This window comes from Sceloporus occidentalis, unplaced genomic scaffold (genome assembly GCF_023333645.1).
Source record: "Sceloporus occidentalis isolate IW3139 unplaced genomic scaffold, rSceOcc1.0.p SCAF_279, whole genome shotgun sequence".
Lineage (NCBI taxonomy): Eukaryota > Metazoa > Chordata > Lepidosauria > Squamata > Phrynosomatidae > Sceloporus > Sceloporus occidentalis.
Window position 1 is genome coordinate 537,866 of NW_028317259.1, and position 72,089 is coordinate 609,954.

Below are 72,089 nucleotides of genomic sequence, written 5' to 3' on the forward strand. Positions count from 1 at the left end.
AAAAAGGAGATCGTTCACAGTAATAGACATAGAAGGAAAAAAGGAGATGAGAAGGGAGTACAAACAGGATAAGAAGATACATTTGGTTAATTAAATGGGGAAAACTTTAAGCAAATAAAAAGAATAGACATTATAATTACTTAAAAGGTTCTATAGTGTTATGTTGTGTGAAAGCTGATATTGCTATGTGTGTTATTATTTCTGTACCCGACTGGTCCTCTGTGGTGTCTGCCTCGTGGATCTGGTTGTCGAACCACATGTGGGCCACAGTCATACGGTTCTGTGTGAGGGTCCCGGTCTTGTCAGAGCAGATGGTAGACGTGGATCCCAGCGTCTCCACGGCTTCTAAGTTCTTCACCAGGCAGTTCTTCCGGGCCATGCGCTTGGCAGTCAGAGTCAAACAGACCTGGGAAGGGGAAGAGTAAGCGCGGTAAGTAAAATCCATTGCTGCTTCCACCAGGGTCTCATCCCTTCAAAAACTAACATCGTTCGATGGGCAAGCAGTCAGAAATAGCATTTTTAACTGCCCCTGCCTTTGCACCACGTGAATACCATCAGGACAGGGCTGGAAGTATTCAGCCAGAGGGTATCAAGTTAGCCGAGAGGCCTAGTAACACAGCGAGGAAACAGATTTAGTAGACAACATGGTCGATAGTCATAATCCAGTTCTCTCCAACATATATTCACAATTGACAAATGCATAGAAAAACCACAAAGTGATCCAGTCATGGTGTATATGGGGCGTAAGGTTGGCAACTGGCAAACACAAAATAAGTGCTTATTTCCATCTTGCTTTGACTTTGCGACGAGTTACACTAAAGCATTGGAGATTTTTGGAGAGCTGAGTGTCTGTTGACAAAGTATTTCCGGCGCAATGAAGTGGTCACATAAGAGCTGGGAGATTATACCTGACCTTGGACATCTACACCATTGTATTCTATACAGACATAAATTAGTCGACATCAGATAAGAGCCATTGGGATCACTTAGTCTGCCATTTTCTACCAGTCCTGGTCCTTGGCATTGTCTTACGTTCCCAATGGGTTAAAGTCCCCAAACACCTCTTCCAGTGTATCTACCATAAATCGGAATTTACAAATTGACATAAAAGTTAAGACTTTATGTGTCCTTCCTCATGCTTGACTGTCGCCTCGCTACTGGAATGTGATGAGATAGGGCTACAAAGTATCTGATCCCAAATAATCATTTAGGTTTCCCAATATTTATGAATAAATATGAAACTAGACTAGATGTCATACCTCTGTGGTCAGTAAAGAGTATATAATGCCAATTTCCATGTGATAATATCACACAGCTGCAGACTAGAACACTGCATTGGGAGGCGGGTCCCGCGGGGCTGCGGGCGGGAGCGGGCGGTCAGGCACTGTACCTGCGGGTCCCGGTAATCCCGCGCAGTCCCGCAAGGCCGTCTTCTCGCTGCTCCATAACAGTGTCTCCTATCTTGCCCCGCCCAGGAACAAGGAAGAGTCACGTGATGTGACGTCACTTCCTGTGACTCCGCCTTGTTCCTGGGCGGAGCAAGAGAAGAGACGCTGTGAGGGAACAACTTGCGGGACTGCGCAGGAAATCAGGTAAGGAGGCGGGCGTGATTGGCCACAAATGTGGCGGGAGCGGGCGGGATTGGCCACAAATGTGGCGGGAGCGGAACACCCACATTGCGGGAGCGGGATTAAAAACAGCGGGAGCGGGATTAAAAAAGCGTCCCACGCAGGGCTCTACTGCAGACCCGACATGTAAAGAAGGGGCCTTTGCCCCATATACTCACAGTCACAGTTGCCAGCAGACCTTCCGGGACATTAGCCACGATGATGCCAATAAGGAAGATGACGGCTTCAAGCCAGGAGTATCCCAGAATGAGCGAGAGGATGAAGAAGCTGATTCCCAAGAAGACAGCCACGCCGGTGATAAGTTGAATGAAATGTTCAATCTCTTTGGCAATTGGGGTCTTCCCAACTTCCAGACCAGAAGCCAGGGTGGCAATGCGACCCATCACAGTCCTGTCTCCTGTGGCGACCACCACTCCACGAGCCGTACCTGCAAATTGCCACCAACTCACGTCAGCACCAACTTTACGCACTAACCCCATACTCATTAGCCAGCATTTCCATCGCTGATTACTCTCACAGGCCAGCCAAAGACCTACTGAGGCTCATCAAAAAACTACTGGTCGGCAACATGAATCAGCATGATACCGATTGGTTACGCGTTCTTCAAATTATTATTCCCTCTTCATACATTTTTAATGAAACCGTGATCTGCACTCAGAATACTGCCTGTGTTTGATATAGTTTGTAGTGAAAGAAATGTTACCTTCAACGCAGTTAGTAGAGAAGAAAGCGATATTTCGCGTCTCAAGAGGGTTATCATGAGTGCAATCAGGTGACCTTGTCTGGGGCTCAGATTCACCTGTCAAGGAAGAGTTATCAACCTGGAAGATGACAAATACAAAAGGGGAAATATAAAACAGTTGCCAAACTATTTAAGTCAGGGGTGAATAAAAACATTGAGAACAGATACAGTAATTGTGGAAACCAGCTTGGGTTTCAAAAAGTCAACCACTGGGGCACTTGGTAGCCAGGTCTTGATGATTTATAGAATGTGCGTTCAGGATAGTGTCACAGAGTACATTTTCATATTGGGGTAAGATGTATTAGAACCTCACCTTGCAGCCATGGGCAGATATAATACGAAGGTCGGCTGGCACTCTGTCTCCACCCTTAACTTCTACCAGGTCGCCAACCACAACCTCCTCGGCGTTAAGCTGCATCTTTTCACCTTCACGGATAATCAGGGCTTGCTGTGGAGAGAGAGTGAGAGAGTGAGAGAGTGAGAGAGTGAGAAAAGCCAACAATGAAATGGAGGCATTGGAAGATAAAAGATGGAGAAGGAAAAATGAACAAAGTAGAATAAAATAGGGAATGAAGAAGAGCAGATGAAAGAAGAAGATACAAAATAACCAAGCTGGAGTTCAACAATCCCCTTTCTCCTTCTTTTGTTTTTTCACTTCCCATGCTCATGTTTCTTCGCTCTACCCTTCCTTACCTGGGGCACCATGTTTTTGAAGGATTCCATAATTTTAGAACTTTTGGCCTCCTGATAATAAGAGAAGCAGCCAGTGATAATCACGACCGCAGCAAGGACAATGCCCAGATATAGCTGAAAAGGAAATAAAGGAGACAATGAGACCTGGAGGTTTTACTTCAGCAGTCAGACATTTGAATTAATATATCGCATGGCCTCGGACAGACTAAAGGAATATGGTCCATTCTACCGTCATCCTGTATTCCGTTAATTAGTATGCATTGCCATCCATCCGATAGCATTTTATACATATGATGTGAAATGTAACCTACGTACTGTATCTTGTTTGTTGTGGTTATTCTACATACCATGAAAGGTTGTTAAGTGGTCAGAGTATTGCGATCTAGTGAGTCTGAGAACTAACAAACTTCAAGGTTTGATTATTCTCCAATGTACAATTGGTCAAAGTTGAAGGCCATGCATGTACTGCTCCTTTATATTACTGAATAGGACGTACTATATATATATAAAACTACGTAGCAGGGGTTCAATCTTACATTGTCTCTCGAGGGATCATCTTCTGTGCCAGCCAGGATGCCGTAAGCCAGAAAGCAGAGGATAGCCCCAATCCATAGAAGAATTGAGAATCCTCCAAACAGCTGACGACAAAACTTTATCCACTCGGGTGTTGTGGGGGGTGGCGTGAGTGCATTGGGACCATCTCTAGCCAGAATCTCTGCTGCTTTACTCAGCGTCAACCCCTGAAAAGGCAATAAAGAAGGGGTGAGAGGGCAGACATTCAGGGAGTGGTTGGCAGAGAGTACATTGGCGTGTCTTATTGACTCTGTAGGTACGATTGAGTCAATGCGAGTTCCCTGACCTGCACACAGTCCGTGTTATATTTCCGGCACACTTCCTCCACCGACATTTTGTGCTCCGTCTATGGGCAGAGGGAAAGGAAAATTAAAAAAAAAAAAATGCACAGTCCCTCAGCATTTTGTATCATTCTTTCTGGTTCTTTGGTCACACATCAACCATACTTCATCCTTTATACTGGTCCACTCTGCTTTTCTTAGATGACTGAGGACCAGGAGAAGAGAGACCTACTCTCTAGGTTCAGATAACATGAGACCTATTCTATAGCACCGGTTCTGTAGGACGAGGAGAAGAGACCTATTCTGGAGGACGTTACCATCATAGTCCCATCAATCACATCAAGATCTTCACTTACCATGGCCACCTCTTTCTTGAGTTCGTCCATTTCTTTTTTCTGTATCCCCTTGCCCTTCTTAGGGGATTTGTCATCCTTATTGTCCTGTGTGGTGGCCACGCGATAACTGTCTGACCGGCCGTACTGTGGAAGTAGAAAATTGACATATATAAGTAAGAAATGTCAAAAAGTCTACAATGGGAACCACAAACCAAATAGAGATGAGGAACAAGTAAGACACAGAACCAGCAAAACAAATGAGAATAACAGGTTGACAATGGCGGCAGAAGATACTATGGACTTCTGATCTGCAACTAATTGAAGGATTTGGGTCACTGGCTTTTCTTACAAGTTGGGTCTAAATTCACCAGCCTGCCCACAGCAAATTATCTCCTTGAATCACAGGGAGGCCTAAGCCTTGACCGACCCTCATGATTCAGAAAAATCTACAGGAAGACAATGCAACCAAAACGATCCTCCAAAAAGTAGAGAGCAGCGAGAGCTTTGAGATAACTCCTCAAAAGCAGAATGACCGAGAATAACCAAAACAATTTAAGGGTCTCCATGGTAAGAAAGAAATCAATTAAACCACTCAAAACCACACAAAATTGGGTAAATATTGTAAATGGTCTTAAAAGCCAAAACACACCAGTAAAATAAAACAAACCAGTTATCAGAAACCAATAATTGACGCAAGCTATATCTTCCATAAGCCTGCGATCTCACACGGTTCCTGTCTGTGATATCAACTCTAATGCCCAAAAATTGTAGGTATCCTAGACACGGTGTAAAATTTGGCAACCTGTGATTATTTTATAACTAACTTTCCACATCAATAAGCATCACCACCCACAGTGTGCCAAAAAATTATTAGAATCTTACAGATTAAGGGCCACTGAACTTTTGCTGCATCGAAAACAAAAATTGTTGATAGTCCTGTGTGATTTTGAAAGATACGCACACAAATATTTGCATACCTTAACAGAACTTAATATATTCCAAAACATTTTTATTTTTTTTGTCATTCAGTGAGTCGGGGGGGGGGAGCTCTTTGTCTCTGCACCCACTCTGGGGAGCACTCTAAGACTGAGTCCAGCTATACAACACAGCAGGGATGGAAAAGCACAACTGAAAATGTCTTCCCCCAGCTTCTTCATACAAAAAATTACTTTCAACCAGAAAAATCTATCCACCAAAATGAATTATCATATAAACATTTTTAAAGCACTTTTACAAGGCATTCTTTTGATTGTTAAAATATTTACATTTTCTCCCTTAAGACAATGAGAAGAGGTAACTTTGTAATACGAGGAAGTCTATGGAAAGAATGGTGGACGAAGGGCATCAAAAAAAAAAACAAAAAAAAACATCTTTATATGATGAATTGATAGAGGATGATGAAAAATAGAGATAACTTTTAGAATCTTCCCCGACAATACTTTGAAAGTCAAGCAAGAAAACAATGAATCACCCAAAACAAACAGAATAAAGTAAATGAAGAACGTCATAAAGAAACCTAAACTAACCCCATGATCTTCTGTTCCTCTAATTTAATATATGTGATTTTTGGGGTGATTTATTACTGACCAGTACAAACTATTAGACTAATCCCCAAGGAGCTTCTGTCTTTGAAACATTTACTGTAATCAGATACAATGTTCTAATGCTGGCTTCAATAACATGGCACTTTATATAATATAATTTATGGACCCCTTTATGGATCCTATATTAGATGTATAATCCATCAAGGAACATAGCTTTATATGAAACCTCACATTGGATCCTCTATATGAAGCTTATACCCAACAGGGGAGCCCACTTAGCAGCTCAAGTCACATCCATTCATCTCCACCTAATGTTACACTAATAAGATACATCGATGACTAATTTAGGGAAAATCAGGCACTTACTGGTAATAGAGATATGAAGATGGAAAATTAATTTTATTTACTTGTCCATCGTATGCTTACTGAGGTTAGTGAATGAATCTCAAACCACACAGTTTAATTATCATCCACGCAGACCACAGATAGTTTAATTATGTGGCCTTAATTGGTGGTTATTAGATCAGACCAGGAGCTTTCCCATCTAGAATTATTATCGATTTTTCGAGATGAACTCGGCTTGGGCGATAAACTGAGCAATAACCGACACTTATAACCATAACTGAAACCCAGGTATGAAGCCACTAACGTCTATGATATCTATAATATGTACGACAGAGCACGATCGCCTATAAGAACAACGGAGTCTTTGTGGCTAAAATGTTCCGATTTCCTATTTGGTGACATTTAGGTGAAGTTGTCCAAAGGAAATTGATCCATTTTGAGAGTTGACAGCTTGAGCTGAGAAAGGAATTTTATTATTGGCAATAAAAAATGGAAAAAATAGAATTAATTTTGGGTCAAATTAGAAATTTGGGTCAGATTTACTTGATTTCCAACATTGATCTTATTTGGGTTCTCGCCCTTTGCTCGGTGGATTACATGATCCTTTTATATTGGGACCTTATTTAGCAGTTGGAGAATTCCAAGATGTATTGATAGGTGTCGGACAACAATTGTATTTGAATATCTGTTTGAGACATTTCGGAATATGTTGATTTTGTGAAATTTGTTCTGTCACTTTGTATATTTGGCCTTGAACACCACAATTAGATTCTAAATTGGTAAATAGATGATGTGCCTGAAAGGGGTTAATAACGAAACTCAATTTCTCCCTGAGAGCAGCAGAACCAGAAAGAAAATCAACATCCTAAAATGGCGCTGGGTGAAAAACCAAGCCACGGACGAATAGGCAGGAGAGACGCAGCGATGGCTTCCCCTCCCTCTCCTGCCCCACCGTACCTCTCCATGAACATGTCCTCTCCTCTCCCTGCAACCTCTATCCTCGGTCCTGCTTCCTCCACCCAACTATCTATCTAAGGCTGTTAGATGATTATAAATTATTTTCATTATTACTCAATGCTTTCACGCTCTCTCCCCTCCTCACTCTGTTCTCCTTTTTTTCCCCCTTTCTCTCCTTCTCTCTCACTCCTCTTTACTCCCTCATCCCCCTGCTTTCTTTTCTCCTTCCCATCCCAACCCCTCTATCTCTCCAATTATCTCTTCTCTTCGCTCTGCTGTCATTATCGTTGTTCATCTCCACCTGCCCCAAAGCCCGGCCAACCCTCTCATTGTCTGTCTCGCTTCTATTCCAATGACACCACCTAATCCCCTTATTCCAATCAACATTTTATTATTCTCTATCTGCTTCTATTAAACGTTTCTGTATTTTCTTGAAAAACAGGACTATACAGAATAAAAAAAAAAAAAGACAAAAAAAAAATATAAAGCATCCCCGCCCTCTCTGTCTCTGTCACATTTAACCTTGCTCACGATAATCTTATAATGACCTTGCCTTTACAGCACTGCGGGAGAAGCCGGAGCGAGAGGAAGTCCTCTGGATCTGAGCCAATACTGCAGTAACCGGATCCCGCTGTCCACATGCTGTGACCACTGAAGCACGCAGAGAGCACGGGTGACAGTAGCAGGTTCCCCCAGTTATAATGACACGGAATCCCTATTTACAGCACACTATGTGCAGGTGACCACCTGTCACCTACTCATTTATTAATGTCTGGACAAGCGACGTAACCATTGTACTTTAATTGATACAATGCTCGACCTTTCTGCGTCTGACCACGCGCAACTCTGATTCAAGCATCATATAACCCTGGTGATGTAAGAGGCTATCTGTACTTTTACACTCATGTTCCAGGGTGTTTTCCGAATTTAGTTGAAAAGTTACCTGTAGAATCCAAGATTGCAGCTCAAAACCAAACTCTTCCCCCCAAAATAGCATAGTGCCTTATTTCTTTAACACGCTGGCAGATTTCTTAACAACGGACAAGTAACCGGGAAATAATAAAGCTAATAAATGCAACGTTTTCCGAATAAAATATATCCTCAACCAAGGGGTTTTTGTACATACCCCTATATAAATACATACCCCGTATAAATGTATTATTTAGGTTTGAGGAAGACGTGAGGATTATGTAGTGTTAAGGTTAGCATTGGAACTTCACCTCTAAAGACAGTATGGACATACACCTGGGATGTAAGGTGATTATCTTGTCTGACCTTCATCTTGGTATCCAAGAACCAAAGAATTATCTCCCCCACCCTAAAAAGATCTCACACCTAATTCTAAACCTCAAAACGGAATGATCAGCTCAATGCTGCAAAGTTCCAACTTTTCCACCCCAATAGTCATCAGAACCTATTAGCTCCATATGCAATTTAACCTCAATCTACTCTAATACCAACATCCATAGTAAGTATAGACACAACAATGTCTAGTATGGATCATAATTCCATGGATAAGGCTCAGAGTCAATTGGTGAGGACCTTAAATCCAACTCTCGATAGAGACATCTCTTGAACATTAGGGTTCGATTTCCAAACAACAGACAATGACATGTTTTCCAGAACATTCAAAACAGATTTTGGGAGTGACTTTGTGTCATTGATTATGGATCATGCCTTTCTAAAGAGAAGTAATAAACACCTAGGATGGGCGTCCCTGGCACAGAATTACTGTCCCGGAAGGCACACTGCCCACCCCAAGAGTTAGCCTCAATCTGGTGCCCAACACCAAATGATATCCTTAACAAACAACAATGACCCTAAACAATGCACTCAACAGACACATCATCCCTTCAAACTCTTGGCTCTGACATTGATAAAATAACCCTCTACAACAAGCAGTAATAATATCATCCGATGTACTTTGCCCCGTGCAAATTTGTCTTCTTAATGATCCTGATTGGACTCCTCAAAACAGAACCATCTGTTCCCTACAGCCAAACACAATGTTTGCGTTTTGTATAATGGAATCATCTACTCAACAAGAAGACACAAGCTTCTCAATGTTTCCTCCATACCTACCAGCAAATAGTCAACCCCCTTATAGCCAAACCGTGTTTACCTATATTACACCTATACAGCATCAACTACTCAATGGCCTTCTCAACAAGTGGTAAATGATGACCCCCATTTTGGTTGACCACATGGTTGACGTTCATTAAGTTATCACCCGGTGCAAAGATTCCTCAAAACCAACCACAGGATTATCACCTAATTCACAAGAAACAAATCAACACCAATGAAGATTTCATCCCAAAATAGTCTACCCAGCAGCCGTCCATTTCAATGACCCCAGTCCTTAAGAAGGAGGATTCCTCTGCATACTCAGAACTGTCCAAGTTTTAAAAACTATAGGGCTATATTTTTATAAATTATCTCAACCCACCTGTTTTGAGGAAAAAATGATATTTGGATATAGATACTGATGTAAACCACTTCTAATTCCCTGTTGCTGGTAGTAGTTAAGTGGAACATCCTCCCAGCAGCAGTGGTATAGGTTAATACAGTGAGGGGATTTAAAGACGCATTGGCTCCTGAATCTAAGATGAGACCAATGACTGATTTAGGTTTGAGGCTTTACAGCAGGAGAAACGAGTGACTAGACGGGCCAAATAGGGCCGATCTGTTGGAAAATTCTATGTTAAAATATAGGTATGCGGAGGTGTGGGCCATCTGTAATGGGTATATATTAAATAAATATAATAATATATACAAAGTAAGAATGATTATCCAATCAGATCAAAAGATATCATCATCTTAAAAAATGTGGGTTAAGAGGCCATGTTCTATTCAACCTGGAACACTTAATCTTATTCTAAACGTAACACCAGCGTACACAAGGCCTCATCTTACTTGTTGGTCTCTTCTATTGTGTATTTTTACACAAAAGTGTAATACAAGCTAAAAATCTGATACATACAGAAGACCAGGTCAGGTGCTTTGGCCCAAGATGGCACCACACTCTGTAGTAACCTTGGATAATTTAAGGTTATTCTCACAATGCCTTCAATAAATGTACTTTTCCCCCATTGTGTGTCCACCCCGGGGATGATGGTGGGTATAGTTCCATTCTTTAACCCCTTCTTTACCGGGGGTACCCAAAAACCTAGAACCTGACGTTCCATGCCACCACGATATGTTTTCTGGCACATGTTCTCATGACGGTATGGAACGTCAAGAAGGTTTGAAGAAATTAAAGTCTTTATAGTTAATACTGAGTACCTAGCAGGCTTCGGCAGGTCTCAGAACGGGTGCTGGGGGTGAGGACCTAGACTACAGTTGAGCCAACTCCTCGCTCCTGTTGCCCGGACACCAACTTTGCCAAACAACCCAGCCGGCACCCATCGTGCATCTTCACCATCGTGCCCTAAAACTCTACATACTGAGCCATTAACGTCTCCCTATAACTCTATAATTACCCCATATAATTCTCCCACCCCTGACCATTCTCTGTCACCCCTGTTGATTCATGTTACGCGTTTGTTAGTAGAATGCCCCACTTGAATACCTAGCGGCCCCATACACAGGGGAGAAGGTCTTCTCCTAGAAATGCCTTTCCATATAGCATACCGCTATAACGTCCACCTCTCCATATAACACCCTATATTCCCTGACACAACCTGACTAGAGGGTCAGAGGCTGAGATGGAATGGAAGGAGGTTTTACTTTACTGATAGGGTGTTGGATACATGGAATCGCCTCCCAGTAGAAGTGGTAATAATACAGTGAGGGAGTTTCAACATGCATGGGATGGCACGAAAAGTCAATTGTTCATCAGCCTCGAAGATCAATGGGAGGTTTATGGAAAAAGCCAAGGAAGGGGCTACAGATCAATTAAAGTCCACTTCAAGGAGCTCGTTATCTGCTGCCAGGGAAGGGATTACTGAAGGGAGTGACAATTGATGAGATATCTGGAGAAGCCGCTGCTCCGTCTTCTCCTTGATCGTACGATCTATCGTTTTATTTGGTGGAGGCCGTAGCAATGCATTATGGTGCGTGACTTTGTGAAGGTTACGGGGCTCTGTCGCTTCTTACAGTCACGCGTATCAGACGTTTTAAAGTTCTGCCATTTTGTATTCTGTTCTAATTTAAAATATTCAATTCTGTTGATCGTTAAAAAAAAAAAAAAAACCTCACATGATGCATAATGACCTCAGAAAGATGCCCTGCCTACGTAATGAGGTCATAACTTTCAAGTAGGGACACAAATTTTCATTCCAAGCTGAGGATAAACAACGTTAAAACTACCCATCCAAAAAAAAAAAAAGACAATCATGCTTATCCAGATAGGATGATGGGAGTTGTAGTCCACAGCCGAGACTGGTAATTACTATACATTAACCCTATGTGAGCCAACGAGCAAAGGGGTGACATTAAATGTGTCTACATGCTCCCGTTGTACAGCGCTACGGAATATGATGGCGCTATATAAAACAATAACATGCAATGAGTGCACAAGTGGGGTGTCTAGTTCATATGCAAATAATCAATGAATGGCAGTTACAGCAGCAAAAGGGTTAAGCCTAAAAATCACAGTTACTACAGGCACAGCGGAGCCTCTTATACAGCGGAAGGGCAGCCATCTTGGGATTCTGTCAGCAAAATGACCGCCTCTCTGTCTTTTACCTATTTGCCCTCCACATCGTCTTTCAAAGCTTTATGTATGTTTCCTCCCCCCAGCGTCTCCTTCGACACCCAACAATCGCTCCCTCGCTGTATCCATCTTCAACCTCCTTTTCATCTCTACCCACTCCCAGCCTCCATTTTGTCTCCCACTCTTTTCCCTCCTCATCCTCACACCTTTGCTATGTATTTTTCCTCCCCATGTCTTTAACATACCCCGCAGTTACCTGATTATCTCAACCCCGTATCTGTCTTTGATACACTGTCTCACGAATCATTGGATTTTGTTTCTGATCGGGGTCACCTTCACCAATCAGACATAATTTCAATTCTTTTACCTCCAATATTTTTTTCTGCCCCCAACCTCTTTTTTTGCCCCTTTCTCTCATCATTTGTCCTCTCTCCCCCACCTCATTGTTTGTACCTCACCCTGCTTCCATACCCTACCAGTATCCTAATTCTTCAATAGCACCCAACTGCCTTGAGGATCATTTGCATCAGAATTCCCCAACCTTCCACCGCTCCTGTACCAAACTCCATTACATTTTTCCTCCCTATTCATCTTTCCTCATTCTTTTCTCCTTTCCTTTTATCGCTCTTCCATTTGACGTCTCTCCCTTTGATCTCTTGCCTCATTCAAAACGGAGTTATTGCTTCGGACCCCCTCCTCCCGGCTAGTGTGGGGATTATCCACTCTTACATCCGTGCCATATGTCTCTCCCTCCAACCACCCTCCCCATTACTCCCAGTACAGCCCAGTCTCCTGGGGGAGGGGGGGGGGATTTCAGAGCCTGCGCCGAACGAGATAAAAACCTTACATAAAACACACACCGGCATATGGGTCACAATATGCTGTGTATATGTGACTCTATACGGGTATTGTATACAGTGGCCGGGGGGCGTTTGTGTTGTTATAGTATATATATATATATATATATATATATATATATACATACACACACACTATACCATATATATATATAATTGTTTTGTATTAATGGGGGCGCAGTGGCAAAGCGTATCGGTGGCCATGCATTGTGACCTTGAGGATGACATCATACACAGGGTCTGAAGCATGTAATATTTCATCACATGTTTAAGCAGCCGGTCGCCACTTATCGCAATATTTAGCAGACATGCCCTTCAAATCGTATCTAATAAACCAAATACAATTATGTCATCTACTTCAACACCAACAAGCATCTTGATCCAATCATTAAGCAGTTTCTTGGCCCTCCAATCAGGAATCGCATTTATAGCTAAAATATAACATTCCAACCGACAAAGGGTTAAATCGTTCCAATCTCTTCTGCCCTATTCTGGATGACCCCGCAGAGGCCTGCTCTGGTTTGAGATGGGGCATGAAGCAGCTGGCAATAAAGATATCAACACCTATAAGTGTATCAATCTGTCTGTAGGAAGGGGTTAATTCCTTGATTACATTTTTTTTTTTCCATTTTGTTCTCAGGGAAATAATTCCCCACCGTGTAAACCGCCAGCAGTTGGGATTCCGCCCTTCTGCTTTAAATCCTCGGAGAATTAATTAAAACATTAACTCATTCGTACGCCGGTTGCCCCGTGTGACAGCGCAGGGGCAGATAGGAAGGGGTATATTGCAGGAGGGGGGAGGTCTGCAGATCACTGCGCCAAATTTCTCCTTGACCTTCAGGTGCCCTTCTCGGCATACTGCCTCAGCTAACATGGGGACTTGCCCCTGTGCCTCGTTGCCCCAGATCCCCTTCTATTCTCACATTATATACTGATTTATTTTGCCTATACCCTATCATAGGGTTAATTATTTAATTTGCCTCTAAGCCCAGGGGAAGGATGAGGTTTTAGCAGTTCTTCGCTCCCTCTCCTCTCCCAGGTGTCCCTCCCTTATCTGGTCTCTTCCCACCCCTTTGCCTCACCTTCCTTATCTCCCCCAACATCTCTCCATCCTTCCTCCTGCATCCCTACCCATTCTGCCCCTTCCGTCTCCCTCTGAAGAATGATCTCATCTCATCCTCTTTCCTTTCCAACCCTCCCTTCCCTCGTACAACGACAGACAGGCAGACACCGCAGTGCGCCGCGCACACAATTATCCACCAGCAAAATCGCCCTGGGGCTCTTTAACCCTTAGTCGCCCAATCAGCCCTATACAGAGTTGCCCTATGGAGGTCACCTTCTAACCCGTTGGAAGGCAGAGCGTTATATAAGACAACGCAGAGCCATATTAACCCGTTGGCTTGTAAAGGCTTTTAGGGCATTGAAGGGCGTCTGTTCATGGAGAGCTGAAGGTGCCGCAAGCAGGCTTTGTTCAGGACCAAGGACAGAGGACCCAGGCTGTGAATGCGGTAGATGTCATGGGGACCTGTTCAGGACCATGGACAGCTGCGGTAGATGTCATGGGGACCTGTTCAGGACCATGGACAGCTGCGGTAGATGTCATGGGGACCTGTTCAGGACCATAGACAGCTGCGGTAGATGTCATGGGGACCTGTTCAGGACCATAGACAGCTGCGGTAGATGTCATGGGGACCTGTTCAGGACCATAGACAGCTGTGGTAGATGTCATTGGGACCAGTTCAGGACCATGGACAGCTGCACATTATCACACAGGGAATGTTACCAACCCTTTGTAGTTACAAAGACTCACATTCAGGGTCTGTTAAGATTCATACTCACCCCCATGTCTTTTTTCCAGGCAGGGAACAGATGTGGCCGGAATCCTCCTCAGGGAAGTGGTGGGACAGAGACCTGAGCCCCAGAGAGGTGGGAAGGAGACAGAGAGAGAAAGAAAAAAGAAAGAGGGGAAGAGAGAAAAAAGAGAGAGGAGGAGAGGTAGAGGCAGCTGACGATGAACAGGAATCAGCTCTGTGCTCAGGGAGGCTGCTGTCCTCTCACATCCCTCCCGCTCCCTCTCTCTCCCCTCCTCTCACACCGTTGGCTCCTCATATGCTGCAGTCACATAAACCACGCCTTTAGGAGCTTCCCAGCCAATCACAGGCTGCTGCTCACCCTCCCCACATCTCCCAATGCTGCTCCCTCCCCTTTTATTGCAGCTGTTACCTTCTTGAAGGTGAGTGTAAGTGTGAGTGAGTGTGTGAGGGAGTGAGAGAGTCTGTGGGTAACCGGGTGTCTGTGGCATTGGGGTGTGGGCCAGTGTGAGCCCCCCCCCTCACGGCGGGGGTATTAGTTAATGTATTAATGGATGAAATATTGAAAGTTCTCATTGTGTGTTTCTGAATGTGCAGGGGTGTGTGAGCACGAGTGTGGCGGGTTTAACACAAACGAAAAAGTGCGCATTCTATATATATTCTATATAGTGCGCATTCTCTCTCTCTATATATATATATACACACACATACATACATACACACGTCTGTGTGTTGTGACCGTCGTTCACAAGCTAGTGAAATTGCGAAGTCACTATTTTCTTTGTGATACAAGAAAAACACTAGAAAGTTACAAAATTCTCACAACCACATTCTACACAAACACGGAAACACGGGCATTTTTTATTTTATCGGTGCGCAGGACTCCCCGTGGTCGATTCTTTTTTGTTCAAATTAGTTATTTCGGAAGCAAAGCGTATCTGTAGCAGGAGTAATATGCGCACGTACTTTCTAAAATGTTTTAAATGGTCGTGCACATTATTCCTGATAATGAAATGGGCTTCGTTGTATAGATTTGGAGATTATAAAGACACAATCATAATATTTAATTTTATAAACAACTATTTTTTTAATACTTAAGCACTTTTAGAATTTTGGGAAACCCTCGGATTTCTGAGGATTCTATAAAACGCATACATTGATGAATGCAATTGTTAATAATTCTGAGATAACCGCAAAATCTAGCGCTCTCTGTAACGTGCTGTACTCTCTAAAATACTCAACACACTTTAATGCCGCAACTCTCTAAATTAGACACAGAACTTTCTACAACGCAGGCAGCACAGTACAGTTCTGAGACTCTTATGGGCTCTCGCTACGGCTGAAAAGGTAGTGCAGACGTGGCGCCTAGAGAGAGGTACCAGCCTCCACCACCCGTGAGACCCACAAAAGGACAATTATAGACGGGGGGGGGGTGGGTTGTTGGTTCTCTGCGTCAGAGAAAACGTTCCTCACCCTATGCTTAGGCTTACACCGCGTAATGGAAACCTTGCGGGATACGGGTAGATGTAAATCCCAAATTGCTGTGTTGTTTATCAGCCACCGGTCGACCCCCCCCGGCTAACTACGATTCCCAAGATCCCTGCCATGATAGGAATAGTTCAGGAAAGACCAAGGGATCTCGGCATGTCCGGCTTGGAGGAAAAAAGAGGGCAGATGTGCTAGAAACATTTAAATACACAAAGTACGGGAGGGGAGATTAGTTTTAAGGAGAAGGCTAAGATGTAATGTAAGGTATGGTACATAGAGTGGTACATAAGTGGAACAGCCTCCCAGCAGAAGTGGTAGAGGGTAATACAGTGAGGGGATTTAAACACGCGTGGGATAGACATACGGCTCCTGAATCTAAGACGAGACCAACGACTGATGAAGGCTTGAGTCTTTACAGCAGGAGAAACGGGTGACTAGATGGGGGACCGGATGGGGGCCGATCTGCCAGCTGGTTCCATGATTCTATGTTTTCTATAGATCTGGAATTGATGGATGTGAAGCACAGTGATGTTTATGATGTTTGTTCCATTATTCATGGCTGGCACGGTTTAGGAGGGGGGGTGATGGTGACACATTTAATAGGGTGCATGTGAGGAATAAAATGGCGGCCAGCGACCAAATAAAAGGTTTCTCAGAAGGTCTGATAGCAGCGCTCGTCGTAATGTCTATACACCCTGTTTAGGGGGATTCTCCCGCGTTGGATGATCATGCGCCGGATAGCAGGTTGGATCCAGAAGAAGCAATTAACCGAGATGACTAAGTCTTCACGTCTCCATCGCTTCTGCCCCTGTTTTCTTTGCTCTTACATGCTATGTGCAAACACGTAAGAACGGTTCTCCTCCTACACATGGGAGATAGACGTGACAGGCTGACAGACCTTGAGAGCGTGTCACAAAGCGGAGGAAAGCTGGTGATTTACAGATGGGGCGGAAAAGCAGTTGGCTATTGGGAGGGGGGGTAGGGATTCCCTCTTATGTGAGAGCTTTAAGCTGATTAAATGCAACCACCGTCAAACGAAACGGACACTGAAATTTAGCCTCTTGTGTGTTCTATATGAGCCTCGAACGGACAGCTCCATCCCTTCCGTCTATAAATGTCTCTCTATATCTACAGAACCACAATAACCCATTAGACTCCGCGAGGGCCGAGCACAATAATAAAAAATGCCCCGTTATTAATCTGTTGCGATAACGTTCTAAAAGACTCTCTGGTTTTGACCTTCAAACGTTCTAAAAGATCCGTGTAGCGGGAGGAGGTTAAAGAGACCGGAACAGAGAAAGGATAGGAAAGAGTTAAAATGGCAAAGAGCTGAGAAAAGTGGAGTTCATAACCACGGGTGGTCGGAGCTGTATGGAGGCAAATACCAGAACCACGAACAAAAGAGGGAAGAAAGGTTCCCCGTTGCGTTTAATGGATTGGCCGGAGATTATTGGGATTAGGACTCATTAGAGATTACCCTGTGACTGGATGTCTTCTCGCAGGGTGGCCTTAAATATAAAGCCCCCTGGTCTTGGAAGGAACGCGCTTCCACCTATTTGGAGACAGGACCAGGTGGATAGTCCAGATGTCCTAAATTCCCACCGAGGCTTCGTCTGCAGGTCACAGAGCGGTGGGAGATGACCACTGTCAGTTGAAACATATTGGGAAATGGTGGGGTGCAGCTGGAAGTGGGGCGGTTCATCCAGCTCTATAAATTTACACCACCCTTCAAAGGTTTGGGGGAACAACAAGAAAATTTCTGGTTGTAACAATCGCAAAAAGGGTTTTCTATCCATCAATTATCCTTATAAACTTAAATTTGGATCAGGGAACGCAATGTGCCATTGGAACACAGGAGTGATGGGAGTGAGAAAGGGCCATTGGTACACAGGAGTGATGGGAGTGATAAAGGGCCCTTGGAACACAGGAGTGATGGGAGTGATAAAGGGCCATTGGAACACAGGAGTGATGGGAGTGATAAATGACCTCTGTATGCCTATGAGGATATATTAAAAATATGCTTTTCTTTCTAAGTGACCCCAAACCTTTGAAAGGTGTTGCCTCTTTCTTTTTAAGATGTTACTCCCTTTGTCTGAAACATGTTTGAAGGATTGTGGAGGAGCCCGGCATCCGCATATTAAGATAAACGTTCAAATATGCGAATCAACATTATATTTAATAATTTATGGGACAAATCTTTGTTTTAACCATTCTCGAAATCACTTTGTATACATGGAGTGCGGGAACTGAAGTTGGCCTAAAATGGCATTGGGAGCTCCAGTTGCATATAGGGTACAGCTTTTTTTCCGGCTAGCCCAGGCTCTCCATAAATTCTTTGTTTTTTTCATATTTTATGGGAGTTTGGGGATTAAGTTTGACAAGACGATGGAGAAGAGATCAGAAATAACAGACGGTCATTCAGTTTCCCACCACTCTCGTCCTCGTCAACCCTTCACCATGTCCCTCTGGCTTATTTTTCCTTACCATGTAATATCTTCTTCCTCACATTTTGCGCCCAGCCCCCCTTCCCTGCCATCTCTTCCTTTCCTCCGTTATTTTTCTTGCATATGTACATTACACCTTAATCCTGTGAAATTTCCTCTCTTCTGGATTAACTGTTTCTGTATCAATCCATTCAAAGCTTCTCCCAACACCACGTCCTTCTTCCTGTTTGTTTAAAACTTTGTTCATTATTTTTATTCTTTTATGACTTTTTATGACATTCTATGAAGCTTCCTCCCTATCACTTGAGTTATTATGAAGTTCCTTTTTCCTTTCTTCCTTTTTTCATTTTTCTTCTTTCCTTCCCATCTCATCTTTCCTCCTGAACCCAACTTATTCCTTTCCATTGTCCCTCCCAACCCCAACCGCTCCTTCTTCCTCCTTTCTTCTCTCCCGTTATTTTCCATCACTTTCCCGCTGTCTCTCTCTTTCTCCCTCTCGACCTTGCTCTTCGTGGTATTTCAGTAAGGTATTTAAAGTAATCCTGATTACAGACTTCCCCTCACCTGAGACACCTCTCACCTGAGATTAGAAACTCAATTGAGGTCACAGACTGAGTCACTTCAGCAGAGAGATGTCTAAGCCAGCAGACTCATTAAATGATGATGTTCTAAAGGCCCTCATATTCACATGGTGACGGGGGAAACGTAGCACCAGGTACCTCAACTTACATCCTACTTTATCCTACTGCACGCATAGAGGCATAGAGTTTGACGTCACATCAGGCCCACCTAGTCTGCTGGTGGTCCCGGGTTTCTTTATCGTCAAGTGAAGCCTATACTGTATTCGCTGTCAGACCAGTTTGATATTGTTGGACCCATTTGCAGATCCGCAATCTCTTTTCCAGCGAATATTCCTGGCATTGTATGTTTGTTCCTCTAAATTGCTTCTAGAAGAACAGTAGGTCAGTTGTGGTTTGGACATGGCCTGGTTACAAAGTATCTTCTTCCTCTTTAGAAGTTTCTCTTGGTCCCACCAAACACCTTGAGGTTTTTTTTCCACCATAAATACAGTGAAAATGTCTCAGCTTCAGATGGCTGTATAGATTATTCCCTTCTGATAATCAGCCCCTTCTTCTAAAGGCGTAAGAGCCATCTTGGCACGCTGCTAAATGTTGCGAGCCTCTTGAATCGTTTTTTTTTTCAGCCAGCTCTAAACTTCAAAATCTCACACAATGAAGACAAAGTATCTTTAATTACGGGGATGTGCTCCGGATATAGCAATTGTCGACGCGCGCGGTTTAATCCTAAAACAGACGCTGAGTCACCGCCAGCCGATTTTAATCTTTCACATTTTAGGAGGATTTGATTGTTTTTTTTAGGGGAAAAATGTTAATAGCAATTAATGTAAAACAGACTTTATACGGAAGGTGGTTTGGGGTCATGTACGATTATAATGGATTTATGTTTTAAAACTGACCGGCCAAGACAAGCATATCACGCTATTTAAAGGGACCATGGAGTCTCATCCCATTGGTCTACAGCCAACAGTCTCAGTCGAGCTAGAAAGGACAATTTTACTAAATCGTGTATTTTATATTGTATAGTGAAACAAAAAACCTTCACAGGGGTATTTGCAGATTAAAATAGCCAACGTTTATGTATTAGGACCTTCGTGGACCATTGGATCAGCAGTGATCATGCTGGATGATGCAACGTTAACGGAAAGTATGGTCCTTCCTCAAGTTTACGGTGTCTTTCCATGAGGAACACTCACCAAAGGCTGTGACAGTCATTTTTAGGATGTTGAGCACCCTTAAAGTATTCTGGCTTAGGTGATCCCCCTGCCCCCCCCAATCTACCCACTTCTGTGTGGACAAAGGCCATAGAGGGGCAGCCAGGCATTGGCAAAGTGCCCGTTGGCAAGGTTTGTGAAGGTCCATAGAACACCATTAACTTGTCCACCACAGACCCCAATACATGTCCACCATGAGTAATGTTGGTGCCAGCCCCTGGGGGCAGCTGGGGACACTGCACTGGGTCAAGCCTAGGACAGCACCCAAAGTAAATGTGTCCCTGATCCTAGGAGATGTAGTGGTGGTGCCTTTGGGCCCAGACTGGCCATCTGGCACAAAGTGAAAATGCCTGTTATGTCATGGGTGACGGCACCACACGCTCTAACCCAACCTGCCGCTCTGCCTATGTCATCAGGTGACTTCTGGTCTTAAAGTTCCAGGGCCACCTTGTCGTTGCCCGGTCTGGCACTGGTGGCTATATTTCCCTTCCATACAAAAGTGCCTCCATCTATGTTATAAGATGCAAGAACATGCAGTCCAGGGAACATGCATTAGCACGATATCTCTGCAAGCAGAGCTTAGTAGAACTGGTTATGGTTACATCTTTTCAGAGAGAGATTTAAAAAGGAGATTAATGACATTCTCTCTAGTTAAATAAATCTATATTTTTATCGTAAATATCACGCTAATCCATCAAAGTCCTCCCTAGGATTTCCCTGAACCCTCTTAACCTTCACGGCATTGATCCACCACTCAGAGCTTGATATTTATAGAATCTTCTGCGATTATAAAAGAGGAGAAGCAAAAAAGATAATAACAAAATGTTCCGAACATATTGAACAACTTAAATCTTTATGGATACTTATTTAACTGGCACGGGGAATCTACTTCAAACGGCATCCGAAAGAGTATTATGAATGCTCTTGATCCCTGGATGGTCGGCGACCAATTAAACCGGCACTTAAAGAGACTTGACCATATAAATGTTCATTATAAAATATTTTTAACCTGCAATCTCTTGAAAATCAAAAATCAGCTAGAATTCCTAATTTAACAAATTCTGATCCTATTTACCAGACAAAAAAAAAAATCAAAAGAAAAATCATGTTTTAGGAAATAAATGTTTCTGGGAATAAGACAATTTTATACGTTTATAAAACAAAGTTGGGGGTAAATTACAAAGGGTCTTATAAAAAAGGTTATATAGTTAATATATTATATTTTTAGTATAATGCCAATGGAATCACTGCTTTTTCCATCTGTGAAGAGAAGCCATAGAGGATGTTGAGAAACTGATAGAGTTTCTTCTCTTAGGGGGGGAAACAAACTCTATTTTGACAACTTTTAGAAAGTTCTATTATTTTTAGTTTAATTTGTACCACCATTTAAAAACTGTTATTGTGATTTCAAGCTGATCTTCGCAAGGTCTCGTCCAAATCTCCTGCGGTAACTCGATTTTCCATCTGAGAGCCGGGGGATACGGCTACTGTGAACGATGATGTCTGCGTTCTGACAGCTGCTTTATGATATCTCCAAAGTCAATCAAACGGAAAATCCCTAATGACAGTACGTGGAGGGATTGCTACAAAACCGCTGACTTTAAATGCTGTGCCCTTAATTTCGCCAGAACCATCTGTGGCTCTCCAGACGTGACAAGCCCATTTCAAGGTTATTTAAAGTAGACTGCGATACCCCCACTCCGCTACCCACCGGGGTGATTTTCCTGACCCAGAATGGCCATTGAAACTGATTACGCTGCAAATTTCCAATTTGCATGTAGGTTAAAAATTTCACGTGTGTAGGAATGTGATCATCACACCGAATTAAATCACTCTACAGCCATAATGGTGTTTTTTTATATAAAGAAAAACAATATAATTGCCTATTTTATTCCAAATCCATCTAGGCATGAATCCTAACTGTACTAAATTAATGGTAAGCCATGGTATTAAGAAGCAAATGTCTACTGATGAGCATTTCCAGTAGTGTGCATGGTGGAGAGATAGACTCACCGGCGTGTAATCACAAGACACGGATACAGACAGACCCAATGTTCTACACCTGGCTTACATTATACACACACTAGTAGTTTCTTTAGAACATCACCAATATTGATCTCTGGCCAAATCAATAGCTTAGCCAATGCCTGTGGTTATTGCATGATTAGTGGGGTGTGGCTAAATCAATGCACCAATGAGGATGCATAGGAGTTAAACTCGATACCGTATTAGCATAGACATCTGTGTTTATGCAGTACTGGCATTTAATAGAATTACAGTGTCTTAAAACTATCCGATTAATTACCCAAGAATTAGCACCAGGAGTACATGAGAGGAATGCCAGGATCTGTCTGGAGAGAGATATAGAGAAGAAACCCATGGAAGCAGATGGCGGCTGGTTTTTGTTGAGGACCTCATAGTTGAGCCAAATAATAGGTCGAAGTATGATAAGAAAACCTTAAATGAACTCAATATGATCCCAAGAGTGCACCAACAGATGGGCAATAAAGCACCCTGTGCCTGGGTTTCACCCTTTCCCAATTGGTGGGTATTAAGGTCCTAGCATCTGGACCATGACCCAGGACATAGGTTGACTTCAAGTCTTACCTTGTATACCCAGCAACAGTAGCACCAATTCACGTTAATGCCTAAAGAAACGAGTGCAAAGGACGGCAACCGAGAATTGAAAGGAAAAGCAGAGGAAATAAACTTTAAGACCAAAAGCCAAACTGAGTTATGTCCCTCTGGAAAGAACAGGTGCCCAAGGGGGTGATCTGATTATCAGAGGGAAGGGATATGAATACCGAACACTCAAAGCTCACAAGCAATAGGATGTCCCTTTATATAACCGGGAACATTGTGTCACCTTCAGCATAACGAGGGCTGATACATTACTGAATACCTAACCACGTCGATAGCGGATAGTGTGGATACATTTAGAAAGTTGTGTACGGTACAAATTGGAGTATGTTTTAAATGAATGACCTAGAAGGCGTAACATTGTTTCTTTTTGGCGAGATGACCCCATGAAGGAGAAGAAGAATGGAAACCAAAAATCTGGCTTTTGGAATGATGTCATCTTTGTGACACAATAAAAGTTGGCATATAACGATCGTGCCTGGATTATGAAATAACCTGTTGGGTCAAAAACTAATTGACGCGGGCAACGTAGAAGTCGAACGTATAAAATTCCAAACAAATGTGTTCTAGATATCCAGATGTGATGTGAATTCATTTTATGCTACAGGAGATACTTTGCATTAGCGCCCGCCGCCACATCCTTGGGTTCTGTGCCCAAGATATTGGGATGAGACCCAGATGGATATCAGCGCCACGATGACAGATCAAAGCAACGTTGTAACTGCATTTGTCCCATATTCAGCTCTTTTAAAGCATTATAAATATAGGATTTTAGAGGAAAGTAAAATAAATGTATTTATCACAGATTAGTCGCCACGGGCGGTGCTGCTATGAAGGCAATTTGAGCAGAATTGATCAGATAATTGTGATTATGTGAATGCGCGCATGTGGATAGTTAGAGGGTTTATTCACAAACCACAAGTCTGCAAGCGATAAATGATTTCAGCTTTCTGGCTTTACTCTGCTTTACGAACGGCCAGCTCCAGAGAGCTTTACCAGCAAGAGGGGCTGAGCTGGCCACGTAGAAGGAATAGTTAAAGTTATTAGATAGTTATCAAGAGCTTACAGGAGACGTCCCATGGAAAAAACCCCAGCGCTGTATACAGTAATATACTCCCCCAGCGCTGTATTCAGTAATAACCCACCAGCGCTGTATACAGCAACAACCCCCGCGGCTGTCAGTCATGTGATATTTTGGGTGACTTTCGTGCTCAAACACCACACTGAGCTGACGCTTTATGGCGATGCTAATGAAGTCTGTTCCTCCATAGACTTATTAGCACGAGTGTCTTGTTGGATGAATAAGACTGAGCCATTCTATTGTTCCCCACAGGCAGTATGATAAGGAGTCGGGGTGTTTAGTAGATTGGGGATCAGATAACAGAGCGAGAATCATACAAATGGCTAATATGTAGCTGCCTGAAAACATTATATTACGGGGCAAAAACTACAACTGGGGTAAAAAAAAAGAAAACAGGGCGATAATTATAAAACCTTATTTTTAATCTGATACTATAAATAAATAAAAAGCAATCTTGATACCAGTCTCCAATTAGAGGGATAAACAGTTGAATGTTTAAGACCCACAAGTGTTGTCTCTTTTTAAAAAAAAAAAAAAAAAGACATTATATATATAATATTTTACACAAAATTTTCTATTTTGCAATGAAACCCTCTAGCCGGTGGGTACGATACTCGCCACGCGCCTCCAGACACACATGCTTGTGTCCAATTATCCCGCGTCTCCTCAGATAACCTCCGTAATTAGAGAGAACGTTTCCTCTCCCAGAACATTAATCTCTGGGTCACTGTGTCACCCTTCTGGGTCCCGGATTTCAGGAAATTACTTTTCATTTCCTACGTTTGTGGAAAATTCCAAAATCTACAGGTTCGTTTAATGAGACGTAATCATGGTTCACACGAGAAAGGCCGACCTATTCAGCGGCGCCATACAAATGTCCGAAAAATTATTCAGCGCAGTCCCTATAATGTCCCCCCCCCCGAGCTGAGCAGTAAAGTGTTAATTTTTTATTTATAACTACCCTACTTAGCACAAAGAATTACACGCTTGTGTTAAAAGGCAGCAACAATTCCTGGAATTAATAAGCACGTTGGGGGGTAGTAAAGCCCCGTACCCCTAGGACCAGAGGGCAATGTGTATAGACCAAATAGACAGTCAAGAGGTTAATCAAAGTGATTTGCACCTCTAAGACCGAACGCCGGGGGCCTGTCTCGCCCACGCTAACCTCTCATGTAACCTCCTTGGCTGTCACTCCGAGTTTCCATGACAATAAATGTCAGCCAATGGGCACCTGCCATTAGGGCAGAATATGTTGCCATGGTAACCTCTCCATCAGCAGTCCAGCAATCTCCATGGCAACAGGAGGCAGGATCGCCATGGTAACCTCAGGGCAGGTCTCCCGTTATCCACCCAGAACAGATGGAGGGGAAATTAGCGTAGGCGCGACCTTTAAGGGCGATAGAGGGTGACCTCTAGGACACTGCGCAGGGGCTAATATGCTGCATTGACACAGGAAGTGGGGTATTTATTGCATGCAATATCATGCATCGCATTCCATGCACACAACTTAATTGCCTCTGTGCAAATATACAGCCAGCAGATTAACCATTCGTCTCCCGCGCCACTGTGCTTTCCCCTCCATCTATACGTTATGCCTGAGGATTCCCTCTCTCACCACACGCTAGGCCTCCAGTAGCAGAGCCCACATTTACCGCCACGTTACACGTATAAAAATAGAAATTATGTCAGCAGTTACTATGGAAACATAAGGGATCTGACTTCCCTGTCACGACTGCCCCCCCAATGGTATTTCCCTTGATCTCCCCATTAAGCTTCAGTAAGGGGGTCTCCTGGAACCTCAAACGCAAACTACAGGATTCAGGGGGTAGATGGTTAACCCCGTGACTCCCAGAGCTTTTATGACTACTACTTCCCATGCAATGTTCGCCCCTCTAACACAAAGAGTTAATGTCCGAAGGCTGATACCCCTACAGATGCATTAATACTACTAGCATATCTGCTTTTTTTAGTTGTTTTTAGCATTTGAAGGGTTACAGAGCAACAAGAGCCGGAATTGGGATCAATAACATGGAAGCTAATAAAATTGATGCAGGAATGTAAGTCAGAGTATATTTACCCCCCTCGAGGGTGATTTAAAGAAGCACAATTATGGACAATTTTTTTCCAGAAACAGCTCTGCAGGACAGAAGGTCTTCAAATTACCCTCAAGAACCTACTTTTCAACCCTATTGAAAACCTGCACTTGTCCTCACCCACGCCGTATTAAATCAGGACGCCAGGACCCGCCGCCCGGCTGAGCCGGCTTCAAAGCACTTACCTCCAAACGCGGGGGCTTATAACGGAACCTATACAATTGAGGCGATAATGTTTAAACAAGTCGTAGGAGTCGCAGATGGCCATCGGTTTGTGCTTTGCTCACCTTTGCGGACTCTGAAACGGTTAAACGCAGGTTTCCAAAAGCCTGGTCTCTCTTGTTGCCCCAGTCAGTGTGTGTTCTTAGATCTCCTCAGCCTCACCTGTGATCAGGGTGATCAATCCACCTGTGTATTTAGAAAATACCCTTCCTAATACCCCCCCTGCTGGTGAGCTTTGCAGGTGCCCCTGGCTTTAATGTGCTTATTTCAGTGGGCTGCCAAACCCTGGGGTGGAAAAATCAGTATTAGCCTATTATCGGTTCCCTTTTGGTTCCATACTTTAAAGAAGCTCAGATGAGATTTAGGACCTTTCATCTAAACTAATAAACATGTAATAAGCACTTGAAAGGCTACTTACTATATCTAACCTATTCTCACATCAAAACGGGGAATATTTGCTCCACAAGCATCAATAAATGTGATTTACATTTCTTCTTTATAATTTCACGTTTGAAATGCTAACTACTTGGGAGAACCTGAATGGACGCCCTCAGATCTTTATAAAAACATGGAGGCGAAGCCAAAAACTCAACGACTTCAGTGGACTAGGGGTTTTATATCCCAGATGTAGAGACCACCGTCGCAGGGACGCGACATATCCAAAAACATCCCCAAAGAAAGTATCCAATCTTAGCCTTCATGATGGACATCCATGTCTGGTTTTTTCATAAAGCCTCATTCATGCCCTAATTGTACTTTGACTAGAAACCCAGTTTTTCAAACCACCAAGAGATCACAAAGACCAAGTAGAAGCTGTCCATGGATTTCTTGTGAAAACATCAGTAAAAACCTGTTCATCTTGGTGTCACGCACCATTAATTTAAGAGCAACCAGCAAGTGTGCCAATGTCTTTGAGTAATAGCCATTATTAAGAACTTTGGGACCATGTGGAAGGACTGGTCAAATTTGACCACGGTAGGTCTCCATAAATGCTCCACAGTGTATCTCAGACTGTTTGCTCAGGTGATACATCATATAACGTCATGACATGGATGGCTTTATGATGTAAACAAGGAATGGCATTCTAGTTTGGGGGGCTTAAGGTGTATTCGGCCATCAACATGGTTGACCCCTCCAAGATCTTCCATCTACAGGGAAAGGAGTCTAGAAGAGAAGACGTAATTATTTTTGTGTCTGCTGCCATTGAGAAAGAAACAGTGATGGGAAATCTGTGATCACCTCTGATGGATATTGCCACAGAATGGTATAGGGATTTCCATGTCTGGGACAGGGGGGGTCAATGCCACGTCAGGTCTTCTAGAACAGAAAATCCACTAATGTTCTAATTAAGTATTTATTAGCAAGGCTATAAAAAACAGTATAGCTATTAAATGGAGTGACAGCGCTAATAGATATAGAATTAGCAAACGGTGCACATGGGATATGATCCTGTAAAACAGAACCTGTTCTCATGTTTACTACCAATATTTAAGATAAACAATGATCGGTGTCTGCCTAAGAATATGTGTCTTCAATGTGTATGAAAGTGTATGATATCTACGCACCTTTTCTTCAGGTTTGGGCTGGAGAACAGATCCTGCTCAGCAACAAGGTATCAAGCTAATGATGCTAAATTGTTTGCTTGGACATTATAAGCGTGGCAGGAACAGACTGACGGACAGATGGCCTCTGTTATCTGGGAAACCCAAGCAGCAAACTCTCCCCAGTCTGCTGAACAAATGGTTATATCACATAGAAGACAGGTACCAGAGTCTGAGCAATTCTGATACCAGAAACCAGAATTTTAGCCTCGCCCCAGCTACAGAGTCTGTTGGATCTGAGGACGTTGTATTACAGCAAGGAGGTCATAACGGAGTGTGTGATCATAGGAGCCAATATCCAAATATTCTCTTGCTTCACAAACTATGTGAGAACTGTTGGGAACCACAGGATAACTCTTCTTGGTCTATTCCCATGAATTCTGGGTTTCTCTGTTTTGGCATGATCTACGCATGAGATTCCCCTGCCCTCTCTGCAAACCCTCTAAAAATGTGGGGTTGGTTGCCACATTTCAATTATGACAGTGCCAAGGAGGTTCTCAGCATAAGGTCCAGACTGGCCATCTGGCACACTTGGGAAATCCATACTCACTCAATGTACTTCTCCAGGGTTGAGGCCATCGGCTGGATATGCCTGGCCACGAGCTACATGAGCATAAAAACGTAGTGTACCCCACCAATGTTTCTGTTCTTATATTGTGTTTTACAGTTTGTTGAGATATATGAACTGTGTACACATAATTCATCTCAGGAAGGACTACCAGTAGACATAATTCCCAACTAACTTACTTAAGAAGACAAAGAGGGAGTCTAAGAATGGTTGATGCATGATGGAGCTTCCATCCCTGGTGGAGCTTCCATGCACGGTGGGGCTTTACCCCTGATGGAGCTTCCATACATACTGGGGCTTCCATCACGGGTGGAGCTTCCATACACGGTGGGGCTTTACCCCTGATGGAGCTTCCATACATAGTGGGGCTTCCATCCCTGGTGGAGCTTCCATACACGGTGGGGCTTTACCCCTGATGGAGCTTCCATACATAGTGGGGCTTCCATCACTGGTGGAGCTTTCATACATAGTGGGCTTCACCCGTGGTAGAGTTTCCATCATTGATTATACCTGATGATGCCTCATTGCTGTATTATAGACCAGGATCCAGGCTCCAATACTGATTAGTAGAAGGAGATTTACAGTTTGAGCAATTTGTGATCCTCTTGACCTGCTGGATATGTTGCTTGACAACAACCCCACAAGGTGGTTAAGGGGTTTCCTTATCACCTACACCCCACGGTCAGCGTCTTCACTGCATTAAAAGCTGATGATCTGTCTATCCATCTATCTCCATCTCTTTATCATCAATCTATGTTCTGTTTCATTGTGTATGATAACATCTTTTGGAACACTCTATCAGGACAGCTTGTATTAGTTCCCTTCAATTAATATGACTCCCTGTTTGCAAGATGGTGGGCACTTCCCTGGAGCAAGTCCTAGCATTATGCTTCCTTTACAATAACAATATTTGGGGAAGCTCCCACAGCTTGTTAAAAAAAAGATCTGCACCATCAGCTAAGATCCGGCTCTTTCCCCCCACCGTTTCCCAACAACACTCTCCAACACAGATACCTCTGATCCAGAAGGATTCCCAAGAAATACATTAAAGGGACACTCCAACCACTATATGCACTTTAATGTATGTGATAGCTGAGTGGCCCCCTTGTCTCTTGCAAATGCATTGGGGTGATTCTGCAAAATCCACCTATATGCATTTACCCCTTCTGCCTCCCCAGTGAACACTTCATAGGGGTCTTTGTAACATTATATCTTGTTGCCACCCCCCATTATCCAGCCCCATGATGACCATACCAATGGTTTTACCCCACGTTGAAGGATAAAGTGACCTCTTGTAACAGTTAGTGTAATAAATGCAATCTACCCCCAAATTCCTTAGTGTTTTGTGTAGCATTACATATTTCAAACTATTATTAATTTATCCAGTCCCATCGCTTTCACTGAAAGGGTAAAAAAAAAAGAAGGGAATACCATCTGAATTCTGATCTCCTTCTTATCTGAAGGTCATTAAATGCTGGCGCCCCCAGGTGTACAAAAGGTAAACTGCAACCAAACGCATTTCACTAACCCAGGCATGCATCGCGTGCAATCTCTTACGTTAACAATAACGATATAATTCCTGAAGGAACCCCGCCCGGCGTTTAAATCATCAGATGGTGTAGTGTCTGGTAAAAGGCGTTAATTCTTTATCTAAACTTACAGTATGATAGACAGAAGACACCTGAGTATGTACTGCCGTCGTCACTCCATAGGCCAACCCCGCTTCGGTGCTGCCGTAACCAGATAAAGCAGCTGCTTAGGGCCCCCATTGGTCTAAGGGACCCCTTAGAGGATTGGGGAGAAGAGAGAAACACTTATTCCTCATGTATCGCTATAATGTGTCTTCTGTTTTGAAACAAACTTGTGCTCGTAAATATTGCTTTCTTTATTTCATGTACAGGACTGGCACACTGGGCAAACACCCAATGGGCCCCTAGCCGACCGTGACTCAAACCCCGCTCCAGCCGCTGGCCTTAAAGTGCCAGGACGGCCTCATAATCCCCGGTCCAGCCATGTTCATGTATATTTAATCTTCTCACTACTTATATCACAAATCTTTTTTGTTTAGTGCCCCCAAAAACCTACAGTGGTACCAGTAAACTTCAAGGACTCCAGCAGTCACGAGGCAATGACACCCCAACGAGATGAGATCATTCTATACGTTTGCTACTCTGTTTCTCAAATCTATATGGAATTACTTATAATATACAGTATACCATCAAGATGTATTCTCCATATATATTAAATATATATATATATTAAAGTATGTATGTAAAACAGATGCATTATAACCCCCCGTGCGGGATTCTGAATGCACAAGTGGATTGTGATTGCGGAGGACAAGCTCAGAACATTATGTTCAAAGGAATACAATCTGCATAGAAATGAAACCCCTTGACGAGGCATTATAGGAGAAGAATTACCGCCCTACCACGAGCAGTGAGTTAGTAACTACCCCCCCCCCCCGGCATAATTGCACATAAAGGAAACCAAGACCAAAGCAAAGTGTATTTATACCGACATATACTTGCGTGGCTGGTGCTCGTCGAACATCTGCACTCCTGTGTAATAAACCTCCACTCCTTCTAGATTGTAAGCTCCTTTGAACAGGGCCCTCCCCAGCTTGGTATCCATTGTACCGCGCTACAGAATAGGATGGTGTCATATAAACCAATAAATAATAATTGTGAAATTAAATGCTGATAATTCCTAAATGTACCAATTTGCCCCAGAATACTCAGTTTTTACCTTTACAGTTACCCTTGGGATTTAATACTGGAAAGAGCTCAGATTAAGCCATGCCACAAACCCCACGATGCCGGTCACACTCAAGTTTATGGATGTAGAGTGAGTGAAAACCCAAACCTGGACTTGGACACAAAGCAAGAGGGGCTGGGGAGGAATTTCTCCCTTCACTGTTCTGATTTAAAGATTTTAAGACCCTGGCAGAAACCTTTTCTGTGTGTTTTACATGCAGTTCCACATGTAGCCACCAGGGTGTGTCGAGTAACAAAGGCTTTATTCAGCATTTTCACCCTGACTGTATCCTTTGCTCTTCTATATTAAGCAGCAAGTTTTTTTTTTTAATTGCTAAAAAAAATGGCCCTCAGATTGAGAGCTCTGCGGGCAAGACTTCTGGAATCACCTTTATGCAGCATCACAGTAAGACAAACACAAACACTCTCTCCGCACTCTTCATTCATTTGTATCAAACCTGTAAGTGGTATTGGGGGCAATAATGTGATGATATCTATTGTACAAATGTCTCAAAGGTCGCATGTCTCCTTAATCCCTATCTCATGGGTATATCGAGAGATATATACTTTAAAAAAAAATATCTGTAATAAAAGGTGATTGCTGAGGCTTGACATAGCATGTCCTAACCCTGAGTTGGGATGCTGTGCTCATCACTCTCAGCTTCCTTTATGCGGAGGGCACTTATAGAAGACCAGATAGGGTGGTAACGACTGGAAAGGGGCAGACTCGCACATGAACGTTAAGAGGGGACAGTTTATTTCGCACGCACAGCGTACATTGTAAAAGACTGAGGCGTCGCAGTGTTTCTGATGAATACAGAGGAGGCTTCAAAAGACCCCCACCCCACAACAGACAGCTTGGAGGAACGGGGAGGGGTCTTATAATAACGTTCCTTCATCCCCCATAATCTCGATGCCTCTGCTCCCCCTCTCACGATGGAGGTCCATATACAATCTAGTTTCAGTAAGGTCCCTTTCTTCACTCCGGGGCACCAGCATCTAAGGGGTCTGCCAGTCTCCTGTGGTGTGAGAGAGGAGTATGGTCCTCAGGAGCCGGTGGTGGGGGGGGTTTAGGAGACTGGGGTGGTCTAGGCAGTGGCGGTGGGCCTCGAAGAGTCTGTATCCGCCGGCACTCCTGACAGATTCTGAAGTGTGCGCACCCTCCCCTGCTTGAGGAAGGGGGCGCGTCCTCCTGAAGTCGCTGTGCCCCGGGAGCAGGTGGTGGGTGAGGTGGCGCTGGAGGGTGCTGGTGGGATTGGTAAAGGCGGCCATTGCAGAGACGTGTCTCCCGGGTTGAACGCGGTGGCCGGCTTAGAGACAGCAGAGTCCGGCCATGCTGGTGCCGTGGAGGGCGGCGGCGGTGCCGTGACCGAGACGTCTTCTTGCAGGACACTGCACTCCGCAGCTCACTCAACATCTCCTGGCAGACAGAAATCTGTGAAATATGGATAGAGAGCCCAGGTGAAAGGGACTGAGAGGGATAGATACTGTAGATAGAAGAATAAAGGGCATGAGAAAAAGAGGAAAGGAGGGTTGGCCGAAAAATAAGCAAATATGGAGAGGAGACACTAGAGAGAGAAGAATTGATACGATATATAAAAAGAAACACAACGAAAGGGCAGATAGAAGAGAAACGTAGGAAGGAAGATGCTAGAGCAGCTTTAAAAATTAGATAGAAATTAGATGCATTGGCAAATATAAGATGGAAAAGAAGAAGCAAGATAAAACTGATGCAGATTACCGGAGGGAAAAGAGGAAAGAGAGAAGGCAAGAGATAAGGTAGAAGATATACAGTAGACAAGAAAAAAGAGGGAGACGATAAGAGTAGTGTCAAGATAGAGAGCGTGTGTGTGTGCTGGAAGAGGCTCTGATATCAGTGTCCTAGATGTCAGGTTATAAATCCTTTTTGGTGACAGCTCTTCTTAACCATGCATGACTCTCAATACCAATCTCTGCTTTTCCCAAAGCAGCGCAGCTATTGTTCATCCAAGTGGCATGGGCAGTCTGCACATGATTTAGGGAGTCTTTGAACCATCTTCTTATCTATTCCTAATTCACACCCTAACAAATGTTCACTGTGTTCACCATGTCTGATTCCTCTTCTGATCCTAGTATTACCCATTATCTCTCTTACCCCATCATTTCTCCATCTTCGTCCTCCACTCATAACTCTTTTCTCCTTACTAGCCATGCCTAATCCCTTTCACTGATCTACGAGAGCTTCGCCTCCTTTCGTTTTTACATTTTTGTTCACTTTCCTCTCCATCCCTCCCATTTCATCTCCTCTCACCTCCTCGTTGTCCACAGAGCGCCTCGTTGACCACACAAATTCCATGATGGCCACAAACACAGCGATGATCAGACCACAGATCAGAACCACAAAGATTCCACCGATGTTCTCCATTCCAAGACCTACAAGAGCATTAATGTATAAAAAGACCAAACATAACACAAGCTTAAAGAGTAAGATTCAACATGAGAGAGTCAACGAGGCAGAGAGGGCCAGTGCAAATCTCAAAATCATATAGTGGAGCTTGGTGGCGGTGGAGCTTGTACTGAGAAGATCTCCCCCCTGACTACACATGTATCCACCTCTATATAACCTCAGCAAAAAAGGGCCCACAAGAGAGCTAGACAAATTGGGAGTGATTTTCCGAAAAAGAAGCTTCTTTGAGAGTTTGAGGCACCGAGAGTCTGAGGCTATCAAAGACAACAGACGTCAGAAAAATGACACATACAGAACATAAGATAGCGATAACTCATCTGGTGTTGCAATATCACATCAAAATTATTATTTCAAAAAGAGACAAATTCTTGAATGACGCACAATGGGGAGAAAACATATAAAAAAGTGTGATAAAGAGACGTGAAAGCTCACAGAGAGATATCATGAAAATATACTCAAACCGAGAGGGGAAAGAGAGAGGAACGTGCCAAAAAAGATCAAGGTGGGAACGCTTGCACTACAGAGAGAAAAAGGAACATTCTACATAATCGATGCCAACACTGAGGGTCAGACGAGCACAACAGGTACAAACCCAGAGAAAGTGAGAAAAGACCAAACCGCGCAATACTCCACAACAAAGAGGCAATGAGGTCAAAATATACCACGGAATACATAGTAACAACAAAGAGAGCAAGCCAAGAATAAAGGAGAGTATGCAAGTGATACCATGGAGACTGTGCGACGTGTCAAGACACCACAGAGAGAGCACGGCACGGGAAATATCACAGAAAGGATGCTTCAGAGGGGATGTCACGGAGGGGATGCATCAGGAAAGATACAATGTAACAGAGAAGACGCATGATAAAAGATACCATAGAGAGAACGCTTTAAGAAGGATACCACAAAGATGGTAGGTCTCATGGGTAGGTCTCATGGGTAGGTCTCATGGGTACATCTCATGGGTACGTCTCATGGGTGCGTCTCATGGGTGCGTCTCACGATTATGTCTCATTTGCTTAGAGTTTCTTTGTGATATCCTAGCACTCTTGCCATATCGGCATTAATCTTTCAGGGGTTGATGTTCTTAAGATGCAACGACACTGGAGAACTATTGAAGGTCGAGGCTCAAGTGATCTACACTCTGCATACACTTCATCATAAGTGTCCTTTTCTATTCTGGCACATAACACACAAGGTCGTTTGAGTGCCATTATCACAAATTGGGAAAAAAAATAATTTATTATTTTTTTAAGGTAGGATTCCATGCTATGTGTGTGGAATAACCAGTAACATTGACCGTCAACCATTTTGAAAAACACTTGACTAGCAAATGTTATCACAATTCCGGCCTCTTAAGAAGTGTATTAAGTCTGGATGGGTTCTCGCGGTGCACTTATACTTGTGATTTTTTGCTTATGTATCTGTCATCGCTTCATCATATAGTTACAGAGGAACATTCTATCTCACATGGAACACGGGGCAATTGGAAAAAAGAGAAGGAGATCATTTGGGAAGGGCGTAGGACCTCAGACCTTTGGCACGGTGATCTTCTTCTTTAGGACATTTGCCTCCCTCCCACCATTTGCGCTTCAGTATTTCCAGGCGATTGTTCTCCTGTAGTTGAAGGATTGCAAGAGTAATCTCATCTCTGTACGGGGATCCTGTGTGCACAGATGGAATGAAAACATGGCGGGAGACATAAGAAACTTTATGACTACATCAAGAAGCACAAATGCTAAACTTCTGAAAGAGGGTTCGGAGTTTTTTAATAAACATGGGTGTATATTCAGATGTATGTAGCCTGTAGTTGCGGAGAAAGCATTATTTTGTTCCCAAAACACATAATTCGTAAGCCATGTCAGCAACCTCTGGATGCCCCTGAGCACCTTCCCATGGCCTCTCCATAAATCATCAGAAGCTCCCATGGACAGGGACGGGAAGCCGCTCCAGGGTCAAAAACTTTCTCATAATCATTACTAACTCCCTTAACATCCTTAGGAGTTCCCCTAGAAGCATCAAAGCTTGTCTAAGAAACATCAAAACTATCCTTGCCAACATGAGAAGCCTTAAATAACGCGAGCCCATGCAAGCCCTCGGAGCTTGGCATCAACATTATAAATCTTCTTTAATAACAGAACGCTAGAAAATATATAAATGTGTAACTGTAAGTGTTTGTGGATGCGTCTGTGATCATGGTTCAGATGTAACGGGATCTTAGCTATAGACTAAGTTTTAAGCAGTACACAGGTTGTGCCACAAGGGGGTGGCAGAGGTTTGCACCGCTGTCAAGCTGAAGCAAAACCCGCAGTCGCTCCTGTACCAGACAAAGTTTCATTGCAGATTAATACCCCGAGCCCTCTTCAATTAATAGACCAAACCCTCCTCAATTAATACCCCGAGCCCTCATCAATTAATAGACCAAACCCTCCTCAATTAATACCCCGAGCCCTCATCAATTAATAGACCAAACCCTCCTCAATTAATACCCCGAGCCCTCATCAATTAATACCCTGAGCCCTTATCAATTGGTAGACCAAACCCTCCTCAATTAATACCCTGAGCCCTTATCAATTAATACTCCGAGCCCTTGTCAATTAATACCCCAAACCCTCCTCTGTTAATACCCTGAGCCCTCATACAATTAATAGCCTGAACCCTCCGTACCCCTTGTTTCTATAAGCCCAATTGTATACTACTTTCTATGTCCTGTTTACCCATTGTACAGCCCTGTGGAATATGATGGCGCTATATAAAACCATAAATTATAATAACAACGGCAGAGGTGGTTTCAAAGCAGAAGAAATCGAGTTCTAGAGAGCAAAGCGACTTTAGTTCATATATAGTCAATGTACGTACGTTATGGTGTGTGCGCATGAGTGTAGATCTCAATGATGACATCTGAGATGAGGTGGTCGTAAAGGATAAGATGGTGTGATTTTGTACACATCATGGCATGCCGGCTTATATCCTATACACATGTAATGTTCACACAGTGGAGTGTGTAATCCTTGTGTGGGGACTTGTGTTAAAGTCTCCATGCCGTGGTCGGATCCCGAGGCTCCGATGAGTTATGACCGAACCAGACAGATGGAAAACGCAATTAGCCAAACGTCTAAGTGGTTTAGACAACTCAGGTACCCTGAGGAATTACTGGATTCTGAGGTATCGAGAACAGACATTTACTCAAGGGAAGCCCTTATAAGATTTAAGATTTTCCATCTGTCCCCCCCCCAAGTGCACCATTTGTAACGCAATAGAACTCTTGCGGTCTCCGCACAAGTTCACCGCTGTGAAATAACGCAGAGGGGGGAAATGATAAACATGGGGGCAGGTTTAAACTAGGTCACCATGCCTGCAAAGACCTGTACTTATTGGCGTAATTAGATCCCCACTAACCGCATGGATTTCATTTCCGCCTCGCTAGTAATTAGCATATGTGGACTTTGAGTTCTTAGCCCCCGTGGTATTTACTCGCTTGGAGAACATGTACTACCTCCAGCTATTATTTTGAGCAAAGGACATGGAGAACATCAGGAGAGAAGCTGTTTTATTACAATTAAAATATTTAGAAAGAAATGCATTTTGGATGTAATTGTTGCCCTTTGGAATGTTAGTCCCGTGATGTCCCTAGGCTGGCTGTAATAATAACAGCACGATGTCAATATGGAGTTTGTTGAACAGAAGATAAAATGAAACTAAGAGATGTAGCAGGCGAGTAAAGGAAAGCTGGCTAGATGCCTTCAGCCTCTACATAGCTCTTCACTAATGGCTGCGTTGGTCATCGTACACCTGAATGGTAATAGATCTAGAATTGAGTGCCTTGAGTGGGTCTCTGTGCAAACCCATGCTGGATTTCCCATAAAGCAGCAGAGTAGGCACTTGGTTAGGCAAACTTTCTAGTGTGAGATGTCTAATGACCCCACTGCCTGACGCTACTCTGACGGTGAATACAAGGCTCCACTCAATTCCCATCTATAGTCCTCTTAGTAAGACTTTTTTAGGGGATGGGGGTGCTCGTTGCACCTAGGGTCACATACGATGTAGACTCTGCTAAAGAGTTCAGTAGTGACTGCATGAAAATATACAGCAAGCAGCTGATGTCCAGAGAAGCTACACCAGTAAAAGTCCACCATTTAAGTCAACCTCAGCAGACCTATAAGGAATGAAGGGAATGAAGAATACACAGATTCAATAAGATAGGCTCAAGAGGTGCTTAAGGCAACTTTTTGGGAGCACTGGAACAGAGAATTGGACAGACTACATTTTTAATTCTGCTATGAGGTTTGTGGAGCCCCTGGATATCTTGGGAATCGCTTCACCTATTGTCAATCACTGCATATTATATTAATGGTGTCATGCAATGTGGTATGATCTTGTAACAAGTATGCTGATCAGTGTAGATATGGCAGGCTTGTGTAAACACAGTAGGGTTTTGCCCCAGTGCAGGGTAAGTATATCTCACCAAGTGGCATCCCAATGCCGTATCCCTTGGTATCCAGCAAGCCTCCGATCTGAGTTAGGTTGCAGTTGAGCCGGCGGTGATATTCATTCATGGTAGATTCCAGCAGGAAGGCATATCTGGAGTTTAGCACACGGGCAATTCCCTCCTCTGTGCTCTTCACAAACACACTGGGTTGCTTGGAATTCATGTAGTTCCACATGCGCTGGTATGTCTGGTATCGGGAATTCTGCAGGGACAAGACACACTCAGCACACACACGCTGCTGGGTTTTCATAATGCAGGTGTAATGATTTTCCAACTTTTTCCCTATACCCCTTGCAACATTTTTTATTCTCTCCTCTCTTGCCAGACATTTCCTTTCCCTCAAAGACTGAACTAGAAGCTCTAATATGTGCCTCTTACTTTATTTTCAATGTTTTACCTGGAAGAAGGTCATTGTTGATCCACCATGAATGGTCCCATATTCAATGTTGGTCTGATCTGCAAGGTCGTCGGCCGATTCAATTGGAACTTCCATTCTTTGAACAGTCAGGAAGGCAGCAAGATTGGCCGTGTAAGAAGAGATGATGATCAGAGTGAAGGCCCACCTGGGGAAACGACATAGACAGTTCATACGATAGTGATTGACCCTACATGTGACCCTACTTGACCCAAACATGAAGAGAAATCAATACAAATACTTTAAGGGCCATTACATATATTTACTTCTCTCGTTGATGTAAAGAGAAAGCCAGGACAAAGGCCAAGAGTAAATAAGAAGCTGTCATGGATATTATGACTCAACTAGAACTGCAGCCTTCGGGACAGGACATGGTCAGCCAATCCACACACAATGTATCAAAGCGTAGAACAATCTGGATTATAAATTCTCAATAATCAGGAATAAGGGATTTGGAAATAAACAAAGAGATCCCACTAATCCATAGGGACCTTTGTTTTTTTATGTCATATAAAACTACGTGTATGAGTTCACCTTTTTTAATGGTACATACCAGACTCCACTAACGCATCTGGTGGAGAGAGCCCGGGGCATGACCTCTGACCCCTGCTGCATAAACCCTCCTACAGGGAACCATAAACTGTTGCCCAACGTGTACTGGTTCTCCAAGATGTGATGTCGCTCACGTAGACAGGGGTGTGGGTTATACCATTCATAAGGGCTCAATCTGCAGGGGGGAAAGAGAAATAGGAATAATTATACCAGTAATAGGTTTATGGTGCCCAAGGGAAAGTGTAGAGGTGTGGATTATACCATTCATAAAGGAGGGGGACAGCATAGATCTTAGTTATATCATGCCTTCCATATACAGCATCTAGTTTCTTCAATTTCTTTTGTTCTGTTCTCATTTATTTTTTTTTAAAGAGTCTTTAAAGGTAATCTCTAGTTCAGGCTATGAGATGAGGTGACCAACCACCCCATTTTAGGGAACACTAAACAAAAAAAAAATTCAACAGGTACAGATGATCTCCATACTCTGGTACCCATGAATCATAAGAATTCTCCGTAAAACAAGGCTTTAGGTCACCCTACTGCGAGGTCACACGGGATGAGGAACCTTAGGATCTCAGATTATATAATGTTCTAGATTGGGGTGGACGAGACAGCGTGTGCTAATGATACAACAAACACACTGTTTGCGCATGACCAAACATAACAGCATACACAATATTTGGTGCAAGGAAGGTTAGACGGTGCTAGGTGTGCACAGGGACACAGAGGAGGAACAGCATATATTGGGTTACATATCGTTTACTATGAGATGGTACCCTCAGCCATGTATGTAAGGGATTTAGGAAGACATAGCATGACAAAGAGCTCAGCTTAATACGGTATACACTGTCTGGCCATGGCTTTATCCCCAAGGTCTCCACGTGATGCAGAGTTCGGTGACTGTATCATTGAAGGTGAAGGAAATGGTCCAAGAGATGCCCAAACCTTCATTACCGCAATTTACCATCCTCTGAACTCAATATATAGAGATGTTCTGAATGGTTGGAATTACAATTAGAGATGCTGTTAGAGTGATAAGGTGGATGTGTGCAGGGATCAGTACGCAGGGGATATACGAGGTTCGGCGCGCCACGTGAACACAGGTCAGGGCAGTACGCGGGGTTTTACCTGGCCGCCAGGAACAGCACGCAGCTGACTGCCAGATAAGCCAACAACATGAAGAGCCAGACAGCAGGAGAGAAAGGATCCAGGAAGGAGAAATAACCAGGCTTCCGTCCCTGCAGGAGACAGGGAAATATATACAAGGGGATCACGGTGAGAGGGTATATACGGTACATCACTGAGAGGGTGCAGTGTAAACAGGAGAGGGTGTGGAGTGTATACAAGAAACGGTGCGCTTGGTATAGATGCAAGAATGAAGTATGAGGGCATTCTAATTCGAAACAGGAGACAATGCACATTACAAGCAAAAATCGGCCATTGTATGCGATGCCCGACGTGTGGAATGCTGTGGAATCTGAACATTCCTTTCTGTTTTTAACGGGCATTGTACAGAATGCCAAGCCAGGCTTAACCAACATATAAAAAGAGCATAATTCTAATTCAAAAATAAGTATCAAAACTAGCGGAATAACGAATGTCACACTGAGTTAATATTTTTTAAAGAAAGTGGTACCCCCCCCAGTTTCAGATTTTCTTCTATTACAATTTTGATTTTATGAAACACAGAAAATGCTGAAAACGTTTATTTAGACAAAGAGAGAACAATGCAAAGATGTCTATACAGAATTACAGATATATTGAGGCACTACAGTCGAGAACACAGTTTGAAAACCTTTTTTATGTTCATTTAATAATTCTGGCACGTTTTACAGTCATTGCGGGTATTGTGGCGAATTAATGAGATTAATTCAAGCTTTTAAAAGAAGCATTCTTCAATTCCCTCACTGCATTTATTACCTCTGTTGAGCAGCCGTTCCATATACCAACATCATGTCTTCTGAAGTAGTTCTTCTAGGCTGATAAGCTGCCACCTTAGCACCTTTTCATGTCTAACAAGTTTGACCTTTGAGGACCTATTCACATAGGACATATTCATATTGTTGGCGGCCATGTTTTCCCACTTTCAGTTCTCTAGATGAGAAGTTCTCTTGAAATTGGGCAATCAGTGCCACGACAATTACATTTATGGACAGGGAGGCATGGATGAGTATAAGGGTATAAGGTAGTACCTACCATTTGTACACGGTACAGAATGCTAATCCCGAGGGTCATAAATGGTTTGGAAAAATCTATCACTTTCTCCCGTTCCGCCGTGATGGTAAAAGCTGCAACCGCAAGGTCCGCCTTCTGTGGAAAGAGATGTGGAGTCGGGACTCAATGAACAAGAAGATTGTTACAGAATCCTGAGCATTCTTCGCACGAACATCCATGGGAGGTCTCTGCATTCAAAGGCATAACTCACAACATGGGTAGAATAAAATATTCGTGTTTTTAAGATATATAAATGGGGGTTTAGAACAAAATCATCCTCGAGCAAAGTAAAAATATAAACGTGAAGTAGTCACACAACAAATGGGGGATCGGCATTGGATGGCATTTGGTGATAAAGGTTTGCTTGGTAATATCAACATGTTATAAATTAATTTAATGATCCCAACAAGATCAATGATCCCAAACATGTTTTATTTTTAAAAATTCTCACAGTTTAACGTTGATAAATATAAAATAATGCACTTGGGATATAGAAATCCCAAAGCAGAATTTAACAATGGACAACAGAAGAGAGGAACCTGGGAGTATTTATTTCTCGTGAAAGGTAAGCAGAACAGTTAATAAAGCAAGTAGTGAAACATGAAACAGATGGACAATGAGTTCCACACAAGTCCATGGGGTACTTTGGAATGTTCAACTTTCATTTGAAAAATATAATTTTGAAGGGCAATGAGGCACCACATCCAGAACCAAATCTGATTTCATGTAGGACCCTGAGTATGAGACTACGATGGCATGAATCTAGAGGGCTTGATACTGTCGATAACTCCATCAATATTTGACAAACATTCACCAAAATCTTCATCATGGAGGAAATCAGCTTCATCCTACTTGAGTATTCTCCAGAACTTAGACTGACCTGAAAAAGCTCAGCTTTGAACCAAAAAAAACCCCAGTCCACATAACTAAATTCCAACTACTGGAAGAGAAGGGCCAAGGACTTTCCAGCTTTCATGGACAAACTCATTCAAATACAACTCAGCTCTTGGTCAATGGGCCAGAATGTTCAGGCATTATCTGGTGATTAATGTCTGGAATTCTGATCAATCAGAAATCTCGATTCTCATAAAAGCCCAGAACGTTAACCATGTAAGTTCGCTATACATAGTAATTAAATCTAGTAATTACATCTAGACACTCACAGGAATATTTAAAAGCCAGCTAAGAAACATATAATGCATGGAGATGAATGTGTGCTGTAACTAAAGAGATTCAGATTTCCCAAGTTACTCCACCGCTTAGCTTTTCTACCATTATAGTATTTTCCAGACGTGGTTAATTATTAACAAAAACAATCTACAGAAAGCAAAAAATCTTGTAAACTGCCACCGGCATTGTATCTTTCATGTGTCCAGAACCTCGACCGAAGACCTGATTCGCCCCGTTCCCAGAGGAAAACCGCCATATTAGCCAATAACCTTAAAGAACGTTCAGAAGACCGATGGCGCAAGACATGGAATATTTCACAAAGGTAATAAAGTTCCACTTTTTTTTCTGCTATAATCTCAGATATTATACAGCTCAGCGGTTTGTATCTCTATTGGAAATATTTATTGGCCTATCTGACGACTTGACTCCAGATTGCTCGCCGTATGCATTTCTAATCATTCAATGTCCATTCAACGCATTCATTGGCAGGTCGGTTTATTAGCAATCGCTCTGCCATTCTCACATTGGACGCAATCAATCTGTTTTACAAATAGGTTTTCGTCCAACATGGGGAAAAAAAACAAAAAAAAACACGTATCATCCTGATAGATGGAAAAGCTATTTACCGATCGACCTTTTAGTGCCAAAAGAGTAGGTAAAGCACTGGGTAGGACGCTAAGGACTAAAGAATTGGAGGCGAAAGTAGAATAGACATTTTACAGGGGGATTCTGGTACTTTTTCTACATCTGTAAGCAAAAACTTGCAGCAGATACAAACAATCTCCATTGTGTCTTATCATGTTTAGGGAAGGGTAAAGGTTGTTGTTATGAATGTGTAGGAAAAAGCCAGAAGACAAGTGATTTAATTAGGAGAATGCTGTGGCAGCTGCAGTTTAACGTTGATAAATATAAAATAGTGCACTTGGGATGTAAAAATTCCAAAGCGGAATTTAACAATGGGGACACAACAACAAAAGAGACGAACCTGGGAGTATTTATTTTTCATGAAAGGTAAGCAGGGGATTTAATAAAGCGTCGGAAAAAAAGCAAGCAGGGTGCTGGGTTGTATAGGGAGAGGCTTTAGCAGCAGTAAGTGGTGGTTCTGCCGCATTACACATCTGTAGCCAGACTTCGCCAAGATTATTGTGTATGGTTCTGGAGACCCCATAGATCAGCTGGTTACCTATGGATTACAGAGGATCATGGGAATTGGGGTATGGGAATATGATTTTAGCAGTATGCACAGGCTGATCAAAATCAAAGACTTTAGGTAGGACCACGATTACCCAAGGATCGAGAGAGTAGCTGTTCAAAAACAGGTTTACTGCTCCTCTATCAAGGGTTGCACGAGGATATTGGGAATTGTAGTCCATCAGCTATCAGACTCGGCTTGCCTGTTTGGAGTCTATGTAAATCCAATGAAAACAGTGTTTAAAATATTCTAAATTCTCATCTTAGCGAAAATGTTGCTCACGATGCTATTGCAAGATGTACAAAAGCACCCAAGATCTAGTCGGAGGTGGCAGCAGGAGGCTGCAGACAGTGATATTTACATCCGAGCCACTCGTGTGCGACCAAAGCAAGGTTTTTTGTTGATGATGAGGTCTGCGGATCCAGCTGCTCTGTATTCAACTGCTTGAATCCCTTTGGGGCTAAATAGAATAAGAACATATTGCAAGCCAAAATTCAAAAGCCATAATGATCAAATGCTATTTATTTGAATAGACGCTTTGCTTAAAAGTAAAGACGCCGTCCTTATGAAGTCTAAATTATTGCAGTAGGATACTATGACAAATTCGATAGCAAGACGACCTATAATGAAGGAACCTACAGCTCAACCAGGCTGCATAAATGTTCCAGAACGTATCACATTAGGGATGTGGACCTAATTAGGTGGCGTTTGTACCCTGGTGCATTCACTCAAATCACGTTAGCCGAGGAATACCCTTACTATATTGATTGTAGGGTGACTCGTCTATGATTGAGACATCTTAAAGGGACAGGTTAATGTCACGGGCAGCCCCACTGGAGAAGAATGTGTATTAAATAATATGTGACCTACCCGAACCCTAACTAAATGTAAATTTTTTTAAATATATATTAAAGACCTATATTAAAGGTCGGATCATTCTCGCCACTGATTGGTTAGGGGGTACTTTCTGCGCAGCATTCAACGAGCCAGCTCCGGCAAGGAGACGTGTGGTGCCGGGGTGGAGGGCCAAGGGGCAAACGCTTATAGGGATAACTCTGCTATCAGATGCAATTTAACGATTAGAATGTCCCTAAAGTGTCGAAAAAGTAAAATAGAGCAACTCATTTAAATGCCATGAAAAGCTTTTTTTAAGTCAACAGCATTATGAAAATCCCCAGCAGCCAATTTACTGCATCGAACACAAGCCCTGAAATAACGCCAGTGATATTAAATATAATTAAAAAATATTGATTTAAGTTATATCTCAGACAAACTATTTCCGATGATACTTCCTTTATTCATATTTGTTGGAATTATATATATATATATATATCATCATAAATGTTCCAGGGTCCCCCAAAAGTTCCCAGCTCCTATGCGGTAATCTATGCCGACAGCTTTTCAAAAGAACGATGATATCGTTTGACGATGTTAACAAAAATGCAAAGCGACACAAATTTCCAAACAAACAGAGGAGGAAAGAGAGGCATCAGGGGAGGTAGGGGATACATTCTCTGGGAAATCGGTGCCCGAGGATACATCCATATACCAGAAATGATAGGATGTCCTCATGATGGAGCATCTGAGATTCTTATCACCTACCCTGTTGATGAGTTCTCCCACCATTCCCGTCCAGGAACCATTTGGTTCAGGGGCCCCATACAGTCCGTCCTCCACAAGTTTGATTTTGTAGTTAAAGCGGAGGAGGGACGCCAATTCCATCAGCATCTCGGCGCAGAATCCCTCATACTGGTCATTTCCAGACAACGAGCGATAATTCGCCTTGCGCATCATGTATGGGTTCTCCTGTAGAGTAACGGAGGCACATTTGTGCTGGGGTGGTAGAAGAAGGGAAGGGGTGTAGGACAGCTAAAGTAAGGGGGCACTGAAAAAAGAGCAAGCAACAAGTTGGTGGATCTGTGAGTTAAGTGAGAACAACAGAAGGAAAAGGGTGCGTTCTAGAACACTGAAGGTTCAACCCAAAATAACGGTGCAAAAGAAATGTTGAATATGCCATATACACAGCCATGTTTACTGTTGATGGAGCGTTGAGGGAACTTCTACTTGAGGGACCATTGCAAAGGACATTGTAAGATTCTACGCCTTGACTATAGGAGCTAGAACTGATTTCAGATTCCTCAAGTCTACCTGAAGGATTTTGTGATCTTCTACAGCTATTGATGGGTAAAACAGATACAATAATTATTGCTCATGAAAAATACTCATGATGGGGACAAACAAAAAAATCCTCTTTGTATTTGCAGCACTTGGACTGCGAGACCAATGCAATGTTGGAAGAATACACTGGAAAGGATTAGAAAATCATTTGTGGAACATTTTAGATGGGGAGGACTCACCAGAATAGTTGTGACCACCAGAGTCTTATTCTCCAGGGTCTCTGAAATGTTAATATCCAGACTGGTGGCATTCATGGCCAGGGTACGGTTGGAATACCAGACTCCGATCTGCAGACATAATTACCCAATGATTTATAGTGGCTATATCTCCAATATTTATCTTGCCACACCATTTTTTTTATCAAAAAAATAGACGTTTTAAGTATTGAGTTTTGTGCAAACTTTCCCGATACACAGCCACCACCTCTACCCATCATAACCACCACTCTCGCTATGGCCCATACAACCAACTACTCCCTGTCTACCATTTCTCTTCTCCATTCTTACCTCTCGGTGACTGTCCCCTGCCTTCTCCAGGATCCGCAAAGTGTAGTTTGTTCTCTGCCCTTTGCTGTTGAATTCTACCCTTCCAGTCAGGCCATCATACTCTACCTAGCAGGGCAGATGGCGAGGGGGCAACAAACAAGCAGGAGAAGTGTGGGTATTAGGGAAGAGGGTAATCGGGGCATGTTCATTAGGGGAAGGGGGGACATGTAAGCAAAGATCAAGCTTTAGCAATACAGTGTTCCAGTTGGAGCGTGATTTTAATGTTAAAGAGGTGGTTTGTGAGTGAGTTGAATATTCTAACACGTTATTTCTTACCATTCGCAGATAGTTCATGAGGCTCGTTCCGTGTTGCCAAATCTGTGACGTGCTACAAGACAGCTGCTTCACCCCAATCTCCTGGCTTCGGTTTAACTCTCGTACGGCGTTGACTACAACATGCACAGCATCAAACATCAAGGCAGCGGAAAGCTAGAGAGAGCAGGAAAATCATTTTAAAAGCGGAATGTAATCGTTTGGAATTCAGGAGGAGTGAAGGTGTTATCCCCAACTTTACCGAGGCACTCACCGCTGGACCCAGGTATCCGCCAAGTTCACAGTTTTCTCTCCATGACATATTGAGGCTCCTTAAGAATTCCAAGTAGAAGGGATGGCTGCTGTTATACATGGAGAATCCCAAAATATTGGAGTGATCGCTAACTACTCCTTCCAGAGGTAGTAAGGGGAAGTCCTGGGCAGACACAGAGAGCTTGGTTCTGATTCATATCTTATTTCTTTACAGCACAATTTCAACAGCTGTCCCAGACCTCTCTGTCAACAGTATAACTACTTTTCCTTTACTATATCGGCCCTCACTTTCTTCTACGCAAAAGATATCGTGCTCAATGAGACACGGTCAAACCTACCCTATGCTTTCTGTCCCCCATATCTCCAGTTATCCTGCTCTCATCTCACCAACCCCAATCCTTAATGTCCTGCCCTCCCAGTCACCAAGTCTGCGGCCTTACCATCGTGGTCAGTATGTACTTGTAATGAGCAGATGTCATTCCGAGCTCTGAGGCCTGGGAAAGAGATAGAGAGAAGAATTATGTTGGGGATTCTGAGAGGATGGAACTTGTTTTGAATAACCTAGAGCTCTCCATATGTTGTTACATGTCCTATCATCCTGGGGATGACCACATCATAGTCTAATAGCAGTAGGAGACCAGAACAAGGATATATTAAATGCTACCGATACCTATAGGGAACTTCCCCACTCACCTTCTTAAGAATGAGGTGAGACACTGTTGCATTGGCATCAATGATGATTGTGGACACTTTGTCATCACGAATCTCTTTAAGTAACGGCGTTGGGTCATTAGTCTCATCTAACATCCGCACAGATAGCGTGTCCTTAGAGATGAGGAACTGACGAACAAGTTCCTCCAACCTCAACAAACCTGGGTGTAAAAAAAAAATTACAAGGAAATGAAAGGTTCTATGGAATACAACAACAAAGGAAAAGGCTGTGAATGAGAGTCCAGCTCAAAGGAGAACGGACAAAGATGCAAGTGCTGGAAATTAAACAAATATCTTGGAAAAATGTTTTTGATTCATAGTGGCACATAGGAGGCATAAGAATAAAAATATAGGTTTAGGGTGGCAGACAACTCAAGCCCGCAATATTTCTATAAATGCAGCTTGTGAACTGTTATTCCGTAGATACAATGTGTCAGCAGACAAGACGTCATTGTCCTGAAAGCCACACAATCTTCTATATAAAGCACCCTGCTTCACGCTCTCGCCACGTCTTCTATTTTAATATCATTTATTAACATCTGTCTCGAATTACACAATTGACGCATTGATCAGCAGTCTCACAGAGAAATTGTAGGCGTCTATCCCTATCGGCACATTGCAGATCCACTCAATTAGAGACTGGGTACACTTCGAATATGTTAACATAAAAAATAAAAAAGATACAATTTGACCAACCAATCAGGAGGCGTGATTAATGCTGGGGAAATTCCTATATTTCCAAGCACAAAACATAGCAAATGGCTTATTAAACATGATAACTGTTAACGTATTAAACATGTTAACTTAGTAAACGTATTAGCCATGTTAACTTATTAAACATGTTAACTTAGTAAACTTATTAATCATGTTAACTTATTAAGCATGTTAACTTAGTAAACTTAATAATCATGTTAACTTATTAAAAATGTTAACTTAGTAAACATATTAATCATGTTAACTTATTAATCATGTTAACTTATTAAACATGGTAACTGTTTTTCTGCTCTAGTGATTAAGGTACATTTTTAAGGAGGGCAAAACAAAGGGTATTACAGTAGGTATAAGTACCTATTGGCCCCATCAATCTCTTCTTTATCCTCTTTGAAATTTATTCCTAATAAATTGGGGTTTTTCATTTTTTGTTAAGTATATTTTTCCATTCTACCTTTATTAGCATCCACTTATGCTCACATGGCTTAGTACTTATGTGAATGAGAATTCTGTCCAAATAAACCCTTTTGATTACCAATGGAATGGTCCCAACGGTGGGTGCCAACAGAAAATGGGATTTATCTAACTCCCAGCGCAATAAATGGTTTCCCATAATAATGAAAAATCCAAAATAATAGGCGATAAAGAATAAAAATTAGACAATGAACAAAAGTCCTTTCACCCCATGCATTTTTTCGTTAGGCTGTGATTTCACTTAATGGACTAATAGATCATCGGTAAGATATTCTGTTGAGTAAGCATTGTAGAATTTGGAACACTCACAATAACTCTTCCAAATAGTTCACATAAACACTCGCTGTATTACTACATAATTCTACCTAGAACTACTGCCCACATCGCAAAGCTGCCATATCTCCTCCGGATAACTGCTGCCTTCTATTAAACATAACTTCTTTCTATAACTCCTCCGGTAGCTACTAATGTCCAGTTCCCACAACTCTTTTATATTACCTTAAGGAATAGTAAAGCTTCAAGATAAGATACATCAAGCACATGGACATCTTCTCTATCTATCTATCTATCTATCTATCTATCTATCTATCTATCTATCTATATATCTATATATCTATCCATCCATCCATCCATCCATCCATCTATCCATCCATCCATCTATCCATCCATCCATTTATCCATCCATCCATCCATCCATCCATCCATCCATCTATTCATCCATCTATCCATCCATCCATCTATCTCTCTATCTCTGAACTACACTGTGAGGATTGAAGCTAAGCCATTCATTTTCAATGTATGTGTAAGCGTTCAAAAGTGTTCCGATGTCATACAAAATCATGAACGTAACTAAATGACAGCTTATTGTTCCTTACTCCTAACAAGATCTACCTTGGGCTTTGTGTAATTACCAAAGTTAAAAAAGAGAATGCTGAAAGGGACATGTCTCTTTTAAATACTATTTCATTGTAACATTCCATTCAAGAAGTCCATTTACAGGCATTACAAATAAATTTTCTATAGCTAACCATATATTGCGATATGGTAAAAATATAGATTCTTCTGCTTACATTCGGCCTTGGCACAGATAAGGCTTGTAGATGGGTTGTGGAAGGATTTCAGGATGTGCGAGACAGCGAGGCTAATGTCCTCATTACTAGGGTACAAACTGACGGAAGCAAATCGCAGGTACTGAAGCTTGGGGGCTTCTTCTGAGCCCACCTTTATGTGGGGGATCTAGGAGAGGAAAAAGGAAAGTGAGAGAAAAGAATAAGAGTCGGGGAGAAGAGGACCATCAAATGAAATAATGAACGGGGGAAAAAGACGTCACGTGGAAATGAGAGAATGGATAGAGGATATAACGAGTAGATTGGAGAGAGAAGGTGAGGGAATGAGATGCCTGACATCAAGAACGGTAATAGGAAGTTAAGGAGGATAGAAAAGGATGATGGGGAGTTGAGAGAAGATGAAACATAGGTGGTGAAGAATGTTATACTGAGATGAATGGGAGGAAGATTTATTGAGGTAAATGAATGAGATGAGAAGAAAGAGTGATTAAATCTTTCATTAAGAGATCTAACATGAAAGTAGGAGATATAAAATAGCAGAGAATGTGAGGGAATGAGAGTGAGGATGGGAAAGGATGGAGGAGATGATAAGGATGCGGCACAATGAGTTAATAGTAGACTTGGCACCAGGGGGCTCTTCGTGTTCATCTTCGTGCTCGTCTTCGGGGGGGGAGGGAATCTTCATATTCCGCGAATATTCGCCCGTTCCTGTCTTCTCTTCAGGCGAATATTCGTGGACATTCTTCGTGTTCGGTTTTTCTTCGTTTTCCCGGTTAAGGGGTTAATACAGGGTTAACGCAGCTCTGGCGCCAGGAGTTTAAATGTACGTATGAGCAACTCTATTGGTCGTCAGCAGGGGGCTCGTCTGCCATTGGTTGATGGTTTTAAAACCCCAATGCTGCAACTTACCCTGCAGATGCCACTGGAAATCCATAGGTTCTGTCAGGGGTTAACTTACAAAGACCGTGCAAGTGAGCCTATTGGTCACCTGCAGGGTCTTCCTCTGGCATCAACCAATTGGTTGATGCCAGAGGAGGTCCCTGTAGGCGACCAATAGGCTCACTCGCACTGCCCTGTAACCCGTGACGGCGAACCTGCGGATTTCCACTTCCGGGAATTGCCGCGATGCCGCGAAGACAAGGTAAGTTAGAAGGGGGGGGGAATGGTAGCCAAGACGTGGTGTCTGTCTTCGTCATCACCTACGTTTTACCGCCACCGTCTTCTCTTCGGCGTGTCTTCGGAACGAACACGAAAACGCACTCTTCGTGTTCGTTTTCATGTTCGCCCGAAGACGAATGCACAAGTCTAGTTAATAGCAATCAGATGTTGGACATACTTGGGAACTTTCTAAATGAGCTGCTCCTGAGACTCTACGAATACTAATAGCCCATCACAAAGATCCTATTGCTAATTTTGGCAACTAAATGTTTCTTATAAAGGTCCTTATGAAACCCATGACTTGTTAAAGATATTCCCAAATGAAGTCAGCTGTATTAAGCCGTGATATTGGATTAAAATACCCCTCAGTCAGTCAGTTCCTAAGTACGGCGATGAGTGGACAAGAAGAAGAGGTGAACGGGATAAGCAAAACAGAATGCGAGGTGAGCGAAAGACAATGGAACGCGATGGCCTCTGTTTAACAGCAACTGAGAAATGAAAGCGAAAAAAAAGTGCAAACGGACACATTCCGTGATCTATAAAATGTTCTATGCCCGATCAAAAACACTCAATGAAAGCCGATGACATCATTCTTCTCTTGAGCTGCCCTTTAAGAAGGAACCGGACGGCCGATCCAAACACACGCTCACAAATTAGGCGATATATTTAGATGATGCCGGCTCCACCAGAGTTTGAGCCATACATCTGTAATCTTGAAGGTTCTCGATGTTCAGCGGCGTGTGGTGTTTTGGCTCTACTGCTCCTTTAATGAACAATGTTGAACTTCTCACTTCACATCACGGCCCCTTTTCCACAGATGGATGTGAGCCACGTCTGTTCACTTGTCTCTATAAATGAAGGCTCTGTGGTTTGCGCGTCCAAAAGCCTTTCTTTTCACACTGATTTCTTAATCATGCGTTAGAGTCTGTGGCGTGAAGCATCCTGCCCCGCGGCTCCCTGCGCGTTAGCGATACTTCAGAAAGACTGCAACGTGTCTATGCTCTTTCCGCGCTGCACCGAGTATTCCCGGCATCGCTATAACCTCGCTATCTGTCACGTCGCCGGTCCCTCGACGGACTTTAAAACTTCATCCCTGTCTTGTTCATCCCCGTCTTAGTATGAATTATCTGTCCCTGAGAGCGATGTAAGAAAGCACCTTTTTTTTCCCCTCAATGCACTTAAACATTGTGTCTTCCAAAATATCTACCAAAAAATGGCTAATCTTTACATATTGGTCTCGGAGGATAGCCCCGATGATACTTCTTAATCGACCGATGTTTACGGACTGAAATGCATAAGATTAGAGGACCTAGGTGCTCCCTTTACAAAATCTTCACAAAACGTCCTAAATATATTCCCGATAAATGTGAAAGTTGTTTTTCCCACCGTGTGGTGGTTGAATGTCTTCTGCCTCTCAAGGAGTAAAGCCCCCTCCTCGGTCTTGTTTGGTGCCAGTCGTGTTTTGTCTGTCGTTGACATAGTTCATTATCTGGCGTTACACAGGGTTCGAGACCACCATTGTTGGAAATATGTACACATTGCTCCTTACCTCCTTTTCCCCACAGATGTGACTGACAGTGGATGCAGAAGCTGGACTGTTTGAGGGTCCGAGGACAGCAACTACTCCTTTGGGTAAAATCTGACACACTGCATCGAAAAAGAAAAACAAATGAGGAACTTACGAAGATTTGTATCATATATCGATCTATTTGTATTTATGTTCCGTGCCATCACACCTTTCCAATGCCAACATCTCCACCAAGGCTTTGGCAACATTTCGGAACATAACAGATCCCTTACAATTTTGACTGTTGATCCCCTCCCTGGTGGATCTAGACGGATGTGAGAACATCTACAGGCTCTCCTGAGTTATAGAATCAAGAGGAAATACCCAGAACATCCCAATAATCCCAAATACATTAACCTCTGACTTTGGCTGTAACACAATTACAAAAGGGTTTTCTAACTATCAATTAGCCTTTTAAACCTAAACTTGAATCAGCGAACACAACGTGCCATTGGAACACAGGAGTGATGGGAGTGATAAAGGGCCATTGGAACGCAGGAGTGATGGGAGTGATAAGGGGCCATTGGAACGCAGGAGTGATGGGAGTGATAAAGAGCCATTGAAACACAGGAGTGATGGGAGTGATAAAGGGCCATTGGAACACAGGAGTAATGGAAGTGATAAAGGGCCATTGGGACACAGGAGTAATGGGAGTGAACAGGAGTGATGGGAGTGATAAAGGGCCATTGGAACACAGGAGTGATGGGAGTGATAAAGGGCCATTGGAACGCAGGAGTGATGGGAGTGATAAAGAGCCATTGAAACACAGGAGTGATGGGAGTGATAAAGGGCCATTGGAACACAGGAGTAATGGAAGTGATAAAGGGCCATTGGAACACAGGAGTGATGGGAGTGATAAAGGGCCATTGGAACGCAGGAGTGATGGGAGTGATAAAGGGCCATTGGAACGCAGGAGTGATGGGAGTGATAAAGAGCCATTGAAACACAGGAGTGATGGGAGTGATAAAGGGCCATTGGAACACAGGCGTAATGGAAGTGATAAAGGGCCATTGGGACACAGGAGTAATGGGAGTGAACAGGAGTGATGGGAGTGATAAAGGGCCATTGGGACACAGGAGTGATGGGAGTGATAAAGGGCCATTGGAACCCAGGCGTGATGGGAGTGATAAAGGAGTGATGGGAGTGATAAAGGGCCATTGGAACACAGGAGTGATGGGAGTGATAAAGGGCCATTGGAACCCAGGAGTAATGGGAGTGAACAGGAGTGATGGGAGTTATAAAGGAGTGATGGGAGTGATAAAGGGCCTCTGTACGCCTATGAAGAGATTCCATTAAAAATCATCCACCTCCAGCTACAATAGTCATTTACAACATTAACCCCGTCTGAGCTGGATTTCTGATCCATTTCATGTAATTTTAAAGGACAAAAAAAAAGGAGGAAACTTCTAAGTGACCCCAAACTTTTAAACGGTACGGAATCTTTCCTATCTAGCCCCTAAAGTTACGACAAATAGCTGGTGGTACTCATCACCCATTCGTTATAGAAGGCTGGGGATTCCTCGTAACACTTTTATGTTGAGACTATTAAAAAAATCACGAGATGCATAAAAAAGGAGAACGTCCCCGTTATACAATATTTGGTTAACGATTAATTTCTTCCTCCTTGACAAGAATCTTTTTTTTTTTTTCTACCCATTAATTATCCTTTGATGTCACAGATAATGGTTGCCGTACAACCGCATGTCCTAAATATTATTATTAATTATTAACGGCACAAGGTCTTCTCTTAACAAGATTCCTATGAAGAAGGGAAGACGAGCTTGTTGATAATTTACCCCCAACACAAAAATATGAGAAGAAATATAAGAAGAACACCCTCTTCTGATATAGTAATACCCGGGAACTTTATAAATGGGTTAATCTTTAAATATTAACTCTTTAAGGGCCCATCATGAAAAGATTCAATGTAGCGACTCATGAAATGTATTACTCAATACCGGCCCTCGTGGAAACCTTGACTTGTCATTCTTTAAAGATACACTTAATGGAGTCACCTACATTCAAGCAGGGATATCAACCATAACACACTGGGAGCAAAAGCACCAGCTGATATATGATCACAGCGGGGAGAATAGAAAGGAGTCAGACTGTGTGACCTGCAGAATCTGCCCCTTCACTCTGAGACTCCAGGGCAACGTATTAACCCCGAGGTTGACTTCCTGTTTCGAATAGGAGCAATGGTTATCTTAATCATATTTTGGTTTTCTTCCTGTAATAGATCGAAGCGACGCTCCTAGAGACCAACCTCATTACATCGGCCGCCGCTAATAACATCTGCAGAGGGAACGTGACGCCGAATAAAATCTACAACTTCATTAGAACTGCAGACATTCGTAAAAAAAAAGAAAAGAAAATGGCGCAGAGGTTCTAGAGGCACGGCCCCGCCAAAACACACAATTGCGTGGCGCCCCCTTTAAGCCCCCTAATTAGACATGAAGGGTTTGCTCACAAGAGCTTACAGTCTAGAGGGCAAAAAATAATACATCGCGAAGTTGACGTTTTGAAGGCTCGGCAGCGAAAAAATGAAAACACTTTGTCACAGTTTGTGATTTCACGGCATGGGCCTCAAACCTCTGCCGCCAGTGTTGCTATGGCAACTGCCGGCAGAAATTAATAGGAACCTCTGAACAAATTAAACTTTACACTCGATCTTCGCAAAGCCCCGTGAACAGCCGAGAGAAACAAGTGCATGCGGATCGCCAACATGTGGAGATAAGATATTAATATCCGGGACCTCTCAGGGTTTGGCCCCTGAGACTCAGGGTCAATAAGCAGGTTGTCGGGGGTCACCCAATAAGGCTACTTAATATTTTATTATGATTTAATGGCATCTGAGCATCTCAATAGCTGCTATTCTCACTGCTGTAATCCCTGCTTGAATACAGGTGACCCCAGAACCTCCTGACAAGTCATAGACGACATAAGGTCCACCGCTAGGACCATTTGGTTGCCACCAGCTTCTCGGGGCAGGTCACTCATACGGCTCCTGGGTTACGACGATGTTAGGTTTAACTTACTGGTGTCTGTAGTCTCGTATTGACTGTCTCTTTGCAATTCAAAGATCTCCACTTCCACGCGTCCGCTAGACGCCCCTTGCGCGTGGCTGTTGATATGTTCTCGGGCTAACGCGAGGGCCAACCTCTCTCCGCGGCCGCAAATGGTCTGATCGTCAAGTATGGCAGCTGGAAAACAAACATAAAAAAAAAGAATGTTACAAAAAAAGAGACAGCCCGGGAAGGCCGGGCAGCACGAGACATCCTCGTCTGTGAGTATATTTAATGGCAGGTAAGCCTGTGGTGATGCATTAACCTCTAGAGCGCCGGAGAGGCGAGAAAATCCCAAGTCATGTGCAATTTGGAGGAAGCGTCTTCTTGTTGCGCACCGGGAGGTGATGCAGGGGATATAATTAGAGACTGCTTTGTAAATGGCGCGGCAAATTGCTTGTCCCCGCTCACCCCCTGATGTCATTAGTCTTGTGGCTAAAAGGAGCCGCCATCACAGAGCGCCTTCTTGGGCACAAAACGCTTCGTGACAGGCGAGAAAGTGACCGAGAAAGACGGGAGCATCGATGCGGGAGCCCCGTCTCCGAGGAAATTAAAAGAGACAGCGAAGTTGGGTCTTAAAAACCGATAGATCCTGGTGCAAAGTGTGAAAAGTGGTCTTATCACCATAGCAACCAATGGAATGGTCCAAACACCAGAAACGTTCTAATGGCTGATTTGAAACTTGGTATCAGGGTATGTATGGCAGAGAAGATCTGGTCCAGGTAGAGGACATCTTCAATCGCTACGAAGTCCTTGATTACCTATCTATGCCACCCCATGTTTTTTTGCTTTAATGAGAGGGTGGTAGATAAGGGCAACAGTCTCCCAGCAGAGGTGGCAGAGGGTAATACAGTGAGGGGAGTTAAACATGCATGGGATAGACATACGGCTCCTGAATCTGAGACGAGACCAACGACTGATTAAGGTTTGAGTCGTTACAGCAGAAAAAACGGGCAGACTAGATGGGGGCCGAATGGGGCCGATCTGTCAGCAGATTCTATGATTCTATAATAATTATTATAATATTAATATAAAGATTTCAGCACGAATAGTGTGTATATGATTCTTTAGAGTGCACATCGGGGGTGCAGCAATACTGAGACTACCGAGGTCTCTCCTATATCCCATTATCAAAATGATAATTGTCGGTCATGAAAAGACTTTCCAATGCTGAAGCTCCCATGAGTCCCATTAGCAGCCCGATTTCTTGAGTTACTTGCCCTTTAAGTGTTTCCAATGACCGGATCATACCGACAACCCGAAGGAGGACAATGAAGGTATCGGTGACCCGCTCGGCGCCTAAAAAACTCCCACCGATCCCTGGATACTCGGCGTCGCTGAGAAAGAGATGGGGGGGGGTGGAGGATCCTTTGAAGCTTTTTTTTTTTTCATCTCATGTCTTTATTCAAAGATTTATTACATTTCTTTACTCCGGGGGGTTTTTGATATGTTAATTCTCACAAATTGTAGAGTATTAAATGTGTGTCTTTATATTAAAGCTTTTATGTGTGAAGTAAGAGAACACAAAACATCTAAAAGACGCCATTATAATAACCTCCCTTCATAGCCTCTGCCGGTCCAAACAAGGATTGGAGGGGAGATTTCCGCTACGCGTTTCCCTTTGGCGGAATCGTATCTTCCAGTGATATTCTATGTTCTAATGACTTATCGTATGGGGGCATTGGTCTGGGTATTTCTTACTGCAGGGGTAGCCCCCCGTAGATGCCGTGAAGCTACGTTTCCCAATACCTGGGTGGTCTTGAGGTTCATCATGGACATTATGCGTGGAGCAAGAGGTGGAGGTAGATACCCCATATTATAAGTACCCCATGGTATAGCACCCCATGGCATTGCCTTCCAAATAGAGGGGGCAACAGAAAATACACACGATTTAGGGGCTGGTCACCCATCATAGATGGATTCACTTCCGAAGAGAAGAGGTCTTCACCCGAGAGACCTCAGCAGGCATCGCGTAGAAAAGGCGTTCGGCGAAATGCGTTTCCCACTTCAATGTAACACATAATGCCGACTTGTAGCCAGATGCCACAAACTCTGAACGTGGAAGCTGGTGGAGACTTCTCCTGCATTATCTCGGCTCAGCTGCGCACGCCGAAGCCCAGATGATTCACTCAGCAAGCGGCCAGACGGCCCCTCGAAAAAACAACCAAAAAAGCCCTTCTCTACCGCCAGCTCTTTAGAAAGCAGGCAGAGGAAACAAATTGGCCGAATTAGGAGAGCAATTCCAGTTTGTCATGAAATCTTCAGGTGCTTTCAGCTCATTATCTCTCCAGTGGTCCTCAGATGGGGAGGAAAAAAAAAAAAGGCAGAGTGCAGGAGAAATCTCAGAGGAAGCGAGAGAGAGAGAGAAGAGAATAACGCCAACACGGAATAAGTTGTTAACAATTGTCTTAATCAATGCATTCATGTCTTTATTGACGTGCCCGTTAGAACTAGAACCAACCATATATGTCGGTGGCTCCTGGGGTTTAATGATAATTGAGCTGTGACACATTTATCCTCGTGACAAAGGCCTTTAAAGAAAGCTCCGCGGGAATATTGAGTCATATTCTGATTACGGGGAGGAAAAACCAGTAACTACAAGTTGTTGGGCCCCTGTGACCCTTTGAAGGCAAACCCAAGGCAAGCGATGACCAAAAGAGGCCGGTCGTGAGTGCGGGGAGCTACAATGTAACAATATCTATAATAGTTCTGAATTCTAGACCAGAATCGAGCTAATTCTACAGGCGGGGTCGTGTATTATTTTCTATTTAGATGAATTTACTAAGCAGAGGTTACGGGAACATTTCGTGAATAGAGAAAAACCTTTGGTGCTGAGTCTTTTCTTGGGCTTTTATTCTGAGAGCTCCTTCTCCGCAGGATGAATTAGGAATAATGACCTCTTTGGTACCTCTTCAAGTCCATTCCTAGCGGGTATGTTGGTCGGCGTTTATACTAAGCAGCAAAAACCACTTATCACAAAAAAAAAGAGCTCGGGCCAGAGCTTTTACCGCTGCCCCGCGTGACGTAACGTCTGAAGATCTGGCGACCTGCGGTTAGATAAAGCAATGCCAGCCGAAGACAATAAAGGCAGGTCACAAGGAGCCAGCGTTAGCCGGCGAGGTCTGATCACCGGCCTCAGAAAGGAACTGGTGGAAGCCAGACAGCCGCTCCATCTGGACTCGGGATCAAAGGTCTTCGTGAGCTTCGTAGAGATGGTGATACCCCAGCTGGGAGGGCATGTGGGCACCAGGACTAAGGAATAGCTGCCAAAGTACGAGAGATGGAACCCTGTTAAGGGTCTCGTTTTATCAAAGCAGCAACCAGATCTCCATCCATGGAGCACCGAGGCTTTATTTCCAGAATTCTCACCGTTCTAAGAAATATCCGCCGTAGCAGAAGATAGTTATTTATAAGGAGCCATTGTTATGGAACGTGGCCACAGCAGCAAACAGAATGTTCATGTTTATTTGATAAGTGCATTGGTTGCTAAGGTGATAAAACCACTTTTTTTTTTAGATTAACCCTTCCAAAATGTGTATTTGGTTTTCCTTATTATTGTACAGAAAAGCTGGGTGACCGAGAAGCTCTGGGGTGGGATAACCAAAGACCATAAGCAAAGATCATAGGGACTCGCTGTAAAGAGAAGTACGGACTTCGGCTCTGTGTGTTAACAGTCGGAGGTCAGCAGGGCACTGGGGTAATGTATGTGGCAGGAGGAGTGATTTATGGGTAATGAGACCTCAGAAGGGGGCAGGGCAGATCCATCACAGAGGATCGATAGGCTGAATGGGAGAGGGGGCGGCCGAGTAACTCCGTACCCCACAGAAACACAGCCTTGGGGTAGGAAGGGGATGCCACATGAGCCCACGGATAATGTGCAGTCAGTCATTTAGGAACCTAGAACACTGAACATGGCACAGCCTGGCCAACGAAACGTTCCTGGGCGGCCAGTTCCCATAGATTAGATTAAACCCGGCACTCCCTACCCTCTGTTGGTATTTACCCCTGGACTGGGGCAGGTACTCACCAACACGTAGCGATGAAAGCACCGAGACCCCCGGGGAGGTGACACTCAGGAGCAGTAGGAGGAGCGGAGCTCCCAGCTCAGGCTGCAGCATCTTCTTCTACTCCTCATGGAGACGGATCGGGGCGCAGCCAGGCTGACACCACCTGTGGGGACAAAGGACAGGGTGACAAAGTGACACAGTGGACACGGTGACAGCTGATGTGGCCCCTGCGTGACATAGTGACAGGAGGACAATGATATCTCGTGACAATGTGACATGTCGGAGGTGTAAAGGAAGTCTCGAGAGGGGACAGGTTTGTCATCCCAAAGGCGGTACCCCCGATACCATCTACATGGCAGCGTCAGGACATAAAGACTTATTTGGGGATCCCAGAAACCCCTGCGTGAAACCCCCACAAAAGAGACTCTTTGTAAACACTCTGAGACCGCAGATAAAAGAGAGCGCAATAATAAATGGAATAGAGGGGCCAGATCCACAGAGACAGCTCCCCGGCCCTGCAGCAAAATATTCAGTATGAAGCTACCGAAGGAGACTGCTCCCAATGGGAACCGATTATGGCGAGACACACAGAGACTACACACTGCAGAGACACACAGAGACTACACACTGCAGAGACACACACAGACTACACACTGCGGCAACACACAGAGACTACACACTGCAGAGACACACAGAGACTACACACTGCAGAGACACACAGAGACTACACACTGGAGAGACACACACAGACTACACACTGCGGCAACACACAGAGACTACACACTGCAGAGACACACGGAGAATACACACTGCAGAAACACACAGAGACTACACACTGCAGAGACACAGAGAATACACACTGCAGCAACACACAGAGACTACACACTGCAGAGACACACAGAGACTACACACTGCAGAGACACACAGAGACTACACACTGCAGAGACACACAGAGACTACACACTGCAGAGACACACAGAGACTACACACTGCAGAGACACACAGAGACTACACACTGCAGAGACACACACAGACTACACACTGCAGAGACACACAGAGACTACACACTGCAGAGACACACAGAGACTACACACTGCAGAGACACACACAGACTACACACTGCAGCAACACACAGAGAATACACACTGCAGCAACACACAGAGACTACACACTGGAGAGACACACAGAGACTACACACTGCAGAGACACACAGAGACTACACACTGCAGAGACACACAGAGACTACACACTGCAGAGACACACAGAGACTACACACTGCAGAGACACACAGAGACTACACACTGCAGAGACACACAGAGACTACACACTGCAGAGACACACAGAGACTACACACTGCAGAGACACACAGAGACTACACACTGCGGCAACACACAGAGAATACACACTGCAGCAACACACAGAGACTACACACTGGAGAGACACACACAGACTACACACTGCGGCAACACACAGAGACTACACACTGCAGAGACACACAGAGACTACACACTGCAGAGACACAGAGAATACACACTGCAGAGACACAGAGACTACACACTGCAGAGACACACATTGCAGCGACATGCAGAGACTACACACTGCAGAGACACACAGAGACTACACACTGCAGAGACACACAGAGACTACACACTGCAGAGACACACACAGACTACACACTGCGGCAACACACAGAGACTACACACTGCAGAGACACACAGAGAATACACACTGCAGAGACACACACAGACTACACACTGTAGCAAGACATAGAGACTACACACTGCAGAGACACACAGAGAATACACACTGCAGCAACACACAGAGACTACACACTGCAGAGACACACACAGACTACACACTGCGGCAACACACAGAGACTACACACTGCAGAGACACACGGAGAATACACACTGCAGAAACACACAGAGACTACACACTGCAGAGACATAGAGAATACACACTGCAGAGACACACAGAGACTACACACTGCAGAGACACAGAGAATACACACTGCAGAGACACACAGAGACTACACACTGCAGAGACACACAGAGAATACACACTGCAGAGACACACAGAGACTACACACTGCAGAGACACACAGAGAATACACACTGCAGAGACACACACAGACTACACAGTGCGGCAACACACAGAGACTACACACTGCAGCAACACACAGAGAATACACACTGCAGCAACACACAGAGACTACACACTGCAGAGACACGCAGAGACTACACACTGCAGAGACACACAGAGAATACACACTGCAGAGACACACAGAGACTACACACTGCAGAGACACACAGAGACTACACACTGCAGAGACACACAGAGACTACACACTGCAGAGACACACAGAGACTACACACTGCGGCGAAACACAGCACACAGAGAGAACACACTGCAGAGACACACAATGCACAGAGACTACACACTGCAGAGACACACAGAGAATACACACTGCAGCAACATACAGAGACTACACACTGCAGAGACTACACATTGCAGCGACATGCAGAGACTACACACTGCAGAGACACACAGAGACTACACACTGCAGAGACACACACAGACTACACACTGCGGCAACACACAGAGACTACACACTGCAGAGACACACAGAGAATACACACTGCAGAGACACACAGACTACACACTGTAGCAAGACACAGAGACTACACACTGCAGAGACACACAGAGAATACACACTGCAGCAACACACAGAGACTACACACTGCAGAGACACACAGAGACTACACACTGCAGCGACACGCAGAGACTACACACTGCAGAGACACACAGTGACTACACACTGCAGCGACACACAGAGACTACACACTGCAGTGACACACAGCACACAGAGAGAACACACTGCAGACACACAGCACACACAGAGAGAACACTGCAGAGACACACAGCACACACAGAGAAAGAACGCACTGCAGAGACACACAATGCACAGAGAAAGAACGCACTGCAGAGACACACAATGCACAGAGACTACATACTGCAGAGACACACAAAGCGCAGAGAGACTACACACTGCAGACATTCCCAAGTTCAGGGCTGGCCGCACAGAGCTGCAAATGGGCATAAAGAAGGCAGAGCACTGGGTTATCTGCCCTGTAGATCAGCCCCTGGGTCAAATGGGACCCAATATGGCTGCCATGCCACCATGCACTCCATACCGGGCACCATGCTTCTCTAAACCAGTTAGAGGCTGGCTGAAGGTGACAGGAGTTGAGGTCCAGCAACAGCTGGTGGGCAGCAGGTTGTCCATCCATGCGGTAGACAGAGAGGTGTTGTGGCGAGGAGCTCCGTGGCTGGGAGCTGTCACTATGAATGATGGCCTCCATTACTGTCCCCTGGTCATTAATACCGAGATGGAGCTCTCTCCTGATGAATGGGACAGCGCTCCAAAGGTAGCAAACATCAGTACCCCACCCCCACTTAAAGTGTGCATATATACATGTATGTATACATATAGAGTGCATACAATAAGCATGTAATTAGGTACGTCGATGATCACACGCATGATTCGGACACACACACATATAATGTTCACCAGCCTAGAATACTGACAACGAGACGGGCTTCTATTCCTCGGATAAAGAACAGAGAGAGCAGATGCTGACACATACAATATAAATATACATATGAGAAACGGTGTCTCCGGCCAAAATCCTCCCATCACAACACAGCACAAAGCGGCTGTAATTCCATAAAATACTATCAATACATCGCAAAATGATAGATGACTTAATAGAGTGTAAGCTCACAAGGGCAGGGCCATCTTCTCCTTTTGTACCGGTAGTTCTTAACATTTGTATACCGTCGGTTTTAGTGTTGTTGTTAGTTTCGCAAAAATACTTAATGTGTTTGTGTGAGACTAAGGAGGAAGGGGCAACATGGTAGGGCTGGCAGCGTTCAGCCCAGGGGGCAAATCCAGCCAAGGGTCCCAGTACTAAAGGAACCCAAAACACATCTGGCAGAGAAGGTTAAGAGAAAACCCATCAAGAGGACATAGTCTTCACCAAAAGGTCATCTTACTCTTAATAACATGGTGGAAGTATGTAAAATATAAGGCACCAGGTTCTACGTTGTGGCCCAAAATCCACTAGGTAGTGGCCCAGGGGGGCACTTGTACCCTCCTTGCCAGCTCTGGGGACAACGGTGACTTTTTGACACAAGAGGAGCCAAGATGACCTTATGAACATTTCCATAAACACCATGAGATCTCCTCAACCAGCAGAGGCCTTGACTTCAAGAGGTCCACAGATGACCACAACTGTGCTAGCCCAAGACCTTGGACCCTAGGCAACTGCTTAGCATCAATTTTGATTTTATGTTTTTTGGTTGGGAATCACAACCCCGTTACACTGTATAGATCAACATCTTAACCCGTACAGTCAATATAACGCACACCGATCGCTGCAGACAGATGCAGGGGGACGGAAATCAACCATTTTCTCCAGAAAAAGACCAAATTCTAATTAAACCCATCCGATTTCATATAATATGGGCTTTATCATGAGAACTATTGTATGAGTTTATGAAATCAAGGCAGTAACTAGTCATTTTATTTGTATGTATGGTCTGGGAACCACATGTACCCCCATCAGTATCCTTGTTAATATCTAATTTGCTTAATTAAGCCTAATGACCCATAGCTGTCCTTGTAATCTTGCCAACCCTGAATTGTTTCCTCCTGATTTCCTACGATTCTTTCCCCGTTATATATTTCAATATTTATCCCTCTCCCCTTTTTTTCTCCTCTCACTTTCCCCCCCAAAATTGTGCTCCCTCTTCCCTCTCGTCCACCCTCCCTGACTCAGATGAGACCTTTTTTTTGTGGATTTGCATACTTTTTTTTTTTGTAAAAAAAAATAAATAAATAACTCTGGAAGCCTAATGAAAAAAATCCTCAACAAAGAAATAAAACTTTTTTTTACAAGATTACCGTAAATAAATACAAATTAATACCTAATAAACATGTCGTATAATAATTACTATATGGGTTATTTAAGATGCTTGTCTGAGAGCTTATAGTTAAATAATATGAATATTTATTACATCTCCACAAATGCTAATAAAAAAGGAAATTGTTTTTGCTTTTTTTTTATACGATTAATTTAGCACCAAAGGAAAAAAATATATATATATTTTTTTAATTTCTATAATAGATTTGAAAGTCTCTCTTTTTCAGACTTTACTGGATGTTTGTAATAAAATAACAAATTAAAAACTGTCTTGGTTCATCTAGGGTTAACCATTAGGGAGTTTTCAACAACAAAAAAGGAGTTTTTCGAAGAAGAGAACAGGAAAGGAAAAATAGAAGGAGGGATGAAGGAATGTTTTTGAATATGTTAATCCTTATTCCATCATATCTAATATTTCTTTCTTTATTTATTTATATATTTATTTATTTAGGGATGTTATGGGCAATAATTAAGGAAGAAATTGAGTTTTCCCCCTTTTATGAAAAACACAAAATTGCAAAAACAGAAAGTGAGGAAATGTTCCATTTTAAAATTTCTACCTTTTAAGTATCTTTATTTATAACTTACTAGCCAAACATCAAATAATTCAATTAAATTTTATTTAATTAAATTAAAAAAATATATATTTTCCCCTTTGGATTTTTTTTTTTCAATTTGTAATTTCTACCTGTTAAGTATCTTTCTTTATAATTTATTAGCCCATCATAAAATAAATATTTGTAGAATTAAGGCATCAAAATTAACATTTTTAGACATTCTTCCTATATCTAAATAGTGTAAAATATCCGATATTTTTTTTTTGTTTTTTTCCCAAATATTCAACATTAAATCAAAATGATGGTGAAATTCGAATTTCAGTTTTAAAATCACTCGAGTTTTAATATGTTAATGTATTTCTGTGTCAATACGAAAAATCACATTTGTTTGGCGGGGGGGGGCGTTCTAAATGATGATCCTTTTTACCTTGAGGAACCTTCAATAAATCGTTAATCAGAAGTGTTTTAACTGATGGATTATAAATTCCTTCATGCGATTTACGGGCAAACGATCATTTTTTTTAAGTACGTCTTCTTTCCGATTCACAATAATGATGAAGAGTCCTTATTGTGTTTCGTTATTACAACAATCTTTTTTTATATTTACTTATTTATTCTACTTGACACCTTCCAAGAGAACAATGTTGCTTTTCTTTTTCTATTACTTTGATGGAAACTAAGTAACATTTAGAAATGCAATTATTGTCTTTAACAGGTTGGTCATCATCATCATTTTTCTTTAAGGGTCAGTGAAGTGTGATCATGCGTTTAATAACCTATTCTAGAAATTCTGCATGTTCACACTATATACTTTATATAGTTTATATATATATATATATATATATATATATATATATATATATATATATACACCGGTATTTATTTATATATTATATAATATATATATATATGTATATAATAAAATTATTATATTATAATATTAGTTATATATATAATTGTATATCTCTAAAGATTTGTGTAAAGATCCCAAATTAGATTAGAAGTATAATTCTAGGAAGGAAGATCCAGTATATTTAATTTCTAAGAGACCACTGTTGGACCATACCATTGACCTGCATCCACAAAGAAATGACAAAATGCTTTTTTGAGTGTTTCTCAATCTTTTCAATCTTTTTTGTGGGACGTTACTTTATCACCCAATCAACACTTTGTTTCTTTAGTAAATAAAGACTCATATCCTAACTGTTTTGCTCCAAGAACCTATAGCGGACTGGCAACTCTAAGGTCAGCCTGATGACATAGGAGCCGCCGACAGCTGGATATGCACAGCTGTGTGATTTGTTTTTATGCTCATGTAGCCACGTAGCCACATATACAGCCACTGGCTGATAATGTCTGCCGAGGAGGACCATAGAACCAGCCAGCCTGCTGGGGGGGGGGGGGAGCAGGAGCCGTATGTCTATCCCATGCATGTTTAATACCCTCACTGTACTAACCTCTACCACATCTTCTGGGAGGCTGTTCCACTAATCTACCACTCTCAGTAAAGCTATATTAGTGAACCTTCTTCCACTTAAAGGCCATAAATCTTTTTCTTTGAGTGTTTCGTTCCTATGGTTCCGTTACGAATAGTTTATGTTCAGACCTTAAGGTCTCCATTGAAATGCAGATGCCATGCCGTGCTTCACGATAAAGGTAATAAACTCTTTATAGACCCCAACTAACCAGATTAGAACCAATCACATAATGAGGTATAGAGACAGTTATGAGACCTTATCTAAAATACAGGTATGTCCACTTCTGAAGGAGCGAGCTTCAGTACCGAGAGAGACGGCCACCACAGACCGCCTGGACTTGTGAGAGGAGGCAGCTCCATCTCCGTCTCCACGGAAAATGGGAGACATCACAGACTATTCAGTCTCCCCTCCCTTCTGTGGAGCAGAGAACAGCGAGCACCCCGCAGCCTCCCCTCCACGCGGCGATTTTGCTGCTTTGCTCAGCCGCTCGCTCTGTAATTCGGGTTTCATCCAGTTAAGGTTAATTAAAGTTAATTTTCACGCACCACAGAACCTGCAATTACAAGCAGAGCAGGGACAGCGGCCGCGAGTGACAGCACTGCCCACTGACATGTCATCTGGCTCATTCTCTCGCTCTCATTCTTTCACTTTTCTTTCTGCGGATCTCTAAGTGGCAGTGTCATCGCACACGCACGCCACCAGTGCCCCATGTCACTTACGTATAAACTGGCCATGGAGGCTGCCCCCCTGAATGCCCATGTAACACAGACAGACCTCCAGACACACACCGTTAAAATTTAAATGCCCCTGTCTGTTGGTGCAACACCACCAAGGGCACCATTGGTTTAATTGACACAATCAGAAAGATGCTCCGTCGACGCGTTCAGTCTGTCGGTGTAACGCGCGGCAGAGAAGCTCACTCAATCTGCCTCGACGTGCTGGTGTTACACACACCCAAGATGGAAGCTCCTCCGGTGTCACACATACACACTCTATATCGCTGCCCTGTGATCCCAATGAAGGGCTAACAGGGGGAGGAATAATTTGCCCAACAGCAATTGCCCCTTTGACTGTCTGACAACATATACGTCCTGACAACATTCTTCCATGTGTTCTTTTTTTATGGGTTTTCTGTTCGGCTCTTTTCGGGCTGCTGTGGCTGCACAGGACCGGATATTTTGCACCAAGACCACCATCACTGGGCCACCTGGCTGGTTCTCCCCAATAAGCCGACCCTGCCCCACCGCACATCTCATCACAACCATTCAGAGCCGATACCTGCAACCATAGAAACATGGAATCCGACGTCAGGTCGGCCCCATCCGGCCCCCGTCTCACCTGCCCGTTTCTCCTGCTGTAAAGACTCGAACCTTAATCTGTCGTTGGTCTCAGGATTAGATTCAGGAGCCGTATGTCTATCCCATGCATGTTTAATACCCCTCACTGTATTACCCTCTACCACCTCTTCTGGGAGGCTGTTCCACTTATCTACCACTCTCAGTAAAGCAAAAAAAGCACACGCTGTCACAGTTAGGCAGCTATATTAGTGAATCTTCTTCCACTTAAAGGCCATAAATCTTTTTCTTTGAGTGTTTCGTTCCTCTGGTTCCGTTACGGATAGTTTATGTTCAGACCTTAAGGTCTCCATTGAAATGCAGATTCCATGCCGTGCTTCACTATAAAGGTAATAAACTCTTTATAGACCCCAACTAACCAGATTAGAACCAATCACTTCTATTGGTTGAAACAAGGTAACGATTTATCCTCTACGCTAAATTAGTATCGGTTCACAAGAAAAACAAATAAAAGATCGTCTGTGATTGTTTAACAAATAAACTACCCCAAACATGATAAAGATAAACATGATGCGTAGTCCTGTTATGTGCCAGCGGATGGAATTCCAGCACCACGGACAGAGCGCTAGACAGCGTCTACTATTTAAAAGAATGCACATGAGAGAGAAACTGTAGCTGCAGAGCTGCAGCTCCCCCCCCCCTCCTTCTATGTCTGAAATAATTCCGTGCCACTGATTGGCAGATTGAAGCAGTCAATTAGTGGCAGGAAAATACTTCCGCCCCGACGCGCAGCGTTCGCCAAGCCAGCGCTGGAGCAGAGTACATTGCGTGCATTCGGCTGGACGCATCTCCGCCGCTGCAAATAGCTGGGGGGGGGGTAACTGCAGATGGGGGATTATGCAGAATCCCCCCCCCCATGCATTTAAAGGGACCTCTAGACAGTATGATAACGAGTGCATGATTCTGGGATATCTTGTACGTGACGGTCTATGAACTCGTGATCGCCACAATTTTAGCGCTGTGCTGTACACACTACCAGCCTCCCCCACGTCTGGCAGTCTACGCGTATATCCGGCAACCAGACGCACGCAGACATGTACCCACGTGCACAGCCAATGTATCGATTGGTAAGCAGTGCTACATATCATATAGATAGATAGATTTTTATCATCCTCTACCACTTCTGCTGGAGGGCTGTTCCACTTATCTACTCCGTAAAACTTTCTTCCATTCCATCTCGGCCTCTGACCCTCTAGCTCTAGATTCTGGTCTCTTGATTAAGTATTTAAAAGTCTCTCCCCCATCCCCCTCTCTCTCTCTTGATAATGTTTCTCCTGCACGGTTAGAAGCACGCGGTGATTCATAAAAAAGAGAATAATTCATAAATAGACACCCACACAGGGCCAGTCTGAAGTCTAACGCCTAACCCTTCTCACGTCCCAAAAACACCAACTCAGATCTTGAAGGCACCTACACACGACCCAAAATGCTGGATATGCGCCCAAGCCGGTGGGATTTGACTATACCACACGCACCCCTAAAACATATCCCGCACCTATGTCATACGACTACGTGAATACACGTATCATAGAACAGCCTTAAAAAGACTCTACATTTGGGGGGGGGGGACTAATTTCCTGCAACAGATGAGAAAATCATATGTTCCGACGAATTAAAATGCGGTGAGATCGCGTTCCAAAAATATACCGCCTGAAAACTTCCATCGATTACACGTTCGGTAAAAATATTCCATAAACGATCTGCTTCGTGTTCCCGACGCTGGATACAAACCTCAGAAAACTCTGCGTTCCATCTATCTGCCGATCTGATAAACGGCCGGCCGTCTACTCCATGGCCGTATAGATTTTTTTTTTCTCCCTTTCCTTTTTTTTTCCCTTTTTTCTCAATATCTTTCTCCTCCCTGAGCCAGTTATGGTGATTATTACCACGTAATCAAGAATAAATAATGTACAGGGTGACTCGTGATGGTGTCCATGCCTGGGAGTATAGGAGTTAAGGAGAAGGTTGACCGTAACGCATTTCCTTTGATGATAAGCCGCACAAAGGGTTAACCCAACACATAATAAGCTATGATTAGACGCTCGTCATGGTCTTTCTGGGCTTACAAAGCGGTAAAGCATTTGAGAAGGAAAGACCAGTGTTTAATAATATGTTAGAGCCACAGAGAGGTATAATCAGCTCAGTCGGATTATTTCCATTCTTCGCAGACGTCGTCCCTGCTGCAGCGTTCCAGGCTCTTATCTCGCGTTCTCAAAAGTCTGCGAGAGGTTAGTCCTGTTTTCACAGTTTGGGAAAGAACAAATAAAAGCAGGGGCGGCTTTGTCCAGGTGGATAACGCGACCCCGTGCACCGGGTCTGCCACCAGGAGGGTGGAGAAGCTGCTCCAAAGTTGAGTAAGACGGTGGCGTTGGTAGACAGAGGAGATGGAGGGGATGGTAAGTTCTCAAGGGTGAGGAGATGGGTGGAAGGCTGGTGGAAGGGGGCAAAGATGGAAATAGGTCTAGGGTAAGTGAGGAGGGAGGGAGATCGGAGGAGAAACGATAAAAAGGATTGAAATGAAAAAGGGGTAAAATGATGGAGTAAAGAAAGAAGGCTTTGGGGTGATTGAGTAGAGGAAAAGAATGGAAGGAGATTGGAAATGGGGTAAAGTGACACAGAGGTTACGGGGGAGAGATGGCAGAAGAAAGTAGAGCGAGAGATGAGACAATCGGCTATTACTGGTCTTTGCACAAAGCTCATCAGGGTCTTAAACCACCAAGAAGGCATGGCACATAGACATGGGATGCATATGAAAAAGAAATTTACCCCTATGACACCTAAAAGCATCATCGCCCAGTCTGAACATAACACCAAAAACTGGGCAGACTAGGTGGGCCAAATGGTTCTCTGCCATCAAATTCTACGTTTCTATGGCGGTTGGTTGTCCATTCAGAGAACTTACCGCTCCGGCTGCCGTTGGACAATGCCCATTATCCAAAGACATTCTGTGGTCTATGTACTGCACTAAGCTGAACATAGAACATCACATCGTAAGACGTTTGCTTTGATTTAGGGGCTAAAGCTGAAACATTTTCATCTCATTTGCTATGAACAGGGTAAGATTTCAGTGGCTGTTGGCAGGGTTTGTATTTCCACCACAGAAAGCATTTCCTACCACATTACCGATGTCACCATTCATCTGTATCTAATACATCAGGCCTCGGGTCTTCTTGTTACACTTTAATCCTAGATGTTCCTCCATGTCCATTACATGGTGTGATTATCGTCAATACCTCAGTGCTCTCCAAATTAGCCCTAAGATTCCAAAATCAGATTCTCCCACCTCCGGCAAGTGGAAAACATGACTATTTACTAGAGTCCGAGTTGCCCCAAAATTGGTTGACTCTCGTCATTAACCCATTGCTAAAGAAATTCTCTGCCAGCTCGAACCCATTATATTTCTACAAATCCACCAGTTGACTTTTCCTCCACATGTCTGGATTCTCCAGCGGAACCCTCGACAGAAACATGGAGGACTTAATGGTCCAAGCCCACAGGAGCGTGAAGCTGGTTAGCTTCTTAGATGTCCACCCTTTCTTCCATCTTCTGTGTGTGCAGTTCCACTTGTCCTGAATATTTTGTTTGAGTGCCGGTTAGCATTTCTGTAGTTTCTGAATATGAAATTTCAGAGGTTTGGTCCTTACTAAAGAGCAATTTCCCTTCTCACCTCTCTTTTCGACGCCGTAAGCGATTTGATCTCACTTCACCTCGCGATCAGGTCTGGTGACTCCGTAAATTGGGTTTGTACCACACAGGAGAGGTGTTCAGAGGTGATCGCTAAACACAAAAGCATTCAAGAACTTTACGTTACACAGACTCTCAATAGAATATTTTTACCGTAGTAGACAAACCGTGAGGATACGTTACCGGGGGGGGGGGGGGTGATGTTGGATGCAAGCGATCCAATATGTAGAAGTCTAGTTTTGGATTCCGTGATACAAAGTGTAAGCAAATTAGCCATAATTCAGGTTTAAAGGGACATTTTCCCATATTAAAAGAAACGTTCATTCCGACTGATCACCCATATATAAAAAACTCAACGGGGATCCTTGTTTCATTTCGGCGTGGAACATGTCCTGTTGCTAATTTTCCTTCCCCTCCTACACAAGCAAACAGCCAGTCACAC

General features: G+C 43.4%; 2 protein-coding genes across 3 annotated transcripts in view; both read right to left on the reverse strand.

The window, feature by feature from the left end:
* LOC149275582 (sodium/potassium-transporting ATPase subunit alpha-3-like) overlaps window positions 1–12,513 on the reverse strand; it is a 19,861-nt gene extending 7,348 nt beyond the window's left edge. Inside the window, exons 1-9 of one of the 2 annotated variants that reach the window (XM_089504552.1) lie at window positions 12,495–12,513; window positions 4,274–4,314; window positions 3,923–3,982; window positions 3,600–3,803; window positions 3,064–3,177; window positions 2,684–2,818; window positions 2,332–2,449; window positions 1,787–2,055; window positions 208–406 (exon numbers count right to left, since the gene is read on the reverse strand). In XM_089504552.1, coding sequence (XP_089360678.1) covers window positions 208–406; window positions 1,787–2,055; window positions 2,332–2,449; window positions 2,684–2,818; window positions 3,064–3,177; window positions 3,600–3,803; window positions 3,923–3,982; window positions 4,274–4,303 — 1,129 coding nt within the window. In that variant the 5' untranslated portion in view covers window positions 4,304–4,314; window positions 12,495–12,513. Of the gene's footprint in view, window positions 1–207; window positions 407–1,786; window positions 2,056–2,331; window positions 2,450–2,683; window positions 2,819–3,063; window positions 3,178–3,599; window positions 3,804–3,922; window positions 3,983–4,273; window positions 4,391–12,494 lie in introns of those variants that run through there. The other variant, XM_089504551.1, reaches the window with a different exon arrangement.
* A 19,571-nt stretch (window positions 12,514–32,084) lies between these two features.
* On the reverse strand, window positions 32,085–59,699 carry LOC149275583 (glutamate receptor ionotropic, kainate 5-like). The gene is made up of 19 exons (XM_089504568.1): window positions 59,609–59,699; window positions 55,555–55,719; window positions 52,499–52,596; window positions 49,795–49,960; window positions 47,522–47,700; window positions 47,269–47,322; window positions 46,830–46,991; window positions 46,580–46,732; window positions 46,265–46,369; window positions 45,938–46,045; window positions 45,183–45,386; window positions 41,201–41,314; window positions 40,133–40,242; window positions 39,006–39,179; window positions 38,435–38,600; window positions 38,014–38,239; window positions 35,084–35,212; window positions 33,396–33,517; window positions 32,085–32,540 (listed from the first exon to the last, which is right to left on the reverse strand). Exons 1-19 carry the CDS (start codon window positions 59,697–59,699, stop codon window positions 32,085–32,087), a joined length of 2,982 nt encoding a protein of 993 aa, XP_089360694.1.
* Between the last annotated feature and the right edge of the window lie 12,390 nt (window positions 59,700–72,089).

What these genes read in the sequence shown, in the direction of transcription:
- LOC149275583 (XM_089504568.1), bottom strand. Translation starts at nt 59,699, where the DNA reads ATGCTGCAGCCTGAGCTGGGAGCTCCGCTCCTCCTACTGCTCCTGAGT. An exon ending in CTCACCTCATTCTTAAGAAG is followed by an intron (nt 47,323 to 47,521) that starts GTGAGTGGGGAA and finishes TCTCTTTCCCAG; the next exon opens with GCCTCAGAGCTCGGAATGAC. An exon ending in GTGCTGTTCCTGGCGGCCAG is followed by an intron (nt 39,180 to 40,132) that starts GTAAAACCCCGC and finishes TCCCCCCTGCAG; the next exon opens with ATTGAGCCCTTATGAATGGT.